This window comes from Ambystoma mexicanum, chromosome 10 (genome assembly GCF_040938575.1).
Source record: "Ambystoma mexicanum isolate Mex_15411 chromosome 10, UKY_AmexF1_1, whole genome shotgun sequence".
NCBI classification, from domain to species: Eukaryota; Metazoa; Chordata; class Amphibia; order Caudata; family Ambystomatidae; genus Ambystoma; species Ambystoma mexicanum.
The window spans coordinates 1437949763-1438021851 of NC_090932.1; the positions used below are offsets into that span (position 1 = coordinate 1437949763).

General features: G+C 46.5%; 1 protein-coding gene across 1 annotated transcript; it reads left to right on the top strand.

The window, feature by feature from the left end:
• Positions 1-13574: 13574 nt before the first annotated feature.
• On the top strand, positions 13575-42856 carry RPL6 (ribosomal protein L6). The gene is made up of 6 exons (XM_069619491.1): positions 13575-16836; positions 16927-17019; positions 17915-18058; positions 20861-20909; positions 34210-34394; positions 42647-42856. The coding sequence occupies exons 1-6, from the start codon at positions 16687-16689 to the stop codon at positions 42797-42799; spliced, it is 774 nt and encodes a 257-aa protein (XP_069475592.1). The 5' UTR covers positions 13575-16686; the 3' UTR covers positions 42800-42856.
• The last annotated feature ends 29233 nt before the right edge of the window (positions 42857-72089 follow it).

Here is a 72089-nt window from a genome sequence, read left to right on the forward strand (position 1 = left end):
TATCTATTCAACATTAAAACAGAACTTTCAAATGGGTTATGCACACAGAACAATACTGAAACATGATGTCTGGCTGCCTCTAACAATCCAGTTGTTACTTTAAATCATAGTGTGGTTGATAGGGCATATTCAAACTCAAAATCAACGGCCAGCAGCTAGGCCTCAATGGAACTGAACAAGAGCTGCTTCATCTGAATTTTGTGAACTTAAATCTGGGTTTACCAACAAAAGACTTTCCAAGAATTTGATAACAGCAATTTAGATTGGCAAATACACAGAATTCAGAATGGTTTGCCAACATTCCTCGTATTCAAGAAACCCTAAATACCGACAATGGCGTCCCAAAAGCCTGGATCTACAAGCGATTAGTGCAGGGCACTCAATGATGAGATGCTCCAATGTCTCTGGTTGCAGGCCGTTCTTACAGAAGCGACAGACATTTTCATTCTCCGCTATTATTTTGCGTCTATAGAGTATGGCTTTGGTGGGCCAGATGTTAAAACGTAAGCGCATAATTGCACCTCGAATGTTGGCCGCTGGTGATTTGACTAGATATAGAGGGAGTGTGCGCATCTTTTTTGGAGGAAACGGGAAAACATTGCCATCACAGTAGGTTCGACAGGTTTCACCTGTCTTGATCCAATCAAACTCATACAGCTGTGTTTTTGCCTTATCAGGGTTATTAATTAAAGTGTCCAAGGAAACATTTGCATTGCTTAAAGCAAAATATGCAGTAGTGGACCATGAGGCAAAAAAATTTTGTTTTGTATTAAACATGTGTTGTGACAGTTCGGATAGTAAAGTATGATTTTTAGAAGCTATGATGCATTTTCTGAACAGCGCACACAGGCGCCAAATGTATAAAGCCTCTAATGAGATTAAACCCAACTCATATCTAATCCATGAAATTGGGACGCAAGCTGGTAGATTGAGAATCTTTTTCCAATACTGGCTTTCCCATTTGTAAAAGGCAATTTTAGACTGACAGGTGAGGGTTTCAAGACCATACAATATTGATGGAACTGCTTTTTGATTCCAGTAGACGAGAGCTGGAAAAATGGAGAATTTGCCATATCTGGACATAATCAGCCTAGCTTGAGATGTGGCCGTTGTCACCTTTTTTTGAACCCCATCTAAATGTGCAACGAAGGTTCCACGCAGCTCAAATATCATACCCAAGTAGGTATATTTGGGGACAATCAGTAGGTTTGTCTGGCTAATGTTCCACACAAACGATTTGTTCTTTTTGGCTGGGTGATACAACATTATCTGGGACTTGTTGGTATTAATCCTTAAGTCATTCTGGGTGATGTAGGCATTGAAAGCTGTCAGCAATTTTTGTAAACCAATTTGGGTTTTCGAAAGTAGAACCATGTCATCAGCGTACATTAAACTTTGGACAAGGTGATTGTTAATCTTCGGAGAGTCGGAGCTGAGGTTTTGAAATGCATAGGCTAAGTCATGAATGAAATAGTTGAAAATAGATGACGCAAGCAGACAGCCTTGTTTCAACCCACGAGCCGTGGGGATGGAAGAGGACAAGGTGCCATCAAGGGTGAGTCGTACACTGATGCATGTGTTGGAATGAAGAGTTAAGATGATTTCAAACAATGTGTACGGACAGCAGTCACGTTTTAATTTGGTGAAAAGAAGAGTACGAGAAATAGAATCAAATGCTGAGTGGAGGTCGATGAAAGCCAGGAATAGTGACTGTTTCGACTCTTGACAACATGCCTTAATAGAATTTAGTGTGAGAAGGTTGATCTGAGTACCCATCCCTGCAATGAAACCAGTCTGAAACGGATCTCTGAGGGAGTTCTGGAGTGTCCACTTGTTAAATTCAGTTAATACAAGTTTAGTAAAAAATTATTTTTACTCGGCGAGTCTAAAAGTGCAATTGGGCGATAGTTCTGGGGTAGACACCTATCGCCTTTTTTAAAAATTGGAATAATAATAGAAGATTTCCAGGAGAGTGGTATAGTGCCTGAGTACAGTATTTCTTGAAAAATGCGATACAGTATGCGAGCCCAAGTGTCAGGGTTTGATTTTAGGATGGCATTGGAGATGCCATCTGGCCCAGCGGCTCGAGAAGAACTAGCATTTTTAATGATTGAAACAATGTCATTAATTGTGAATGCCAGATTCCAGGCGACCGGTCTAGCAGAGCCAAAGGTGGCGGGATCAAAATTGGCATCAGCATACAGATCTGTGAAATATTGAATCCATTGTGATTCATTTACTGCATTTAGTTGTGCATCAGCATCTCTATTGCATGCATGATTTTGTAACAAATGCCACATTTGGGCTGAGTTTTTGTTGGCAAGTGACTGTAACATTGTTTCGCTATCATGTTGGAACATCAGCGCTTTATGGCCCTTTAGCCAATTTTTGTATTGTGTTTTTAAATTTGTAAGCGCTTTCCAGCGAGTGGAAGAAGGATAGTTTTGTATTTCGCGCTTTAGACGCCTAAACTCAGTCTTTCGCTCTTTAATTAGTTGATCAAAGGTATGGGGATGTTTAATCTGGTGTTGCCTAGGAATGGACATGGTATGCATAAACGGCGCAAGTATCTTAGTATATTGAACCCCTGTACTAGACAAATTCTTTTGAATTAGTTTTTCAAATGTGCAGAGTCGCTGATCTGTCCATTTCAGTCTAGATCTGGCTGTATTAATGCCAAGTCCACAACTGTTAGAAGACAATTTTGAATTGAGGATTTGCAATGAAAAGGTCAGGGATAATACCTTGTGATCGCTGCCAGGATATGCAGTGATCGATAGGTCTTGACAGAGTTTAAACAATGGAAAGTCCACAAAAATATAATCAATTGTGCTTGCGCTGTTATTGCGAAACCAGGTCGATTGAGGAGGCAAGTCACCTTTAAAAGCCCCATTAGTCATAACAAAATTGCGTTCATTCATCAGCTGAAGCCAGCGTAAGCTATCTTTTGAATGCGGATTGTTAGCAATGCAATTCATATTGAGATCTCCCAGTATAATAGTGAAATTAGTGATGTTCGCCATGTTTATGATGTCCAACAGAGAAATGAGACCACAATAAAAATCATCATCAGAACATGCAGCAGGATTTCTGTACACATTTAGCAAAGCAAACGAGACGGAGTCCAGCTCAATTTTGACTAGTTGTAAGTGAACCCCAAAGGAGGCCCATGCAGTTACATGGAGTCCAACCTTTTGGAGAACAGCAACCAGCAAGCCTGAGGTGGGTCGGCCTTTGGTTCGGGTAGCAGGGAGGAGTGTAATTTCATATCCATCCCACACCGGGGGGACTAAGAACCAGGTCTCCTGAAAAGTGAAAATATGATAGACAACTGGCATGGCTTTAATAGAGTCATGTAAGTGATTATGCCCCCTAGTGTTCCAACACGCAAGATTCAGACAGTTGCCATACTGGCACAATGATGGTTAATTCTGAATGAAGGGTCGAGATTCTTGCGCTGAATTAGTGTCACATCTGGCAGGTTGTTGTTTTTTGTAGATGCATGGTTCAGGGTTAGGGACCCTGGGTTGGGGCATATTGACATGCGGATCATGTGCCAATAAAAAGCCCATGTCAAATAAAGTCATTCTAGCTCGCCAGATAGTGTTAGCCACAATGGTCGACGGGATCCATAATTTGATGACTGAGTTGGAAGTAGCAGAGATGAATTCAATTTGTGCTATATCCAAGGTCGTCACATCCCTTAGTTCCTCAGTGTCACTAAAGATGTTCAAAACACTCCTTCTATTCAAGTTATAGACAGGATAAGATCCCTCTCGACATTTTAAAATAAAAGTACATGGCGAGAGAGTGGAGGACACCTGGGGAAGAGGAGAGCGGGATCTGCTTGCTTCGAAGTGATGGGATTGGGGCAATCTAGGTTGATGCGTTTGCTGAGAATGTAAGTCTTTAAACCCAGGCGCTTGAGACTCAAGGTTATACTGCTCAAGGTTGGAGTGGTTGCACATATCAGAGGGTGTGCAAGTTAACTGAGAAGGTACTATAGTGACAGGAGTGAGTTGTGGTTTTGGCAAAGCAGAAAACCTATCCTCAAGATATTTGTCAACAGCTTGTTTCAGCTCCATCATTGAACTCTGAATTGGTGCTGATGGTAAGGCCGAAAGCCGTCCAGCCGTTGGGGCAAAAGAAACGCTTTTTTTGGGTGGTAAGTCTATTGTAACTCGATCTGTACCCTGCTCAACCGTCTCAAGTGACTCAACCAGTTCGTCCAAAGGGGGATGAGAGGGTATCGAAGCCGGGGTGTTAACCCGACACGGCAGCTGAAGTCTCCTTTATTTGGACGGATGAGGAAACGCCGGAGTGCAGTCGTGTGGGGGATGAGACTGCTGAGGGTTTTGTGGGGGAAGGAGGTAAGAGGGTTTGTTTTGTCCCTGTTGCCAAAGACCCACCAATAGCTTTGAAAAAGGCATTCAGGGTGTTTTTGTTGCCTCTACGGGGCATCTGTTTCTTGGTTTTTTTAACCCGGGCATGCAGGTTTTTTGGGATTTGTGGGGTCCCGGGTCTGTCACAAACGACTGCAGGGGCTGCTGCAGCAGTCGTCATTTCCAAAGAGGGACCCTCAGAGAAGGGCAAATGGACGGGAGGAACAGCGACAGCAGGTCGAGGTAGCACCTCAGAGGCAGGTATTAGGGCCATATTCTGTAAAGCAGGCTGAGTCGAGGGCAGAATAGTGGGAGTCATAGAACTAAGTGGGGGGTCAACGGCACAAATTATATTTTGAATATGAGGTAGGGGAGGCGGAGCGGTCACACTTTTCACTTGCAGAGCAGTGATCGCAGGCGGAGCTCCTAAGCTTGTGTACCTATCAATGTCGGTGAAGCTACCGCAAGTAATGATAGAAGCCTCACAACTCGCCAAAGGCTCTTCTAAAGGTACAGACGGAGGAGTACTTAAATGTTCATGACGGCGACTCCAGTGTAAGAGTTCCTCCAGTTGTGTTCCTTGAGTTTCGATTTTGGTATTCCAAATGTCAAACATTTTATGCATTCCCAAAATAGAGGTATTGATAGCCTGAAGGGCCAATTCAACACCAATGTTCGCGCCTGCTGCTGACATTTTGCAAGCAGGCACAACTGCGCGAGGCGTGGGGAAAGCAAAAGAGGCAATTGCTGACTCTATTGGAGTAGAATAGGAGCAATGAGAGGAATGGTTAGGTGATATCACATCACAGTGAGTTTTCGTAGTATGCAAAGATTCGCGCTGGCTAGCATATAATGAAATGCTAGTACTATCTAGAATAATGGGGGATGCTGGTGAGATGGGTGAAAAGGTTTGATTGGAGTGAGTACTGAATTTTCTCCTCACATTTCGTGCTTTCAGTGAGGCAAGGATCGTTTTGTCGGAGATGCAGCGGGTACGAGGTGGACTCGTTGGATCAACCGACAGACATGAGGGCACCCTACAGGAGACCAGTTGGTGACTGATGGAAGGAGGGTTAGACCCCTCAGGCCCTTGTGATAAAGAAGGGATAGCCTGGGAGGGAGGAGAGACAGGAGCTGCCGCCGCGCCCGTGTTGGAATTAGCAGAAGCGGAGATGGGCACGACTACAGTTCTGGGAGATAGAATAAACGCCGGGATTTTTGTCTGAAACATCCCGGGGGGTGGGCAGCCGGGCTTAAGATGTAAGGCAGAGTCAGGCATGCTTGATTTAAGTGAATAGGGCACAAAGGACATTAGCTGTGAAGCAACTCACGCACTAGCCTGAGGGCGTAGATATGGGGCCAAATGAAGGGAAACCACCGCTAAGACACCAGGTCACAGTCACGGAGACGCGGTGAAGAGGTAAAGCGGAACTTAGCCGTGAACTTGCTCGTGCGCGCGCGCTGTGCGCGTGGGAACTTCTTTAGTAGGCAATGGGGAGTTGAAAACACGCCTTTTCCTGGGCGGGGCTAGCAGGAGATGTCAATCACCGTGGCTGGTGTAACCAGTAATGCGGTCCGCTTGAGCGCGTGGTGAAGCACTGTGACCAAAGCAAACAAAGAAACAAACATGTATCAAGGAGCTGCTAAAAGACTAAAGTAAACAAACATGTATCAGGTAGTTGCTGAAGATGGAAAACTCCGTCTAGGGTTGAAGTCCAAGTGCAAACACCCAAGAGCAAATCACCTGACTAGGCGAAGTCCAAATCAGTCCAAATCGATCCAAATGCAGAAGCAGAGGCAGAAGCACAAAGTCCACACGAGCGGTAAAGCGGAACTTAGCCGTGAACTTGCTCGTGCGCGCGCGCTGTGCGCGTGGGAACTTCTTTAGTAGGAAATGGGGAGTTGAAAACACGCCTTTTCCTGGGCGGGGCTAGCAGGAGATGTCAATCACCGTGGCTGGTGTAACCAGTAATGCGGTCCGCTTGAGCGCGTGGTGAAGCACTGACTAGGCGAAGTCCAAATCAGTCCAAATCGATCCAAATGCAGAAGCAGAGGCAGAAGCACAAAGTCCACACGAGCGGTAAAGCGGAACTTAGCCATGAACTTGCTCGTGCGCCAATTCAAAAGGGAATTTGCCTGACTCTCTTCTGTTTGAAACTCTACTACTCCAAACTCTATCTCTCAGGGCATCTTCTACAGACATGTTGTTGTACAAAGCCAATTCTATAGTTTCTACAACAACTCTATCACATCTCTCAACCATCCCATTTGTCTGGGGATGATACAAAGATGAAAATGTCCATTCAATACCTAAATGCTTTGCAAAATCAATCATTTCTTTGCTTTTAAATTTTACTCCATTATCTCTTACTATTGATTTGGGAAAGCCTTCCCTTCTGAAAATGTGTAGTAGAAACCTTATTATCTCTGCAGTATCAATTCTATCCACCATTTTTACCTAGCCTAGAATTTGGTTTTATATCTCTTTGCATTCACTAGATGTCCCAAATATTCAACTTCACCAACTCTAAACTTGCATTTTTGTTTCTCAACAGTCAAACCCTTTTAATTCAGTCTATCTAGTACATCATTCAATCTACTATCATGTTCCTCAGCACCTTTCCCAAAAACAATGATATCATCTTGATATACCAATGTTCCCCTCAGTCCTTTCAATGTATGCGCTATAATTCTTTGAAAAACAGCCGCTGCTGACGCTAATCCAAAAGGCATCCGTTTATAGCAATATAAACCAAAAGGCGTGATGAAAGCCGTGATGTCTCTGCAATCCTCTGTCAGTGCAATTTGATGGTAGGCATTCGATAGATCTGGTAAAAGTATCTGCACCTCCAATGCAATTTAACATTTCAGAAATTATGGACAACAGGTACATGTCTACAATGATGTTCTTATTCACATCTCTTAAATCCACGCATATTCTCAATTTGCCGTTCTTCTTCACGGCCACTAATATGGGGCTTATCCATTGTGATGCTTCAATTTTCTTTATGATATCTTCACCTTCAAGTCTTTGCAATTCTTGCTCTACCTTGTCAATTAAAGCAATTGGTATAGGCCTGGCTTTCTTGTGGGCCACTGGCATTGCATCTCTTTTTAATTTTATTCTGTGCATAAAATTCTTGAGTAATCCCAATTTCGTTTGGAAGACATCTCTCTGGACTTTGTCTCCTATTTTAAATCTGTTTGTTGTTGCTCTTCACTAGTAGAATAGGCTACTCTTGGGGTCTAGCCTGATTCGCAGTGCTGCTTGATCTCTCCATCCAATTAAATTCACTCTTTTCTCTGCTACATACACTTTTATTTGGGCCTGGCAAAAATTGAACTGCACGATGCTGGTGAACCATCCCTTTAGCTGGATTGTAGATCCTTCATATCCTCCTGGATTTTGTATGTCTGGGGTTTTAAATGTATGCTTCAAACCTTCACTCATTAATTTTTCCCAAGTTCTTTTAGTAATTATTGTGTACAGTGAACAACTGTCCACCATGACCATTACTTTCCAACTATCCAGGATAATTTTGCAACGTCGGATCACTATAACTCTTTCCTCATCTGACTCTTCTTCTTTTACTATTGATATTCTTTTCTTGCGTCTACACACGACTGCAAAATGTCCTTTTACTCCACAATTTCCAAACTTCTGTCCAATTGATGGACAGTTTCGGGAGTTTGAGTAGTGTCCCAACCTAGCACAGTTGAAACATCTGTCCCCATCCTTGGATTGTGATGAGTACATCCTTGAGGCAGCTTTTGCCCATGGTTTGCTGAAACTCCCTCTCATTTCTTCATGTTCATGTCCTGAACTCCAACTCTTGGTTCTGTTGAATTTGTTAGTGCCTTCATCTATCTTCTCTTTAACGCATACTGCATTTACTAGACCTTGTTCTTCTGTTTCTATTGGCTGCTTACTGTTGTTTTGTGTGGCATTCTGGGATGCTTGTAACTTCTTAGCTTTCATTTCTTTTGAACACAAATGACTGTGTTCCACTCTTTTTGCTATTGCCAAATGTTAGTGAGAATTCTCTTCTAGAGCTAATTTCCCTTACCTATAGTGTCCCCCAGCAACTTTTCTGAATTTTAAGGGTTTATTTTTTTCTCCTGCTAAGAGTGAGACCCATTTTTCCCACTCTTAGACAGATTGCTAGTGTGTTTTTTAGGCTATCTTGTGTGCTTATGGTCTATGGGGTTTTTCTCACCCTCATAGGAATCATCTTTTTAACATGTGTGTTACACAGCACCCTCAGTGCAGTAACACAGGGGTGTCACAGTGACCCCCAAACATAGACTCCATACCCTGGGACTGACTACTGTCTCCCAGGGCACGTAAAGTCCCCATTGACTTTTCTAGTCAATAATTATGAACTAAACCAGTACAACCCATCTTACTATGGAAGTACTGGACAGGGTTAATAGTTTTTCCCTAGTGTTAATTTTCGAGGGGGTACGTACAGTTCCTCTCTCCAAAGTTTCTGGCTGGTGGCAGTGGTTACTACCGTAAATATTCGACCGTGAATATTTCCCTATGGGATTTGCCCATTGTTCGAGGCTACCACTTTTACTGACAGCTTCTAACATACCGACGGTTTATTTTAATATTAACTTTAATCCAGTGTTTTTTTTTGCCAGAACTTTAAAAATATTTCTTTCTCATGTCTTTCTCTGAAATCCTTACCCGGGTCGGGGATCCTTTGTTCGTCCTTTTGGCGGGCTTCTGCACAGAAGCCCTCCTCTTGGCATCACTGATTCTGGGGGAGACAGGATGTGTGGGAGGGGGAATAGGCACCCTGGACAGGGTTGCCTACGCAACCCAAGTCACACTCTGCCCTGATAGGCTGGGGGGTTCTCCCGCCAGGAGAGCACCCCACTGTGTGAGTGACAGCTAGGCCGTATGAATGGGGGTCTTGCTGCATAAAAGCAGGGTCCTGAGGACTGGAGGACAGGATGTTGCCACTGGAACTAAGAAACCGAAGAGGAGAAAAGCTGAAGACGTCTGCAACGACTGAACCACCGGTGAAGCCCTGCTGCAGATCCTCACCACTTTTCTCCAACGACTCGAGAAGATCTTCACCTGCAAGGGTCTTCTTCCCTTGGGCAGGTGGGGCCAACCAGTTCGCCAATTGCCTTCCAGGACCTGCCTTGGTCAAATCACCAGAGCCGTGCACTTGGAGACCGGATATCCAGGCACCCGTCCACCACAACCGCGATTTAAAGGAGCGTGCCTTTTACTCATTTTGGCAGCACCGTGGCTGGTTTCATCCCTGGGCAGAGCAGTAACTCGAACATTCCTCCATGATGAGAGCCTCTCTTCCTCTGCTGGATCTCCTGAACTACAGGAACTGCCAGGAACTACCGCCACCGCAGGAGCCTCTTCCACTTTTAAGGTACATTGTTCCACCAGGCCTCCCGTTTCGTCGGGTATCGCTAAAGGTGTTGTAAATCCTTTACATACCTACTGCGTTGGCCGCCGCTATCATCTAACATTGTCTTTTACCTTCTGCACCTGCCTTTTTGAATTGTTAAACAAAGACTTGACTGAAACTACTAGAACACTTTGATCCTGGGCACATTGCCGTGCTCCATTGACTCTGGCACAGGCCTATTGACTCTGGCTAAATCTCTTACAACTGCCTTCTCTAGATTGATTCTCACCTAGAAATGTGGTGGTGCACCTAACTCTTATAACCACCTTTTTCCTTCCCCTTTTTAAACTTGTGAAGTGACATTTTGCTCGGTTTTCACCTCAGTATTGCATATACTAAAGTACTGCCTTGCCTAACTTGTTCACAAACTACTTGGGAAGTGTTGCTGGTGTGTTAAAGAGCCTAAACCTGTACAACTTGTCCTTTCCCTCCCTTCTGAGAAATTGTTAGAGTGCCATTTTTGCTTGGTTTATACTGTCCGTTTTGCACAGTTTTTACTCTTGCTCAAACTTGTCTACAATTTATATAGGGAGTTGTGTATACTTTTCTTGACTGATTTAACTTGCTTTAATAAGAGTGATTCGTGTGGGAACATCAGAGTGTGTAAAATAAATATATATATATTCTTTTTGATACAAAGCTTTGGTCAGTGTTTCCTTATGCCATAGTACTGAGGCCCTAATATGTAAACCCTGAATACTGCTCATCACCCTCTTGAGATAAGTCTGACTGCTTAGCCAGAGCTACCAACTAAATCTTTGTGGTCCAGACTGATACCAAAGGGGATTTATTGCATATACCTGTAGTCTTAATCTTCTGTAGTGATCCCTAAGGAAACTGCACAGGATTCTGCCTAACGCCAAAGTCTCGTGTATCGATGGATTTCCAACCATCCATAATCCGTCTTGGATTAATGTATATCTGGCATGGATTATGATTTGATCTCTTATCAGTTCTTTGAGGGTAATACCATTCCCAAAACGATATTTTTCAGATAATGGGCCTCATTACACGGACGGCGGTAACCATGACGCTATTAGCACCATGGTTGCTGCTGGTATTTTACCGAGTCCGCCATGGTGAATGGCGGAATTACCGCCCTATTCCAAGGTGTGTGGGGGCGGTAATTCCCCATTCACCATGGCGCTTCCCCATTCCCATTTTTGCCCCATAGGGCTCCATGGGAATGGGGAAGGTGGTAATTATGGTACCGCAAATTGCGGTACCATAATTACCTCCTAGGTCCCTTTGCAGTTCCCGTCCTTAATGGCTGGTAAAACCAGCCGTTAAGGTAGGGTCCCACAAAGGGACCTCGTAGTAAGGCGGTAAGGGTTTACCGGCACTGGTACCCTTACCAGTACCGATAAACCCTTACCGCCATCCGTGTAATGAGGCACAATGTCTTTAAAGCTGATACATACTCCTCAATACTTTCATGCTCCTTTTGTGTTCTGGTATAGCAGTGATACCTGTTGATGGCTACATTGATTTCTGGAGTGTAGTACTTATCTAACTGTCTTAACGCCTTTTCGTGTTCGTCACTGTCTCCTGCTTCATCAACAGTCAATTCAGGAAGTTCTCTATACTTCCTTTGTCCTTCTAGACCTAAAAAAGCATGTAACAATATGAGTTTTTTTCTTTTGGGTCGTTAGTCCCTCCTGTTCCAGAGTTTTCGTGTAATTCACCCAGAATTCTCTCCATTCTGCCCATGTGGCTACTGGCTGGCCTGGGCCAGGCTGAACATTTTACGGTGATTGTATGCTTATTCCTTGCACTGTTTACTGTTTATTGTATTCTGCAGTTATTGTGATTTGGCTGTCTCAATCTTTCCTTGTATCTGGTTAACTTCTACTCCTTATCTGCTTCTGAGTTCGTATGATAACTCCTTATTGTGATCTCACTTTCCTTACTGAAACCACCTTGAATGAGTCTGTGAGAATTTTTATTTTCTACTGTGATGATGAAGGAGATTAATCTGTGTGCTAAGCAATTCGTCACCTGACTTCCTGACTGTAACGTGCAATATCACGTGATGGCGTGTATTGCTAGTGTCCTTTCCGCTAAACTTATTTTTCTTTAATTTGGCAGTCAATCTCGCGACAATGTCGATCATCGCATGGCCCCTTCTCCTCTCACCGTTTCATCCAAAATTGCTGCCCAACTCCAAAATACTCTGGGCCAAGTTTAATCAAACCGCAGCTGAATCCGCACAGAGGAACAGTGACGATTTCCCTCCGGAGCTCCTGCTCTTGTTTCCCCTGCGTAGGTTCTCGTCAGCGCCGGGTATCCTCGTCGCCAAATGTGGTAACAAAGACAAACTCCTCTGGAGGGACACAGGTATATTTATTGTTGAATAACCCGGTGCCCTGCCTGCATCAACTCCATACCCATACAGCCATCTTTTCAACCCTCGCAACGTTCTCTCTGCTTCCTGATTCCTCCCATTCAAACCCAAACATTCTATCACGCGGATGCAGGCAAGATGTAAGTATAAGTATAAACCAACAAACTAACATCAAACTAACATTGAATATACAACACCAGGCAAGTTAACGCCATCACGTCATCTCCAGCCTACTATACTAAATTGCTAAACACAGCCAAACTATTCCCCACTACTGCCTGTCCATTGCGCGAGCCATAATTGGGTCTAGACTGGATTATTGCAATGTCCTCTAATGAAACTCCAAACCATTCAAAATAATGCTCTCCGTGCAGCCTTGGGAAATCCCAAAATGGACCACACCTCTTCCGCTAGAAGACAGGCCCATTGGCTACCCATTAGAGAATGTGTCCTCTTCAAAACACTTGCCATCACACACAAATGCATCAACCACACAGCCCCACCCTACCTCACATAGAGAATAAGCAGAACCTGAGCTTCGAAGGCCCACTAGGACACCATACTCCAACCGACTCACAGTGCCTACAATCCAGAGCAGGCGGGGCAAGTTTCCCATTTATTGCTCCTAGGGAATGGAACGCCCTGCCGCTTACCTTCCGAGCAGAACCATCACCCCTGGCCTTCTGAAAAGCTCTCAAACCTTGGTTGTTTGTTTGTTTCCGTATGCTGCAATGTTTTCAATATGCAAGCCAGTTCTGTAAGATTTATGTAACTAAGTTGCTACCTTCTGTAACAGCGCCTCGATGCCCACAGGCTGCATGCAGTGCTTTATAAATGTAATAATAAAATAAATAGTTGGTCCCCACACCAGACCATGGGGGTGGCGGGGATTAGAGGGGTAGAACAGTGCATATAATACTCCTAATCGGTCGTGGTTTAGACAGTATTATCCACCTAAATTGCACATACTGCACCGTACAGTCAGGCTTTAAAATAAACTGTATTATGTTGCCAACGTTAACTACATATTATATATATATATATATATACATGCGTTTTATTTAAGAAAAAAACATATTGTCAACAACGAACTGGTGAATCTCATCTCCAAGTCTGATGTGGCGCTAATGCCCTTTTCGAAATGGCGGACTTTATGTAAAATAAGCGATAATTGTCCAGCTGTAGTAAACACAATCGGGAGCTTTAATTAACACATTCAGGAATCAACCACTATATTTGGACTCATAATCCGCAGAATTGTTAAGCACGGCCGCGGCTGCCACGGGATGAAAACGAGCCTACAAGATTTCTATTTAAAACTACATTTCCCGTAGCTCTCCACGCCGGAAGTGATGTTGAGGCGTACTCTTATACGTCGGTGACCCGGATGTTAATTCTTTTCCCCTCAGCAAAGGTAAGAATGGCCGTTCTTTGCCGTTTCTGCTATGGTTTCGTGATTCCAATCCATTGGAATCCGCCTCCTAAATCCCCAGTCGGTGCTTCAGTGACAATTGGAGACAAAGCTGCTAGGCTCACCCATTCCATGTCTTAGATGTTATGTGGCCTAACAATTAATCGTAGCTAGTTACGGAGGCGTGATCGTTCTGGAAGTCAGCCGCTGCAATTAACCCAGGAAAAGGACGTGTTTCTTAACCCCTCTAACGTTCCGTGCGTGACGGTAACCAGTAATGTGACAGTGTACCCATGGGCTTGATTCCCAAAGACTATACAACAGAAAACCGTAATTTGAATCGTCCAAATAACATGGTGTCATGAAGTGAAATAAAATACAAAAGTGTCTACTGCGTCGTATCTGCCATCCTGTTAGCAATTTCAGTGGTGGTAGTAGCGCTGCGACGCACCGTTTTGCGTCGGGGTAACTTCTAATGTTTATCCCCGTCTATGCCAATACGCGAAAACGTTGTCCCGTGCTGTTTCTCTAAATGATCGCAGTTCTTACAAAAAAGTGCACAAAGTTGATTTCGTTCCACCTGGACGCTATAGTTATTTTCTAACGGCTACGGTTATCTATATGTTGTCAGAATGTTGATGCTATGTAATGTGTTTTGTGTGATTTCCTAACTTTCATTCAAACTTGTGCATAAATAAAATTGCGTGCCCTTGTGTGCACGAGCTCCCGTATTCAAGTGCGTCTTATCTAGTGGGTTTCCGTTTGAGAAAAGACTTCATTTTATACCTAAAAATATTTTTGTTTTGGGATTAGTCTAATCACTATTTTTAGTAATTGGCCGTTGGTTTATTCAGTGAATTGCCAACCACAGACATGCGTGGTCTTATCCCAATCGGCCTGAGTCCGATTATGTCTTGCAATGCATACTGCAGTGTTTGTTTGAGGTTTTGTTTTTTTGTGCTAGGACATACGATCTAAATGAAGCGTTGTGGCCACGATCCTAATATGTAGTGTGGGTTGACTTTGGTAATGGGTCCTTTAAAGTGTTTTGGGGCTAGTGGGGGCATCCTGAGATGATGCATGCAAACTGAAAGCACCTGAGGGCACTTCCTCTGCCTCCACTCTAGCACTTCACCCATCATGGTTATATCCAGAGCACAGTTGGCTGCACTGGCTACATGCACTTAAAGGAACAGTACGCTCAAAAATATTGTCCAGAGAGTTTGGGCATGTGTTTAAGCATACGTTGATCGATCGTAAAAACATTTCCTATACACCTTACTGTAGTTTTCCTCACTTTTACACATATGAAATGAGGCAGCAGGGCGCGGCCATCTTGTGCTAATCGTATCCGTTGCTGCATCGCCCGCCTAATGACCTGTCTCCATGGAAATGGCAGGATGCCTCTTTCCTCAATAAGTATAAACAGACCGCTTGTCATCAGACATTGGAAATGCTTTTTCAATAGTTTCACTGTCTAGCCTGGTCAGAATGTCGCTCAAGCTAGCTTTGTAGTGCACCGCTTCCTGTTTTTATTCATATATATTTTTTTTTTTTTTTGTGTTCAAAAGTTCATTTTTCTTCCTCCTATATAAATAAATGTGGCAGTGCTAGGATTTTTGGTGTCATGGGAGAGAGCCATGTTGTGGTCGTCCTGTGACCATGGTTGCTTCTTCACTTCTGTATAGGATGGCGGCTGTGACATTTGTGGCGTGAGAGTAATGTGACTGGTGTTTTTGTCTGTATAGGGTGTCTATCTGAAGTTGTATGCCCCTTACAAACTGTCTGTTTTCAACGAGAAATACCAAAGGCAGTATTCTCTTGCTCTTACCGACGACTCTAAACTGGCTTGTGTTTATTGGCGAGAACAATTTTTGTGTACGCAAAAGGAATGATCTAATCTCTCCTTGCATATTCAACCAGTACCGAGAAGTGTTTGTCATACATTGTTTTGCTTTCCCAAATTTTTTGAGTGAATGCTAACTTCGCTTGTTAGCGATGTAAGATTTTTCAGAGTAGATGGCTTTATTTTAGACGTTAAAAATAAATCGAGCCAGAGATTTAGGAGGTTCGGGAGTCCAATCCGCCACGTGAACCTAATTCGTGTCCTGTTAGATTAGAAGGAGGTTTCCTGGATCCGAAGTGACTAGTTCTCTCCTGATCCAGAAGATTTACTGAACATGGAGTTAAAAACGATTGTGCTACTTTTAGTGTTACAGACTGTGCAATGAAATCCTTTAGTCTTTAATGTGAGATGCTGGTATGCGTATATCATTGCCACATACAAATGGGGTCTTGATATCCCATTAAATTGATTCTCAATTTAATAACTGCAGAAAATCCTACGGGCGATCGACCTGTTTAGAGTTAACTGCAACAGACGGCCAAACAAGAATTTGGATAACTCCAGTGTGCGCTTTTATTTTTTCGTCTCTTGCACTTAAAACGTACTACTTGTTTTTAAAGCTCTCTGCAAGCTTGTCCCCCTCTCCCGCACAATTAACGCAATCTTCCGATCATATCTTCACTAAAGCTCCACTTTCGTAACCAAGAGGAAGCATCTGCCCACGTTTCTCCACTCATTGAGTAGTCCTGAGGCCTTGGGACTGCTGTAATGACTTTCGTGTGTTCCACATCACCCACCAAGTTTAGCATTGCCATTCCCACCACCTCAGGATTGTGCCTTTACGGTTTTTTGTTTTGGGGGGCAAAACGCCATATACATACTTTAAATGCAAGAACAATAAACCATCTTTACCCTATTCGAGATAACTACGAGAGGCTGGCACACTTTGGCTTTTTGCGACCTGGTTCCCTGTTTGTCAATTATCAGTTTCAAATTTAGTAACAACCGATTGCTTGAAATATTATGCACAAAATCAATAATATTATAGTATTGCTTTAAAGAGCGCTATGGGTTGCTGCTTGCTGTTGTGTGCACTGAAGTTACACTTTGAATTTGTGATGGGCATGTTTTTAATGCAGAGTTAATTGCCGTTTGGAAAGACTTGTATGCAATGGAATTTTACTAGATGTGTGGTAGTTTGAGATCTTGTGCGCTATAACAAATGCATATTAAATAATGTCTTCTGTGTTTAATTTTGGCAGATGGCAGACGAGCAGAAAGCCAAAAAGACCAAAAAGCACCATGCCAGCCGTAACCCGGTGTTGGCTCGTGGTATCGGGAAATATTCCCGGACTGCGATGTATGCCAGAAAGGCTTTGTACAAGCGCAAATACACTGCACCAGAAACTAAGGTAAGATTGTGTGAATGTGAAACTACAACGTCTGTAGATTGTAGTTTTCTCAATTGGCTTATACAGGTTGCTTCCTGTCTCTATTCCTAGATTGAAAAGAAGGCACGAGCACCTGGTACTGTATCCAAGCCAGTTGGTGGAGACAAAAATGGAGGCACCCGTATGGTTAAGCTACGTAAAATGGTAAGTGCTTGCCCTTAAGTTGCATGCTTTACTATTACTTTTTGTAGTATTTTGTCTGGATGTGGCACTGTTGCCTTCGCACTACTCGGTCCCTAAACTAAATGAATTGGTGTAGTGCTTATCCTTTTCCATTGCAAATGGAATGTCGCTAGGAATTGGTGGGTTTGTCTTACTTGGATATTTAGATCTAGGGTGCTTGCAATCAATATTTTTCTCTCTTAGGAGGGTATAAGCATAACTTATTGGCCTGTGGGGGAGCATTAAGAAAATCCACATACAGTTCCCCACTAGCCCCTTTTACTTCCTAAAACGATGCAAGTATTCCCAACAAAAAATCTTAAAACGTGAGCGAATAATGCTCATTGCTCCACTGATATGTTTGGGGTTAGCGGTACACTGATAACAGCAAGGTGCTCTGAATTACTGCCGTATCTGAAAAGTAACTTAAGATGCACAAAGTTATTTGTATTGATGGGTACTAAGTATGGCTGTCTGGTTTACAATTAAGATTGTTGTACTTGCCCAGAAAATGCCTGTTCAGACAGAGAAACTTTTCTTACTCCCAACTTAAAGAAATGGGGAGTAAAATACTCCTTCCCATTTTTATTCTTGGAGGTTGCTGCACACACACTACCAACACAGCACCAATAATATTAAGCCTGTAATATAGCATTTAAGAATTGTTTGTCCTCTACTAATTCTACACGTGTAGAAGGGCATGTTATCTATTGAAGATCCCATCTGACCTATTGTGGGCTGTTTACACGAGATACTGATCTTTTACCTTGAGCTTTTTTTGTTATGCTGCTGGCAGACAAGGAGAGCATTTATGGTGGAATCAGAAATGGACATTAATTTAAGAAATGGTTGTAAAACTTTTTTTTCCCTCTTCCAGCCACGATACTATCCGACTGAGGATGTTCCCCGCAAGCTGCTGAGTCATGGTAAAAAGCCCTTTTCCCAGCACAGGCGCAAGCTGCGTTCTACCATTACTCCTGGGACAGTGTTGATCCTTTTGAACGGGCGTCATAGAGGAAGGGTAAATTTGATTTGTAACTTCATTGTGGCATGTGTTGAAACATTTGCTAAGTTTCCGGTGCTTTGTTCTGCAAGGTTTGCCCTTGTTTTCTACTGTCTGCCCAGTGAGCATTTTTATTGAACCACACACCTCCGGATTGTCACTTCGGGTTTTGGGAAGGGTGGCAAATGTATGAATAATGGGCATTTTCTGTGAGCATACTTGAAGTCTCAATTTTGGCTTGGTTCTATTGCATCTCCCGACCAAAGATCGAAAACTTGGTAGAATTATACGTCTGTGGTTGGGGGGGGGGGGGGGTGGTTAATTTAATCCAAAAAGGCTAGCAGTCCGACCATATGTCCCTTTTCTCTGTCAATCGATAGCACTCCTCTTGGTCAATATCTTCTGCCTCTGACACCATGGTCCATCCATTCTTCTAAACTGTGTTGTCTTGGCTCCAAGGACTACTACAATGGTGGACCCTTATCTCTTTGGCTGTTCTCCTTCCCCTGGAACACCTTTGCTACTCCTACTCTTGCATAAGTGTCCACAGGATCAGTCTTGGACCCACTCCTCGTTAATATGTACACATTTTCTCTGGGCAAACTAATGCTTAAGCTTTTAATACCACTTATTTTCTGATGACAACCGGGTCTTATTTGTCTTCCTCCCCCCCCCCCCCGACCTTTCACCAACTCTCTTCCTGCTGCGCAGGGTGGGGAGGCAGTTTTGTCTGTTGCTAAACTGATGTTCCCCTTTCTCCAAACCTCTAATGCAACTTACTTTTCCATCCCTAGTATCAATTTCTCCTCATTGTGCCATAAGACCAACCAGACAGCGACCGTAAGCTACATGATTTCCTCCGTAGCCAGAAAGATGGCCTAACTTCACCCACAACACTGCTAAAACTATCTCCACCCCGGTTCTCGTTAAACTGGCCTACTAATGGGGCTCTTTTTTCACCCACGATGTTACTACTTTTTTCATGACTGTAATATGCGCTGTGGCTCTTTCAATATGCTACTCGCTTTTTAAAAAATGATCTGCTCCTTGTTCCTCCCCTATACATGGTGTAGCACACCAATCTACACCACCCTGCAGGATCAATTTGTGTCGCAGGAGTTGCTCTGGTCTGTTTATTGCAAAAAGGTATTAGGCTGTAGTCCCATATGTACCCTGTATAATACCCCCAAGTGAGTTGAAATTTGGGTTTATTTTTTACTCCCACTTTCAAACCAGTAACGGCAAAGCCGATAGTTTGGCTTTGTTCATTTTTGTGTTGGTTATGTGAGGGATCGATCCAGTTTAAAAGGCGAGCAGGCTGTAGGGCTGCTTAACATGTGACTATTAGGTAAGCTGCTAGCCTCTGCTGGCTGATTGCAGCTCAAACTGCCTGCTTCAAAGGTCCATGATGTATGAACCAGCATGGCATGAATATGATGCTTAGTTCATGTAAGACCCTTGCAAATCCAGAGCCTGCCGAGTCGAGTATCGGCCATCTATTATTGGATTTGATATTTTCTGCCTAACTGCATGGTTATGCCAAGGCAAAGATTCCTCTTTTTAAATGCAATTGGCCGTTCAGTCCTTGGATTAGTAGTTTACAATTGTAGTTTTACATGTATACATGCAGCACTTCGAGAAAGTCAGGCTGGGCAATCCATTGAGCAGAGAGATGGTGTGGATTGAGGCTGCTGCCTAGCAGGTGGTACTGGATACTAGGCTGGTACGAAAGGGTGAAATACAGAGGGGTTTCGGTGGCACACATTGTTTTCCAGTGATGATGTTATTGAGGGCTCTTTTTATTCAATCGTGAACCTTCACTACTGTCAAGCACTTTACCCATTTATTCTAGATGGAAATTACGCCAAAACCACACGCGTTGCATACTTCTGTGTTTGTCTACTTCTGCCAAAACTTTGTTTTTATTTATTCCTGCAACATGCAATACAGGAAGTGTTTAACGCCGTTGAATTTGTATTGCTGATATCAATACAATCGGTGCATACTATTGAAGCCAATGACTTTGTAGTTTTGGCACTATGCAAATCATGGTTGTATTCTACAGAAAGTAACACTGGAAGTGACATTTTATGTTGGAAAATAAATGTAAAGGCACAAGCCGGTTTCAATAAATTACTGTTGCCGATAGTTTATCTTGCTAACCACCTGGCATAAAAACGGGCTCCATTTGAACAGCCCTTTGCCCGTATGAATTAAGAAGGGTAGTATTAACAGTGGTGGTTAAAAAAGAGAATTGCCCTACAGTTAGGCACAAAAGGGTTTTAAGTGTTAGCTTCTTCGCCATTTGTAGAATATGTATACGCATAGACATGTGTTTCAGAATGTGTTCTGATAATATTGGTGTGTATTTTTAGAGAAATATATTGTAATGTGTTTTGGTAAATATTAAAATATGTATATTTTTGATAATTACATGGTTACTCGTCCGTTTTTGGTTAAGGGGTGAACATGACTAAGTTTGCATGCATCTAGGATTACTCACTCTTAGCAGAAAGGGAAGGAAGCTGTATTGTGGGATTCTTCAGATTTTACATTTGAAAGCTACATGTTTGAATTTGTTTTACTTGTGGTCCAAATTATGCGTCTTAAATGCTGTGGGTATAGTTTACGCGCCTTAACTACCGTTTCACGAAGCTAAAGAGCAACGCGCATAAGTTATAAAGGACATTTTGGGTGTCTTTTTTTTTTTCAACAATGCGTAATATTTCAAAACAAAGCATCATTTGTGTTTCAAGTGCTGACTATTGAAATATCTAACTTGTCTGAATGGAATCTCATGTACTTTTATTTTATTCATAGCGTGTGGTGTTCCTGAAGCAACTTGGGTCTGGTTTGCTCCTTGTAACTGGTAAGAAGCCTATGTATCTGGTTGGCTATATATTTTTTTTTATCCTAGCTCTTGTATGCCTTTGTGCCTAACTAATTGCTTTGTAATATCTGTTGGCATGTTAGCAGACTCTGGTGCTTAATTCTATTTTTTTTTCTTTTTAGTTTTTTTTTTAAAATGTATATAGGGTAGTTAATCGTGTCAAGCAAGTTTGTGTTGCCGTTTGTGAGAATTGTCCCCCTGTTGGGGAGAGGCGCGCACAGACAACTTTATATGGTTGATCTATGAAGGAGGCAAATGTTATCTAGCTCCTAATGTAACATAATGGCTTTCATCAAGTTTCATACTTTGAAGGCTAGTCAAGTCTCTGTCCCTTCTCTCCAGCATGCACGTCAGTCTCTCCATATTGAAAAAGTCCCAGCTTTTAATTGACAATTCCTTTTTAGAAGTTTTCTCTGGCTTTTTCCAGTAAGTAGCTATGCAACACCTTGATGCTAGCAGCAAAGAGGGTATCCTATGTATGACTTGGTCGTCCTCATTCCAAAAAGTGCCAATGTGGGTGACGCTGTACATGTCATTGCATTCTTGATCCATGCTAGGATTTCTTTTCAGAAACTGGAGTTTTATGAACGAGTGCACCCCACTATTAACTGCAATTGGCTTGTTTCCCTTCTGGCACACCCGGTCCCAAAACTTGTCCCAGATTTTGATCCCCCATTTGTTTCCCAATTTACTTGCATCTCCAAGGGAACCCTTGGTTTGGTTAACAGGAGCTCCCGCATTAACAAATATCTGATTGCCCCTGCCCTTAACGATTGCCCAGAATGATTGTCCCACGCCCTTCTGGGGATTCAGTATTTATTGCCTATCCTTTAATTTGTTTCCTACATGAGCATTATGGACAGGCGTTTACCTCACTGGATTTACGTTTTGAAGGTAAAGCCTTTCACATTAAGGGTCACTACCCTTCGGTTGAGGTATCCTAGAAGTGTTGAGTGCCTGTTGTCTTCAGCCCCTCGTTTCTTTTCTTTAGTTCCCTTTTAGCTTAAATCTCTGGTCTGTCGGATCCACACCCTCTTAATTGCATTCCCTTAACCATCCCACAACATAAACCTAATGTAATATCAACTGTTAAATCAACAGTTGTATAGATCTCGATGCCTAGGTAACTCTGGGGCCCCATTGGAGATGTATCCCAAATTCCTACCCCCATTTCAGTAACCAAGCACTTCAGTTTTTCCTTTGACAAGTGCCTTTCTACACTGTCATTCAGACCCACTTCACTCCAGTATCATCTCAACGCTCATATCACCACAAGATGTTGCCAGTCATGTTCTCCCCCCGCCCCACCCCCTGTGAAAGCGTAAGGCGATTTTCATTCGAACTTTGTTTCTGGTTCCGCTCCTGAAGGGTTTAGAAAATGTGCTTATCATATGCAGGGCAGGTGATGCAAATAGGCCAACTAATAGCTCGCCTGTGGTGGACTCGGCAGGAAGTGCCATTGAATGAACGTACAGTCCTTTAATATCACATTGACTCAATGTATTACAATTCAATCTTTCTTTCACAAAGATATCATTAACTGAACACACATTACATTTTCTGCAGTTATGGCTAATTCAATCAACCTCATCATCGCTACCAGTTTCTGCACAATTACCTGACATGTTTCGTTCCCATGTATGTAACCAGTAATAACATTTCTTCAGGGGGGTCAGGTGTTCAGAACACAGTAATTCAGCTAACTCTCCCAGTTGCGTATCCCTGGTGTTGCTAATGTCTAAACCCTAATCCATGGCAGTCGGATTGATTTCATAGAATTTAACCTCTTTAACACATCTACCTTTACACTTTTAGTCAATTATGTAACAGTGACAAAATATCTGTAAATCACACATGTTCAGCAAGGTAAGTTTATACTAGTTTTGTAAACCACCTTCGCATCAGTAGAATTCCCATACGGGGCATCGCACTCCTTAATGGTGTGTGATTCAACACTGTAAACACCTTCTCATTGGATATGGGTACAGCCTTAAGTATTGTAGGCAGTAGTAACGCGTCTTTTTCTGGGTATTTACGTCACAGGATGTATTGGCAAGCTCAACATTTCTAACAAGGTGTTGAGGGACGGGAGAGGAAGAACTCTCAGAAGAGAGCCACGGAAAGGAAGGATGAGACTAGCTTCCTAGTCGTCCCATAACACTTGTGACGTTGCCCACCAGGCCTGGCTTTTTAGCCAACTTCAGGAACTCGGACATGTAGACCTATATTTATTTTTTGAAATCCCCTATTTTAGGATGGAAAAATGAAACCAACTCCCAGGCTGGAAACGGCTATTGGCTGAAGGCCATCACTGATTTCGTTGCATGCAACATGGGGGGGGGGGGGGCGGCACTCGGCAGCTACAGGAGGTGAATAAGGAAGTGCTGAAGGGAGAAAAATTGGGAGAGGAAGGGTTGGTGCGAGGATGAAGGGGAATGTAAAGACTAGTGGGAGGATGCCACAGAGAAAAGGGGCAGTGTAGTGGAAGAGTGCTTGTAGAAAGACTGGAGGGTAAGGGAAGAGCTGTTTGAGGTGGCTGGGGCAGAGAGGAAGTGCTGTGTTCTGTTGGATAAGGAGAGGAGTATAACTATGCCATATTGTCCTTCTCAAGTATTTAGACTGACCACTCTCTACCACTTTCAGGTAAATTATTTAGTTATGACAACTAGTGAGAGAACGTGGATCTTGCGAGGACTTATAGCAGTGATGCATTTCCCACAATGAAACTGACAATGTCCGTAGCTAATCAAATGAGCTCTGGATTTGAGAAGCTTTTTCAGGTTAAGAATGGGGTAAAACGATGGGTGGGGCAGCAATTTGGCATGCCCTCTCCAAATGAAACGTGAGGTTTATTCTCTACTAGCCCCTTTCCCAGGGGTGATCACATATAGCTCCTTCAAATTTCCCAACAAACACGAGAAATCCCCAAAACCTGAATTTTCGGATGTGTGCTGCATGTAGCATGTCCAGGGCAGGTTTGTTGCAATGATGCTCTCCTTGTTTTTTTATGTCTGAGGGAATCTTGTTTTGCTGCCCATGCTATATTTTTTTTTTTCAAAATGTGTGGGTTACTTTGTTCTGCTTCTGCCAATGCTACATTTTCACGTGTTCCCTTTATGGGGGCCTGTACTGCTGCACTTCTTTGTGTGCCTGCAACATCTGTGACGGTGGTCAAATGGAAGATGGCATGGTTGTTGCCTGTATTCCACCTATTGAGACTGATTTTGCTCTGCTGAGTGCTCCTTTGTGCGAGGGAAGCCTCTGCTGTACCTCGCATGCTTGTGAAGGAAGCTTGCATTGTGTCTGCCATGCTGTGTTTGTGTGCACGAGGGAAAACCTGCAATGCTACTCGCTGTATCTTTGGTGTACCATTTTCTGTGTAAAAAATGTGGACTGCAACTACATATGCTGAATTTTGAGGGAGTAAAATGTGCGTTGCTTTTGCTGTTTTAGTATGTTAAGCAATGGTAAAATGAAAATCTGATATAAGTCTGGTGGGTTTTGTGTGGCACTCAACTTAATGAGCAAGGTTCCCATGAAATGTGTGGTTGAGTCGCTAGCTACCAGTTCAGAGTAAAAAAAATATATATATATACATATATATAGCCAGATAAACATTTGGACCCATTAGTGACGTGAAAACCTATCCCATTATGGAATCGCACAACACTTTCATTGATGCAACTAGATATTTGAAAATGTGAGACCTCTGTATACAATGTCAGGGAATTGCCTAAAGCCTGATGTTTAATGCAACTGCAGCTAGAACATTATGTAAAGTTATACCAGAGTACTGAGCAGACCCTCCAGGATATTGCGGCATGAAATGGAAAATTTTGCGGCACAAAAAAGAAAAAATTGCGGCACACAACTGCATTTTTTGCGGCATTATTTATTGTCGAAAAATACATCATTTAACATCTTTTTTATCCAAAAACAGAGAACTTGAACAGTACAGAGTGTTGCACATTGAAACAGGAATGTTTGAGGTGATGTGGAGAACTTTGAACAAACCTTTGAGCTAACTTTTTCGAGCAATAGCATCAAACTGTGAGCCTGAAATGCCCGTCATTGTTTTTTCAAAGCAGTCTTCTGAGTTAATGCCTTCTGCCACTTGATTTATAAGCACTATAATGGCACTGATTGCATAGCTTTCTGAGCACCCCCGTCCATTCCTGAGCTACATCAGTTTCAGTACTTGGTCTCAATCCCATCTCCCCTAATCACACCAGTCCTGACTTGCAGCTCCTCTTTTTTTCTGTGGGTTCCTAAATATAGCTCTACCAGGCGACCTCAGTCCTGACTTTCAGCACTCTACGCAACTCCTGCTTTGGTACCTTCATAATGCTGCCCAGCTATAACCCCTGCATTTTCAGTACTGGGATGTAGACACATACAGGCACACAAGCACACAGCTTTGCTGATCTACCTAAATTCTAAAATGCGCCCCTTCTGCTATCCCCCTACTGAGATCCTCTCACACAGGTGCGTCCAGGCACACCTTAAGGTAACCCTTATGGTCCATTTCTGGAAGCCCATCACTGCTTCACTACCACTCTTTAGTCATGGCATGTGAACCCAATATGTACGGGCAGTCCTCCGGGGTTAGGTCCACACATTTCAAAACAATGACATTGAAGTGGAGCTAAACACCCTCAAAGCCTAAATTGGCAGATAAGTACCAAAATCGAAAATTTTAAAAGACTGGGGAGTGAAGCGTTGGGTATAGATAGTGGGTGAGTGCAGTGAAGAAAGAGGAAATCCAAAGATGGCATGGGGGTGGTGGGATCCCTATAAAAGTAAATGGAAGGTGTATCTTAATTAAAGATGACAACGTCGATACGATAATCTCAAAAAGACTGTCTCCCATCCAAATGAGCCATGAGAATCCTCCCTTCAGCATCATCTACAGGCCATCTGGCTTGCCACCAAGGCTGAAGGCACTTCCCTCGCCAGCATTCGTCCCCCAGATCTATACTCCCAGTCCGTTGCTGCGCACTGCTAGAATTGTTTTGCATAAATCAGGGCATTTATGTAATTCCTTTAGCTCTTAGTCTTCACTGTGGGTCACCTGCGTCTGAAAATCGCCTCCTTCCCAGTTCCTATTCCAGCTTTCTACCAGATTCACTGCCTGCTCCTCTGGAAGCACTCTCGAAACCGCATAACACTCTGAGGTGCTCCCACAGTCGGTCCATCGCTACTAGTGTTCTGTGAGTTGCTCCCAAAGCCTTAATCCTCCACAGCAACACTGTGTTATTTGGGGAAGGGGTCCCTCAAGATGCTTCTTAAGCTCAAGGGATCCAGTAAGCGCTCTTGCCAGTAATCCTGCCAGGTTTCCTGGCACCTTAAATCCTTTAAGTCATTTAGTGCGGTGGACAGGCCACATCACTGGTGTGGGTCACAGCACAGCTGTGGCAGCAATGCGCTTTACAGGAGCTTGCTGCCATGTGAAGAAGATATGGGATACTGCTGTTGCCGAAGCTTGGTCTCGGCAAGCTTGGTGTCAGTGCAGACCCTCCCTAGAATAACTCTGTTACACTTAATCAGGTCCAGTATCTCTGCCAAACACAGAACGTGGGTTCCTTCCCCAAGATAGTTTCTATGAGTGTCCTTCACTGAAGTCCTGCAAAAAACAAGCATTTGCAAATCCAACAGTATTGACTTGATTTTAACATAACTGTGTATAGGAATTGCCAGCTGCTGCTATGGTAATTAATTGCAAGGCCTTTGTCATTTGTGTCCCGTTCTGTCTGGCCACGCTCTTTAGGACAGCCAGGCTGAGTCACCACAGCTTAACATTTTGGGGTGTGGAGGGGGGAGAGGGCTACAGCTCCATCAGTTCCATGGAGGGGCTTGAATTCAAAGGTGTCAACCCTGGTTCACACCTTTGAATTGAAGCCCCTCGGTTTATTTGCTTTTTGCTCAGTGGAGTTGTTAACCTTTGAGCTGCTGCAATTGGCAACCCCTCTGTGGATGCTATAAATCATTAAATGAGCGTGAAAAAGATACATAAAGCTAATGTGTCTTTTTTGCGCTCATTTAATGATTTATAGCGGGAAAAGGCAAATTTTGCGGTTTTTTTGCAAATCGCAAAATCACCATAACCTGGGTGGTCTGACTGAGGTACGTGCTACACGACCACTGTTCAGCAAGAGTACCCAGGGCCCAACAAACCCTCCTCGAGACTTCCACAAAAACTATCGATTACATTGTTGCAGGACTACCATTGATCTTTGCCATCCACCCCTGAATTTGTATTCCCTGATTGGCTGTTCTCAGCGCTCCATGTACCTTCTCATGGTGATGAGACTGTCCCCATTGTTGCCACTGGTATAACCACCTTGCCTTGGTGTCCCTGCAGGTTGCAACGTTGTTGCAACATGTGTATCAGTTCTTGTCTGCTCCGCTGGGAACTGCTCTTCATTGCAGGTAAATGGCTATTCTGCTAGGCCGTATCATGTGGGTGAAGACAGCAAAATTGTGCTTTTAGGCTTGCTTTTACTGGGGATTTATTATGCTATATTGTAAGTGGCTCTTTGCCCCTGTAGCCAGGAATGTTCTGCTCGCCTCTGACCTTGGCTGCGAGCACCAGTTCTGAGCAGCGTGCTGTAAAATTTGGTCCCTTAATTTGAGGCCTGTGGCTTCATACCCATCTACTATAGTTATGCTATGATTTCTGTCTATTGTATTTTCCTTATGGGTTGGTGGTACTTGGCTCTTCTTATTTCTTTATACAATCCTGTTATTCCATATGGATAGTTGCAATAGGCTTTCTTATTAAGCATTCAAGCAAGCTTGCTCTCCATCTCTTGCATTTGGCTAATGAAAGAAAATGGAGGTTTTCAACAGTATGCATCTGTCTTATCTACAGAACTGTGTAAGCATGTTCTTCCTGTGTCCGTCTACTTTCGTGCAGGGATGCGATTGCTTCATGGCTAATGTTAACTATGTTGTGGTGTCTCTAATGACGTCAGCACAGCTGGGTATTAGTCAACCAGGTCCAGTGTGGAGGCACGTGTTTCCATGAAGACTTCGGGTGGATAAGGTTTACATGGTTATTTATTAGTGTCTGTTCGCAAATGTCGAAGTTCCTGGCCAAACAGTGACTGGCATCTTGCTTTTCTGCCTCTTTGGGCTGTCATGCTTATAGGCGTCAAGAGGGACATTCCAGGGACCCTCTCCAATTATGTTAGTTTGCTCTCTTGGCATAAAAGGTCCTTGAAATTAGCAAAAAATACATTGCTGATCATGGAAGGGTGTATTACTGGCGCTAAAAATTCAAAACTGCCACAGACACCTCTGCAGTAGAATGTAGGTGCCATAGCCCTTCAACGGAATTACCGACACATTTGTGAGGTTAAGCAACTGCTCAAGGTGAGGCATGACAAAGGAGACCAGAACAACGCACTGTTACTTGGCTAACAAAAACAAGTATTCAGCCATCAATAAAATAGTCTGCTGTAGCGGATACTCATTTGTGCAGTTTTAGTTGCTAGTTGATGATGATTAGCAGATTTACTCCAAACGATCACTATTTTCATGACGGCTCTCCTCCCCTAGACCACCTTGCTGTCTGGATTTTCATCTGCCACTCTAGCAGGCCTACACAACTCCAAAATATCTTTCATGCAGCAAGGGTGGGGTATAGCCCCCAAAACTCCGCTGGCGCTGTGCATATATATGGAGAGAGCATGCGTTGATGCAAGCAAGTTTTGCATCTGGCCTCATCCCGTCACTGCATCCGTCAAGGCTCCCTCTTTTGCAGATGCCTGCACTGGAAGCCCTCCTAGTTTCCATTGTAATTGCCTGTTCGATTTAGTTTTATTGCACGCTCATGGATCGCTGCCCTTGTTTACAGCGCTGGTTTCCAGTCTAAGTCTCAATGTGCCTGGTCCTCACAGTGCTGTATGGCTGCTGGGTTTCATTTACTGAGGAAAACTGCAGGGCAATGTGTTTGGAAAGAGTGGGCATTGTTAACATTCTCCTGAGCTTGGCAAGAGGCTGCACACCCGCCTCTCCTCCATGCTGGTTTCTATCATTTTCCACCTCTGCTTTTAAGCCCACTCCGCACGTTGCTGTCTTGCAATCCTTCTGTGGCAGTCTCTTAATTGTCCTGTATCACAGCTGGCCTAGTCGCCATTCGTTGACTAGGACGGAGTGAGCATCCACTTCCACACTTTGCACCGCCCAACAGGGCAGAGTAAGTCTCACTGGTGCCCTTGTAAGTTCACATGGACTTGGCACCTTCCTCTGCCAACTGCCACAGTTGGAACTTTGCAGATAAATATGGGAAATCTGTCAAATCCACTTTAGCTTATTGTGCCTTATTTTTGCAGTTGGGATCCTATAACCCTGAAAATATGAAGTATTTAAAGAAACATGTTTTCAAAAAACAAATATAAATCCTTACTAAAGAACAAGTTGGCTGCAGAAGCGGAGCTTTGCTGTGCATCTTAAACACAGATTTCGGCTACTTTCAACTTGCTGAGCTACCTCCTTTTTGTTTAACCATGGATTCCCTGATGGGAACAACGTGGCTACATCAGAGTGAAAAGTGCAGAAGTCATGGAAAACAATGTTAACCAGGAAAGCCAGTGATGGGAGTGGGTGGGTGCTGCCAAACATGAAGGTTAACACATCACCAGGAGCAAATTGGCGTGTACAGCAACATATGCAACCTCAGTGGCATTAACTACGAAACTAATAAATGCAGTCAAACCATACCTATCCACCGCCAACTGCCTCTCGATCAAGAGAGCCCCCATTGGAGCCAAATTAGACTATTGTAACGTCCTATTTGCTGGCATCCACCAAAAAATCTGAACCGACTCCTAGTAATACAAAATGATGCGCTCAGGGCTTCCCTCAGCAGCCCCAAAAGAGAGCACATCACCTGGGCCAGACAGCAAGCACATTGGTTGCCAACCAAAGAATACTATTCAAAACGTGCTTCCTACCGCACAAATCTCTCATGCAAAGCTCCCCCACTTCTATATATGACGGACAATATGCAGAGCAACCTCAGTTGGACTGGTTGGCGTGGTGAGATTTTATGGGTCCAACATTCAAACGGGCCAAAGCAGGATGTGCCTCCTTCACGACCCATGCGCGTACGTATTGGAACGCCCTCCCCACAACCCTTTGAAATGAGACCTCATTCCCATCATTCCGCAAATCACTTAACTCTGTCTCCACCGGCCCCTCCCCGACTCTATTCCCTTACAGGAGGAAATTTGAACTGCAAATTTCCTTTTAGGTGTTAGTTTTGTTAACTGTTATGTGCTTTGTTTCTTCACCCTTCTGGCCATGGTTTAATGTAACTAAGAACCAGAGACTGGTGCTCCTGTCTCTTTGTAAGCACGGCTGTAACAGTGCCGCGATGCCCCTGGGCCGCTTTGTGTGCTTTAAAAATTTCAAATAAATGCAGTGGGCCACAACAGTCTACGGCAATGGGAGCCAGTGCAATCTATCAGTGGTAGACCACAGTAAGGCCAGGAACATGTGCCAGTAGCCGGAGTAAGAGGAACGTTTAAGCTGCAAAGCTCAAGTCACTTATCAGTTATCTGTCGGCCATTGAGCACTGACTGGCTGGGAAGGAAGGTGCCAGTTCTTTTGTATCCCAGGCCTAGTCGGCGCGCTGCTGTGACGGCACTGCTCTCGTAAAGAAGCAGGAAACGGGGCTAACCACCAGCACTGCAGCCATACAATGAGTGGACTCTGAGCTAGGTGGGAAGACGTAGGTCATTGAGGTTGGAGAACCTGCATGAGCTGCGAGCGCAGTGGGATTCTAATGCTTGTATTGAAAATCCAACGAGGCATGGAATTGCAGTAGGTGTTGATTGGTGGGGACAGTATAAACCGACGAAGTTGTGAATGAGGTGAAAGTTGGTCGGGTTGGTGAGGAAGCTGGATCAGTTAGTTTTGACGTGATGATGCAAGTGACATGTTATGGAAGTGGTTGGAAAGTTAATTGCAGAGCTTGTGAGTTGGGATGTCTGGGCTGGGCAACTGGAGAGTTAAATTCCCTTAGGATTTTGTGGCATTCCCTGCATGGATTTTAGGAGTTGAAAATTCAATTTCCATTTTTTTTTTGTCTTTTCTTTTTTTTCTTTTGTACAAATATGCATTGTCTTGCAAGCGTTGTTTGGGTACTGTTGGTCCTCCAGGCGCAATTTGAGTGATTTTGGGAGTACCTCTTTTGGTGTGTGGTTGATCGTCTGGAGGGGTGACTGGTTGGTGTGAGGGGGTGGGGGGAGTCATGGCTTTTCAGAGAGCCATCTGTCAAAGGGGTTCACTGGGGGGGGTTGTCCGTCCTTGCAAGAGATCTGGTAGTGTAAGGACTGGGCAATTGGCCAGGTCAGGGTTGATGACTATTTTATTCCGGAGGGAGAGTGGCTGGGTGGATGTTTGCAGGAACAGCTGAAAGGGGAGGTTGGAAGTGAAAAGGATATAGCCTTGTGGTCTGTCCAGATGAGAGGTTGAGACGGGAGCGTGGAGGCTTGACCTGTTGTGCATATTAGTGCATCTAGGGTGTGTCCCGCAATATGGGTCGGGGGGGGGGGGTGTGAGGGAAATCAGTTGTTGGGCCGAGAGCTTCCGGATTGTCTGCATGAGTGGGTCATGGGGTTGGCGGGAACATCAAACCAGATGTTGCAGTCTCCTAAGAGTGCACAGGATGCTGGATCAGCGTGGTTGAGGGGGTTGCAGAGAGTCTGCAAAATAGCGGTTGCAATCAGGTGGCCTGTATAGCAGAATAAAGCTGTGGGAGACGATGTGGCTGAGTAGAAACTCGTCAAGAATAGATTTGCATTTAGTGTTGCAAGGTAGATGCTCTGTGGATACTACTGAAAGGTGTATTTTGTTATTTTGTGGAGGATGACTAGATGGGAGAGAATTCTGCTGTCTGGTCTGCACCAGGAGTGAAAGGACATTGATCTCTCTTCCTCAGATTATGGGCCAGTGTACTATGCTTTTTTTTTTTTTTTTCTTTTTTCTTCTTCGCCACGGGATTGTCGGCAGTGGTCTCACACCAGTCAGATGATTGGAGTACATAAAAACCTTGACCGTTTTGAAGTCTCTTTTCATCTGGATTTTGGCTGCTGACTTTCTTGTTCTGGCAGGGTCTACCATGGGTCTAGTCATCCAGAAAGCAGAATGGCAGAACGGATGGGCTCCTAGGAGACCACAAGGCACCAGCAAACTGGCAGATTTGCAGAGAATACATGCTGTGGGATCTTGCAGCCTGCTTAACCTTTGATGGTTTGATCTCCCTGGGCCCATCATTTATTCTTGACCTCAGTTAAATTCCTAGAAGACTAGTCGAGAGGTACTTTAAAGTAGGGGTGTCACGGTATTAGTTTTATGACGGTACGATAACCTTCTTGCCAAATGACGGTATATCATGGTTATCGCGGTATAGCAGGTGGAGTTAACTAATCTTGACAAATTTTTTCTAAAAGGTCATAAATTGGCAGATTTATCATCACAAAACCAGGCACCCAGGGCCAGAATTGGGCTTTTCAACATTCTTTCCACTGAAGTGCCTTGCTTCCACCAAACACACACACGTGTGGAGAGGAGGAGGGGGGAGCCCTGCTGCAACTGGCAAAGCAAACTGAATAGCTTTTCTTAAGTGGCCATTTGGGCTTTATGCTCCCCCACTGGCTACTGGTGAAGATGAACATGTTGCCATCTTGATAACCTGCATGCCACCGATCAATGGAGGCTGATGGTAGTATACGCTTGTGCGCATACACACACACACAGACGCACTCTCTTTACGTTACAGCCTTTAGTTTACTTGCGGGCCCAAAGGTGTTCAGTAATCACTGACATGTTACCCTTTGGTATGGCAGCAGGGAATACCCACAGAGATGAGTGAATTTCGCAGTGTGACTTATATGTAAATTCAATGATAGAACCAGGGAAATCCCCCATTGCCATATGTTTAGAGAACATTATCCATTATAAATATATAAACCCCAAAGCCGCCAACCCAAAGTAAACCCTTTTCCTTCTTGGCACTGTATCTATTCTTCCTGTTGCTAACATATTGATTTTGTGTCAGGCACGTGTGGTTTATGGAATGGCATTAAAAACTGCTCCAACTGAAACTACTTGGCAGACGGCACATCCAACAGTGCAAGACCAAGACTGCGCAGCACTTGCTTACTGCAGCCTTTCCAAATCAGATTGAAAAGCACACTTTACGGTATAAACAATGTGACGGTTATTATTGTTCAATTAAGTGGTTCACGGTATCTTTAACGGTATACCGTTATACTGTTACATCCCTACCTGAAAGATTGGGAAAGGCCCCTCAAACATTTGCTCAGAAGGGGTCCCACTCAGACTCTCAAACAGAGCCCACAGAGATTCTGGAAGAATGGCCAGCCTTGCAGGCGGAGGCAGCTCTCCCTGTCCCTTGCCCAGTGGTCAGGATATCGCCGTAAGGCTCTTTACCTCCTAAATAGGCTGCTACACCCCACCCCACGTCCTGTTTAGGGATCTTAGGCTAAGAAAAGGAACTATGGCTAGGATTTTGAACACTGATCTACAGAGTTTTGCTTTGTCGCCAAGCAGTCATCCGGAATCTAGCGAATCCTTGAATACAATTTTTGCCTGGATTAATCAAAAAATAGGACCCAACTATGTTAGTAATTCTACACAAGACTCAAGTCCTTAGTTCTATTGACAATTGGTGCTTTATTGATAACACCGACTGCATGTGGGCTTAGCAATTTTCCTACCTTCTTGACTAGGATTATAAAATTACATGACTCGTCCCCACCTACTAATTTGAGTATTGTTGTGAACTAATTTCTTTTCCCCCTGTAAGTTCCTGATAACTGTGGCTTTTATGATCTTTTTTCTTTTTGATCTTGTTTTAATTTTGTTTTGTTGCACTGTATATGGTTGTTGTGTTAATGTGATTCATGTACTTTGTGTGTCGGTGCCCTTAAGCCTCTAGGTCAGTGCAGCATGGTACACATTTTCATTCGTCCAAATACATGCGCCAGAAACCGCAACGTGTCACTTTTGCTTGGCCATTACGCATCGCTTGGCAACTTGCTATACAATAGTCGACTAATTCAAGCACTTTGCTACAGTCAACTTCTGGGTGTTAACCACATTCTGACTGGTGCTGTGGAAGGACTTTCAATGCACCCTATGGCTACTTCATTCGCGACATAGCAATTTAGATTTTCAGAAATGCATATAGATGCAAATTATGTGTACACTTGGTAGAATTTTATTAACATTTTTATTTTATCACCAGGTCCTTTGGTTATAAATCGTATCCCACTGCGTAGGGCTCACCAGAAGTTTGTCATTGCCACATCTACTAAGCTCGACATCTCTACTGTAAAAATTCCTAAACATCTGACTGACTCTTACTTCAAAAAGAAGAAGCTGCGCAAGCCTAAACACCAGGAGGGTGAAATTTTTGACACGGAAAAAGAGGTAGAAATTGAATACATTCTGATGATAAAATGCAATTTCTATTTAGTCTAGTATTGCTGGATGAAACTCGTTGGGGGAGGGTGGATGGATGTCTTTCCTTGCTTGCTTTTGAAACGTTTTCTCCAGGGGTTTGTCTTACCTTTGTGCAATGCCATTGAATTACCCCGTTTATTCAGCACTTATGTTCACCAGTGGTTTGTTCCTAGCTTATGATAAATGCACTATGATTTTATTTCTGGGGGCCTGTGTTCTCATTTGCTTTCGGTTTGTCTACTATCTAGGATGTGGAGAGGGATTATTCATTTGCACTAAGTGGGCATAATCTATGATCTTGTCTCGAGTGTGAGCCTGGATGTAACAATCTGGAAGTTGCTCCATGGGGTGCAGTGTGTTGGGGAGATTTATCATTTTATGCTTCATCCCCTCTCCTAGCGAGAACCCCAGCACTTTTTGCTGGACATCGAACTTTTTCCTTCCATCCTGAATGAGTAGAACCTATATATGGGTTGTCTTTTGGAACTCTGTTCTGACTTTTACCTCCTTTGAGTCTACTTTCCTCCCATCTCTTTTACGGCATCTGTATTTTAGTTTTGCAGCACAAAGCCTCTTATGAGCAGTGTTGCTGGGAACCCCTTGGGTTCTTTTTTGAGATTCTTTCTTTATCCTTTCGGCTGTTCGTGAGAGACATACTTTGTATCTCTCCTAAAACTTTATGTTCTGAGAGATTGGCCAACACCACCTTATGTGGAGTGCCAAATGGATACTTAGTATCCACCTCTCTGCTCCTGTGACTTTAGCCCCTTAAGACAATCCTCTATGAAACACTTGTGTATAGGCGCGTTATAAATGCCATAGCATATCTCTAGTTATGGCTTTTGCATGTGTTCTAAGGGCAAGGTGTGTTCAATGGGACTCTCACTGAGCATTGGAGATGCCCAATGTGTAGTAAATACTACTGCGAATGTAAACATTTTAATTATTGGTCTTTTAAACATTCTATGTTCAACCTGTTGAGGTTGTATCAAATGATCTTCTTGTGTTTTCAAAGTTTTTCTTTTTTTCGTCGTGGCTGGTCTTTGCTAGGCTTTCTATCGTTCTGGGAGGGGGGGGGGGTCTGTGTTTTGCCTTTGGCGTGAACCCTTGGGTGTCCCCGCCTTTGCTCCAGTGTGTCTGTGCAGGTAGGAAGTGGGGAGCAGTTAATCACTCCCCTGTTCTTTGTCTGCCTGAATGCAACCAGCTCCCACTTGGGGTCTAGCTGTCCTGAACAGCCACCCGCCCCTTTCTGTAAATTGCAGAGGAGTGTGCTGAAACTCAAAAAAAGATGAGGCTCCTGGGGTGAAAGGCAAGTTGGCCACTGGGAACTGAATTCACCAAAGAAGACGGATGCCTGCAGAGCCTTTGCAACACTGAGAAGCAACCACGCTGTCCTGACCCAGTTTTCTGTGTGACAGAGCAACTCTGAAGAGGACAACTCCTTCCCTTTGACTGGTGGGAACAAACAGTCCCCAGATTATCTCCAATTGAGCCATCTCCTGGGGTTCTGTGCCTCTCTGGAGCTGCGGACCACCAATACCAGGAGACCACCGACCCAAATGCATTGTCTTTGGCAGGCTGAATCTGTCCAAGTCTTTGCTGAGCTCCAGGTGGACCTCCAGAGACCCACTCTGCCTCGTCCCACTTCTAACCAGAGTGCTGGACTCCAGGAAGCAAGATCTGGCTAATAGTGTCCTTTATTGGTGCTGCAGAAAAGGAGCCAAAACTGCAAACTAACCTGAGGAGCTGAAGAAATCTGTCAGAGGTCCCCCCTCGAGACTGTTGCTGAGGGATCCCATCAATTGTCCTGCCTTTCGTAACCAGACCAAGGAATCCGGAGGTTGAGTCCAGTGCTGCCACATAGAGGAGAATCCAGCCACGAACATGCCTTCAAACCTAAGATACTGTGGGGAACCAAGGTATTGCTTAACTTAATCTGAAACGTCGCTCGCGCGTTGGAGTGCACGTAAGGCGTCAAGGGTGCTAACCTCTGACCCAAGCTGCTGCTTGTGCCCCGTTAGCGAGTGGGTCTGCCACGTTGTTAATCTTCCTGCATCTTGGACTAGAAAGTATCCACAGGAACTTTTGATGATCTGCTGTGTCACAAGCCTCTCCCAACTGCCTTTTAGCTAGGGTTGCGAATTGGACTTAAGACTTGCTATGCTGAGAAACTGCGCCACTAACCTGAAAGTTCTTCTAGTATTTGACTAACCAACTGTTTTCCTTCCTAAAAGACTTTCTTGCTAACTAAATATAATTGCTGTATTTCTTCTGGCTTACATGAGTGCGCGGTAGAACTGTCCGTGTGAAACGCTGTAACCCATGTAACGGCAACCAACTACAAATAAAGCAGTGGCCTTTATCTGCAAGTAATCTTGTGTTTTGGTTCAATGTACTAGGTGTTAAAGATCTACGTTTTGTGAATATAAATCTATATTCTCCAGCGTGGGGTCTGGCGTGGATTCACATGCTCATGAATTTTCCCTGTTGTCAGGCCGAGAATTCACTTACAAACTATGTCTCCTCTAAACCAATCGCTGTACTCTGGGTCGTACTGCCACCAGCCAATGACTGCCGTCTCACCAAGCCCCTCCACTGGCAGCTGTCAGATTTTTACTGCATGTTCAAGTGTTGGTAGGCCTCGAGTTTTGCTCCGTGAGCTATTCTGCAGTTTTTTTGTGCTTTTTCAAGAGTCTTATTTTTGTTCAACAGACCCTGTGCTCTTCTCTGATCTGTTTGTCGGTGAATTTCAGCACCCCACAAGGGCGAGAATCGTCCAAGTTTCTAGAAGGCCATTGGGTTTGCTACGCAAACTGCTGTAGAGGCCTGAGAAGCCTAGGGTGGGAGAAAAGGCAGCCTGCCTAAGAAGGCCCAGGCGGCGCAAGAACTCTTGTCTATGATCGAGATGGTGGCGGCCACTATCACGAAGGCCAAGGGGGCTGACCCGGGGATGGTAGCCCTGACTGCGCCCAGGGTATCTCTACCTTGAGGCGGGAGGCCTTGTCTGGGGGGGGAGTAGACACTGGAAAAGATGTCTCTGAACCCAGCTCTGACCCTTCAGGATGCAAAGGGGGAGGGGTGGGCGCGCAATGAGGCCACAGGCTGTACCCTAAGACATGGATGTTTCTTTTTTGGACCAGGAGTCCACTCGGCCTACAGCACCAACTCCGCCAAGAGATGGTGCCCCCAAGCCCCCCCCCCCCCCACCCCCGGAAAAGGATGCCGCATGCACTGGTACAGCCTGCGGCAAAAAGACTTCATCAGATAACTCCACATCTGCGCCTGCTAAGTGGCCACTGTGATGACATTGTCACAGCAGGCGGATCGCCGCAGCCGAGGGCATCCCCACTGAGGTTGAGTCATTTCATGCCTTGGTCATATGAGCTCTTCCAGCTGACAACCGAGGAGACCAAGAAGGAAGGTTTCATCTACCCGAGGCGCAAGACCAAAAGGGACATTTGAGAGGAAGGCCTGCCACTGTTCAACATTTCAGCCAAGCGGGACAGGCTAGAGAAAAAGTACTGGATGCTGAGTCTGCACCCAAGTGCCTACAGTCGCAACTGTCCCTGGACTCTGGTGTTGGCAGCTATGAGGTTGAGATTGCCTAACCAGTCATCCTCAGTCCAGACAGTGAGGGGAAGAAGTTGGACGCCATGGGGAGAAATGTCATCTACTCTGCAGCATCAACATCGATACAGCCAACGCACTGGCGTTCCTGGCCAGGTATGACAGATGGGAACGGTGTCTGCCTCCATCGTCTAGGCTGGCTGAAGGCCACAAATTTCTGCCAGGAGGTCCAGGTGAGGGTGCTGGACATGCTCCAACGGGGATAACATAACCGCTTTGGGAAGGCTGTTGTCTTGCAGGCCATCAAGACGGACACTGAGATGGCCCTTTCCCTGGGCCCTCTCCAGCAGCAGTGCTCTTCCTTTCGTGCTTCCGGTGGAAAGTTTGGCAGATCTATGAAAGGTTTTGGTCGAAGCTCCTTGTACTGTCAACCCTCCTGGTCTGCGGCCTACAGAGGCCGTCCAAGGCTTTTGGTGGAGGTGGTCGGTGCAGTTGCCCCCAATGTGCAATGCAGGTGCCGGGGCAGGATTTAACCGGCCAGGATGTTGTGCCCCCACCCATGCACTCTGGTGGGAGGCTGGTTTATGGTATTAGCCAGCGAGTGGGAAAATCTCCACCGACTATGGGTGCTGGACGCTCTCGGCAATGGACAGGGGTTCAGCAAAAGTGTTCGGACAACCCGTCCAATTCAAGGCCCTCTCTTTCGGCCTGAAATCGGCACCTGGGGTGTTCACGAAGTGCCTGGTACCAGCAGCCTATCTACGTCTGCGATGGATGCAGGTGTACCTGTACCTCGGCGATTGGCTCATCTGCGCCCGGTCAAGAGAGGTTGCTGTTACCCACAGAAGACTGTCCAGCTACTGACGGAGCTGTGGTTCTCCCTCAATTTTCAAAGTCCTGCTAGACGCCGACCTGGGAGTCAGGCGCAACACGGTCGCCTGCCTAGCGTTGCCCTCGGAGGAGAGGATCGCAACCGTGCTGGGGAAGGTGCAAAGGCTGTTGTCTCTGAAGACCGCCACGGTGCGGACCATCAAGTTGCTACTTGGCATGATGATGATGATGATAAATAATAATTGGGCATTTATATAGCGCTACAAACCCTCGGGTATCTGAGCGCAGCTTATTATTACCCACGTTGTGTGGTGCTCATTTATCGGCCTCGGAAGGATGAAAGGCTGAGTTTGGCCCCGCCGGGATTAGGACCTGCGTTAACAGGCTCTGCACGAATGTCAAAGCGAGTGCTCTACTCGCTGTGCCACTTGACTGGCTGTCGTGCATCTCCCTGATTCGACTCTGCAGGCTGCGGATGCATCTTCTTCCACAGTTCCTGGACGCCAGCTGGATATAAGTGTCGGGAAGCTTCACAGACAAGATTCCTCTCAAGGAGGAGGTCCGTTGAGCTATATGATGGAGTGTACATTCCAACATTGCCTGGGGCACAGGGTTTTAAAAACCCCCTTGCAAGGAAACTGTCACCACGGACGCTACCCCGGAGTGCTGGGGAGCCCACACTGGATGTCTGCATGCCACAGAGGGCTGTGGCTGCCGTAGAAGGATCTCCACATCAATATCCTGGAGCAGCGGGTGGTGTTCTTGGCCCTTACGTCTTCCTTTCAATCCCTGAAGGGCAAGGTGGTGAGGATCTTCAGAGAACACCATCACCATGTTTTACATCAGGAAGCAGGAGGCGCAGAACTTGTGGCACTGGGCCATCGGACAAGAGATGTTACTCATCCCCTTTGAAACAATTGCTGGCTCCCTCAGCAGGGAGTTGCGCTCCTGCCACGAGTGGGAACTGCGGCAGGACCAGGTGGACAGCGCCTTCGAATGGGTCAGGTCCCACATCTGTTTGTTGACAGATAACTCCAAATGCCAGAAATGTGCCAGTTTCCACCAGCCGAGGCACATACGGGGAGGGGGCACATGTTTTCCTTACTGTGGGATGGCCTGTTCCTGTACATGTTTCCTCTGCTGTCATCCATCAACTCCCAACAGTGCTGTTGCAGGATGATCGTTGCCCCAACGTGCCTGAGGCAAATGTATACCTGGACCTTCTCAGCCTGTCGGCATCTCTTCGATCAGCTGCTGGCACAGATCTGCTCACCAGAGGCGGCACAATCCTGCATCGCAATTCAGGATCACTGAACATGAGTGCTTAGCTACTGCAGCCCTAGAGCTTGGAAGATAGAGTAGCCTGCAGACTGTAGGGAGGTCCTTGCCAAGGCCAGAGTGTTGTCGGTTGTTCAGTGTTACGGCCACAAGTGGAAGCGTTTTGCTACATGGTGCCGCTTGCAGTAGATCAACACTTCAGTGGTTGTCCTTGGCTAAGACTGGGCTGGCGCAAGCCTCTGTCAAGGTGCTTCTATGTCCCCCGGCCCCCCCTCCCCCACACACCAAGTCTCCAGGACTATCTCTGGTCCACTGTCTCAAGGAGTTCTCAAAGGACTGTTTTGATCTTTCGTGCTGGTGGAGGCTCCGGCTCCTGGCGTGGGAACTTCAATGTGGTGCTGACGAGGCTTTCTACACTTACCCTTGCCACCTGCTGGCCGTACTTTTACTGTTATTTATTGTATGACCCATGTACTGCACTGTCGCCGCCTCCTTCCCACACTTTCCTCCTTCCCCTTCCTATGTGCGATCTGAATGACCCCTGACCCAGTAGGATCATCTGTTCCCCCCCCCCCCCCCCCTTCCTCATCGTGCCTTGAAACACTTGCGTATAGGCGTGTTATGAATGCCATATCATGGGAGCCACATTCTAGCCTATGCATCAGGCCCCTCAAGTTCCTCTCGTGGAAGACTGCTTTCCTGGTGACCATCACCTCTGTCGGGAGGGTGGGTGAGATTCAGGCCCTGTCCTGCAAACATCCATATTTCGATTTTCATGAATTGAGGATGTTGCTTCGAGTGCACCCTTCCTTCTAAGCTGTGTATGGTGTCAGATGTTCCTAGGGATATTTAGGGCAGCCCTAATGGCTTTGTTGTGTCTCTCGTGGACTTAATAAAAGTTAAATGAAGCAACAGTTAATGCTTGCATGTCTGTCAGTCCTCCAGATAACATTTGGAAGTGGGAGTATTTTACTCCCTATTTTTTTATGTTGGGAGTAAAATGATTTTTTTAGGGGGGGAAATGTATGACCAATTCCAAATGCGTGTATTTTAAAAGCTAGTAAACCTGTTTTACTGGTAAACCTAAACCAATGTTTTTGAAATAGTTTCTTTGCACCTTGTGCATGCCCATTAGAAGACGCATGTTCACTACTTCCGATTTGTCAATAATGGTACTTTTTTCCTATGGCGGTATGCGTGCTATTGGTACAAACCTATTCATGGAGCTATGTGGATGAACGCTTTCTACGTGTCCGTTTAACGTTTTTTTTTTTTTTTGGGGGGGGGGGGGGGGTTGTTGCATTTGCCACATTTATTTTTGGCCAGTACTTGCTTATTTTTAGGGAGTATAAGTGGCCGCCAATATAACCCTTTATCTGCAGGGCTGATCTTTGTTCTACTTATGCAGGCGCAAGAGAATAGGTAGCACATTTAGCAGAGGACACACCTGTTTGTTACATGACCACCTAGTTGGGAGTGGGAATACAAATGGTGCAACATCTACCACCACATTTTGTCTGTGTGCCAGAAAGTGGACTGCAAAATGTGGAAGCATGGCACCAAGGAGGGGTTTGTAGGAATGAGTTGGAGATCAAGACAATCATATTTGGCTCTGGGAGTCTTGTTGCAAGCTTGGGCTTTTTGTGTTGCGCTTTAGCAGAGTCTTTTAGCACCTATTTGTGTTCTGAATTACTTGTCCAGATTTGATTTGAACTAACTGTATACATTGACCAGTGTGTACCATGTGTTCTCTTGTCATACATCAGGGGTAGGAAGGCTTTTAAAACAAAATTAACTTTCCAATCCTTAAGCGAGACATGGTTTTGGACACACTAGTTTCTTTGGTGCTTAGGAGGGTTGTTAGTTTGCTGAGGGTTAAAGGCTACCTATTGGTAAACGGCGTTTGGATGCAACATTTTCTCCTATAAAGACATAACTTTCTTTTTCCACGTTTTAATGTGGTAGTGAGTCTTTTTCAATTTGACCTCCTCTGGCTCCCATTACGGTATGTGGTGTTTACTGACTGACTGTGGCTAAATGGCTCTTTGGATGTTTCAGCAGCCAGTCCATATAGTGTCACGTTGTCTTCCGCTAAATGATGGCTATCAACCCACTGCAATTGGGATCGAGCCAGGGTGTTTACTTGAGGCTGAATTTTGGGACCCTGTGTTAATGGCTCAAACTACCTGTAACCTTTCTAGATCACCTTCTGAAACTGGTTGTCCGGGAGCTCTCTGGAAGCATCCAGATTCCCATTTAAAGGTAGAGAAAGATGTGATTGAACATGTGAAATGTCAACTAAGCCAGAAAACTGTTCAGTTCCTAGAACCCACAAAGCCTTACCCTTTAAACCACTGTCACTCTTCAAATTCCCACAGTGTGTTGCAACAAGTGCTGGTTCTCCTGTTAAATGGCTTTACTTGGAGTTGCACCAATGGTTTAGGGTTTAAATAAGTTACATGGACTGGCATTGTGAAAGTGCTTAAAGTGTGTTTTTGAGTGGGAGATTGGTTAACCTTTTCTTTTAATCTTTCCTCCTGCAGAAATACGAGGTAACTTCACAGCGCAAGCAGGACCAGAAGGCGGTGGACTCCCAACTTTTACCTCTCATCAAGAAAGAGCCACAGTTCCGCGGTTACTTGCGGGCTCAGTTTTCTCTCTCCAATGGAGTTTTTCCTCATAAACTGGTCTTCTAATTGGTTACAAAGTAGCTCATTAAAAGAAATGGTCCTCAAACTGGGACTGCATTGTGATCCATTGTATTTCTGGTATGCAAGCTTTGTTGGCAATAGAAGCATTAGTCTTTGAAATGGAGTCGGATGCTGTTTGACTTTTCATACCCTATGAATGTGTTGTGGGCTATTCCTGGAGGCTGTGGGAGTTAAAAAAAATATTATTCTTTGCTGTCTTTCTTGGTCACAACTGCAGGGTTCAAATAACCTTCACCACTTTATGCAGCATACCACACGTGTACTGCAGTATATTTGCCCCATAATGCCAAATTATGCAATCGAAGCTAATGTATCATGCAGGTGTGGGTCTGTGTAATGCAATGGGCCCACTGAATATCCAAATGCTGCCCAATGAAATGCCAACCTCGGTTGTTTTACTAGTCTTCAGAATTTAAATTTTGGATTGTGGGTGGGGCAACTAGCCTCACTTCAAGTACTACTGAATCAGTTTTAACAATTATTTGTGGAAGAATTCTAAAAAAAAAAAAAAAGCTCTTAGTTGAATGCCCTTTCAAGTCGGTTCTGCAGTAAAACACAAAATGGAGAGGGGGGGGGGGGCTTAGCCAAAGACTCCAGCGGGTGCATCCTCGGTAAGCTCACCGCCTGGGGGCCCATACTCCCCCTTAAAATATTTCAAATGGCCTGAATAAAGAGAGCATAAGGCGTCTGAAGGCCTTGGGAGCCAGTGGAGTGAGGTTGCGATACCACAGGGCCTCCCCCGGGGGGGGGGCTTAGCCAAAGACTCCAGCGGGTGCATCCTCGGTAAACTCACCGCCTGGGGGCCCATACTCCCCCTTTAAATATTTCAAATGGCCTGAATAAAGAGAGCATAAGGCGTCTGAAGGCCTTGGGAGCCAGTGGAGTGAGGTTGCGATACCACAGGGCCTCCCCCGAAGAGCTATGCAAGGAAACTCTTCTATGAAGAAGACCCAGGCCAAGATGGCGGCCAGAAAGTGAGGAAGAGCTGGGGCCAGTGCCTGAGGAACGGTGCAGGGAGACTACTGAGCTGACCAGGTGCCAAGGAAACTGCAGTGAGAACACGCCTCTGTGAAGCGTTCGATGCTCCAAAGCTTGTAACATAGAGCCCCGCATGGAGTGACTCCTCCCCATGAACGCGGGTGGCCCCGGTAAAGAGACGCTGGGAGTGGCAGGGAAGCCACGCAACCCCACACGGTGGAGGCCTGGGAGGGAGGGCAGATCTGAACGGACCCATGGTCCCAACTGACATGCCAAATCAGAATCACTGGGTGGGAGCCCGCAGTGCTGCTGGTTGGCCCTAGGTTCTGGCCCCCAAACCCCCCTGCCCCCGCAGAAGTGGCAAAGGCCTGCCACTAAAGGCAGGAATAGATCGCGTCTGATGCAGCTCACCCATCAGGGTGAGGATTTATGGACTCAAAATAGATGCACTGAGTTGCAACGCGACAAAGATGGACCTCGGGTCAAAAACATAGCTTCCATCGAAATCCTTGAACAAATGCACATGAGATAATATTAACATATGAAGGACTTGCCAACCTATGCATGCAGGGGTGGCAGAGCTGTGCTTACCAACTTAAGTGTACAGATGCTGGTGAACATGTGAGGAGGTCAGAGGCGACTGAACGGACCACAGCGCGCCACCAGGGGAAAATAGTGCTGCCTAGCAGCAAACTGCAGTCGAAGCAGACTGCATGGCCCAGAGCGGCCGCAATGTTAAAAACATCTGCGGGGCGCATGGGGTCTCTTGGGTGGCTGGAAGACAGGTGGTGACACCTCTGGGGGGGGAGGGGACAATTGGGGTGACACATCCGGCAGGAGAATGTGGGTGCTCTAAAGGTTGGGCATGAAGAACCCAACAAGTGGATGCCAGGTCTAGGGGTGGGGGGGGGGCACAAGTGCTCAGACAAAGCTGCGGAGGAAGAAACGCGCTGTAGGGGGAGTGCCCCCAGCTAAATTGGTAACGGACCCGCATTTCCTGGCGGTCGCTACACACCCAGGGCAAGGCAACTGTCGGGGGCCACTAGTCATAACAGAGGTACTGCCAAGTCTGAACGCTTCAGACGTATTCTAGCCCCTCAGCATGAGTAAGGATGGCGAAAGAAGCGATGAAACAGAAGGGTTTCGTGTCCGGAGATATTGGGGCCCTGAGGCAAACTGCGGAAACTCACAAATGCAACTAACCGGCGACCGTATAGAAGCATTCCCACCTATACGAAAATCGTACCTGCTGGAAATGTTGCAGGAGCTAAGTCTAAGTAGGAAAGTGCCTCTGATCTGGGTAAGTCTATAGTGGACCTCAATAAAGGTGTCCTGGCGGTGGAGAAGCGGGTCGATAAGTGGAATCCACAGTAGTGGAACAGGAACAAGACTGACTTGCCAGGAAGATAATGGAGCTAGAACAACTGGCCCAGAACAGACGATGCCGAAAATAGATCTAGGTGTGCAACATGCGAATCTGAGGGATCCGGAAGCCGTGGCAGACTCTTGACTTGCAACAATATGTGGTGGATTTGTTCAAGCACATCGGGGCATGATGGGTGAGAGGGACATTGTTCTGGACTGGGCACATAGTGTACTCTACACATCAACTCAACAGGAATCGGACGCCCTGACCCGCATACATGTATTTCAGCTGAAGTAAGATCTCATGCAAGCCGCACGAAAAAGAGCCCATAAGCTTTCGCTCAATATCAATCCAGCTTTACCAGGATCTGGCCCAAACCAAACTTATGAAGCGGAAGCGCTGGAGGGTGGTTACAGACTGGCTGAGATCAAGGCAAGTGCCCCATCGATGGGCATTTCCGGCGAGGCTCCGGTTCGAGCGGAAGGAGCAACTCATCTCAAAGAAGAGGATATGGAAGATCTCAGGAGGATGGAGGTGTAGGAACTAATGATTGGGGTGGGGGGGGGGGAATGACCCTTGTCTGGAAGTGCAAAAGAGGACAATAGACCTGAGGAGCAATGGAAGCCGGCACAGCCCCGTCCGTGTGGTCGTAACGAAGAGGTTAAAACTGCATATCCCACAGGAGTAGCAGAAACAAAACATGAGGGTTCTGGTGACTGCAACCTAATGATGTAATTGCTGGGTTTGCTGAGGTCAGTTGGTGGGGGGGGGGGGGGTGACCTGCGGGGAGGAGAAGGACCAAGCGCCACGGGGAGCCGCCTTTGATGGCGGCGGTTGCAAGGACGGGGCATTGAAAGGCAATGCTCTGATCTAGTACAAGGCATGGTGGGGCTCGGAATTGGACCCTAAATTCCTGGGTTAAATTAAAACCAGTGACTTACCTTGGTATCATCAGGGTGATTGTTTTTTGTTGTCGCAGTGTCCGGGGAAGCTATGAGTTGTGGAGTTGGTGGGGGGGGCAAAAGGGTTTTCTGGTTGATCACAGGTGCACCATGGGTGGACTAAGCAAAGTGATTGTAAAAAGCATACTATTCAGCCCTACCCTGACATTTGTAACGTTAAACGTTCAGTGGTTGAATTCCCGTGTAAAGAGGAAATCTATTATAAGAAGGCTTTCTGAGCTTCAGGCTACTGTACTTTGGCTGCAGGGAAACGCACCTGCTACCCGAAGACGAGCAAAGGTCATGACACAGAGCCTTCCCCATGCACATTTTTTTTCCTCCAGCGGGACTAAAAAGTGAGTCAAAAGTAATGAGGCTGATTGCCTGAATATCTGTTTACAGTTGCTTTTATTTGTCAGCGTGGCACGTGTTTCCACCCTGACCAGGTCTTTTTTTAAAACTGGGCACTAGATATTGTTAGCATGTTATAGTAACAAACATTAATTACATTGGCATTCAAACATGCATCCATAATGCACATAAAATTACACGTGTGTAATTATCAATTAATACAAATTGTGCAACATAAATCACGTTATTATAAAAAGCGAAAAGAACCCAAATGTATACATACCACATTGAGTTATATCATGAACTGCTTATAATTGGAAGGAAGAGCATTGGCGAAGGAATAGACAAAGGAAGGGATTACATGGGATGACATAGAAAAACACGTGAGAATGTTAAGTAACATGTTTGGCTGTCCCTTAGTTAAGGGGGCATTGAAAAAACACCTTGGACTTGGCTCTCAACTCGTGTGCAAACTGTTGCACGGTCAGTGCAAGTTGCTTAGTGCCGTGTACAGGGTAAAATAATCCAAAAACCTGAAAGAACCGCAAAGGTATGAGGCCTAAAATGTACTCGCCATAATTGTAATTGTTGCCCCATCAGAGAAACCTATTGTGCTGCAGAAGTGCAAAGTGCATTACAAAGAAAGCGCTATCTCGTGTCTAACCGGATCTGCCGTTCATTTAATGCAGAACTGGTTTTAAAAAAGCCATTCAAATGATATGTTGCTGCATAACTTGGCAATTGCTGAGTAAATTGCCTGGTGGGTTTTATTCCTCGTGCGATTAATGCATTCTGGTAACTGTGGATGGCTTGCCCGCCTCCATTAATCACGCACAAGGAGAACGTGTTTAATCGCAAGGAACTGGCGTGATGGGGCAATGGCAGTACCCAAAGGCCCAGGAGCGAAAATACGAGACTGCAGCGCCGAAACTAGATGAAGCTAAAGAAAACATATCCAGCATATTTCGAGTGCAACCCTACCTGGAATTCTATGTGTGTCCCCCTGTCAGTATGGGATCACAATGCCAAGTGGCTTGCCCTGGCCCATTTGGATCACGCCACCTACTAGCTAATCTTAATATCGTCGGGCGTACGCATGACGCCATACGCGTGATGTCATTATTCCATGACGTCTGTTGTGAGGAGCCGAGGGCCATGTTGCTAATAAATCCCTGTTGCCACAACACTTTTGACCTAAAAAAAAAGAAAACATTTGAGAACATACTATGAATAGATACAGTGATACTATTGTCCATAGATTTAATTGACATTATGCTATAATTCTGAATGACGTGTGCTGTGTGTTAAAAGATATACGCGGTTTAAGTCTGTTAGGTAAGCAACTGTGCTGGCTATAGTTATGCAGGCACTTAAATTGATAATCAAACTGAAATAAACCAATAACCAATTAGAAAGTCTAATCTTGAGTCTGCTCGAAAAAAAGAAAGGCGAAAATCACTTATCAGGCTGTGTAGCTTGATCCTTGAAAGTGCTTCTTTGGTTATTGCTCTTTTGGGGACCAAGCAGTATTCTGTTAAAGTTGTGAACTAATAAAGAGAAACAATGTAGACCATATACATAACATCACAAAAAAGCGGCCATTGTATGGTCTATGTTCAGACCAATAAGTGTTGTGTGCATTTGGCAAATAAGTCTTGCCTCCCCTCCGTTGGAGTATCTTTTCCTTATCCCCACCTCTTTTACTCTGGGGAGATTTTTTGAGACCAATGAATCTCGAGTCTTTCTTATTGGCTAGTTGGTGCAGGCTTTGCCAGTGTGTTGCAAGGGTAAACTTTGGGTCTTGGCTGCCGATTGTGGACAAATGTTCCCGAATGCGGGTCCTTAATTCCCATATGGTGCTACCTACATAGATACGGTTGCATATGCAAGCAATGGCATATATATGTTTTGAGCGGCATTGAGCAATTGATTGAACCAGTGATCTTGATGATCGATAACACTTTGTGTGCTAGTGTGTGCGTAGCTGCTGGATTATGAACGTGTGAATGTATTTTAGGACTCCCTCTGAGGTCTATGAAATGTATATCTCAGTCCCCAATGCTGAACGTGAACTGTATACGGGTGTTAACAGCGTTCGCGTATCCCAGAGGATGACAGCATGGTACCTCCACCCATAACACCATGCATCAGAATCGAAATACCATGAATAACTGGACGAGACACAACAGTACAAGGAAACCAAATCAAATAATTTCCAAAAAGAGTAAACCTACTAATACAATGAGGTACCTGACACTCTGCATGTCCAAATAATCAACGGACCTCCCTGCACCCACACGTCCAAAATGGTTCAAAACGGGCTTTCCTGCACACTTGTGTCCAATATTGATCCCCTGGCGGAGCTCCCTGCATCCTCAATAGCGTATGTGGACCTCACTGCGCCCACTTGTCCAAATGATAACCAATGTGGATATCCCTGCACCCTAATGTGTGGATGAATCTTAATATTCCTTGGGGCAGCCAACTAACATGAAGCCATGACATGTAGACCACATCACATGTAATACTGGCCTCGGGCACCTTATGTTAAGCCCCCTCCACCCCTGCAAGAAACTGCAACCGGAGGGTAATACAAATAAGCCACCACGTGTAAACAACAGTTAGAAATAAATGCAGGCCTCCAAACGAGAGGAATGACTGCTGTTCCTCCCCAACTCTTGCATTTCCCCCAGAAGCTCCAATAATTGGGCCTTACACCCCACGCAATACCACCGGATATGAGCTACTCTCTGGTTGGAAAGCTTCTTTCTTCTGCAAGATTTTTAAAAAACCATTTCCCCTGACTGTGAGACTCTGTATGGCTTTTTCTTAACTTATACTTTCTTGCCACAGTATCCATTACTGTGGGCTGATCCACCCTGAAACTTCACTACCAATCTCTGCTCACACATGTATCTCTAAATGTTCATCACTGTTGTATGAACTATGATGCTTCTCTCCATGACGCAGCTGAATAGTGTGTAATGAGCATCAAACTCTGCACCAGACAGCGATGGTTGCTGGCTACCACAATTCCCCCTCGGTTGGCTCTATAGTGTTAATTTAGGGTGGCGGTGAAACATTTAATACACATTTTAGAACCCCTTATTGTACACTATCTGATTTGGACAAGAAGTGTCTGGAGCTGCGTAGTTCTGGGCCGGTGCAAGGAATTTTGCCACCATAGGCAAACTTGTCAGATTGACGCCTCCCCCTTCCGGGGCCTACCCATTCTCAACCAACCGTTCAAAGTCCCGAATGATAGGTGCATGTTGCCATGTCACAAAAAAGCTGACTGCCAACAGGAAGGCTCGGCTGAAAGGCCCTGCTGGCGTGTCTGTCTACAGGCCTCCTCTGGACTTCATTTTCTCTCTCCCTTTCTCCTTTCTCCTCTCTCCAGCTGTGGTGCCCCCCCCCCCCCCCCCCCCTCCTGTGGGCACTCTGCTGCTGAACGTTGTGGTCACATGTGAGTACAAGATTGGTATGTGAGCAGTCTGCGTTACGGGCCTGACGTTTTGAGCCCCGCTGAGAAGTGGTTCTCAACAATTTATGGGGAACCACAAATTAAAGCATTGTTTTAAAAACATCACTAAAGTAGTTTTTTTTGCTCCTTGGGTTACCCTTGGTGTCTAACAGTGATGACTCGCTCTTAGTTCACTGGCTTCCCACCAAGCACCCAAACCTCTAACGAAAATGACAAAACACTGATTACCCAGTACACCCAAAGGATCTCAAAGGGGCATGTCTCTCACAGGCACCCCACAAACACCCAACACCTGAATACTAATATCCACAACACTCGGGCTAAAGCAATTGACAAAAAATATCAGTTCTGATAGCTATATTAGGAGGGAGAAAGAACAGCATGTTATACTTTTCGATGTTTAACATTTGAAAGTGCTTCATTCATTCCCCATGCGTCTGTGCCGCGCAGGGAGATTAGCATGTGGTTGATAATTATTTGTGTTGAAATGGAGGCAGCACTGAGTTAACAATATTCTTACAGGTGGCCGGCCTTACCGTGGTGTGGTCCAGTCCAGGTCATTGATTGCATGCACCCTTACCCACTGCACTTGGTGAGAATCAGCCAACTTATGAGGAAGAAGGGCGAGCGGGAGACGCCTGAACATTATCATTAGCGAAAAGTCCGATATTTCAAAAGAAGCCCCATCAGACGTCTCGTTCGAAATGCAACTTGCTGTTAACTTTTTCCCCTGTCATTTCGCTAACAGATTTTAGAAAGACAACGAAAAATTGCAGAGGGTCTCCTGATGACATTTTGATTACAGAGCCAGCTGGCAAGGGATTTTTGAGTGATGTATTTTTTGGGGGCTGTCGAATAATTAAGAGCTCATGTGGCCCTCGTACATCCTGTCATGCCTTAAGGCGGGGGCATCGCATTTCTGGGAGAGAATTTGACAGGGGTTGTGTAATTGGTCACTGGTACTTAAGCAAATGCAACAACAACACATCACTTGTAGATGCTGCGCGTTGCAGCGTGCTAAAATCCACACATGGCGAGAGGATAATTTGAGATACCTAGACACCAACCATAGGGTGAATGCACGTGGGAGCACCAGCAGTGCCTACCTTCAGCACCTAACTAACTACATTTAGGTGCCGCGCCTCCCCCCCCCCCCCCCCCCCATCATCTAACTGCCCGGCCTGCCACCCACCCTCATAGTGGCTCTGTGGCCCTGTGAGATTTGATCTATTCTGGTCTGAGAGGCGCCTCCCCGCACTGCTCCTCCTCTGCGGCCCCTCCTCTCTGCTCTTGGAACCGAGGCCACTGTGAGCCCCACTGCCACGACAGCGCCTACCACCCTGCGGCCCCTCTATGCCCAAGGAACCGAGGCCACTGTGAGCCCCTCTGCCATGACAGCACCTACCATCTTGGAGCGCCTGCCTTCACTACCTAACCACCTTCAGGAGCTGCGCCAGAGTGGTCCTTGATCGCTGCACCTAGTCTATACGGGGTGAGGCCTCCTCTGCGGCCCCTCATCTGTGCCCTGGGACCCGAGGCAAATGCGAGCCCCTCAGCTGTGACTGTGCCTACCATCCTGGAGTGCTGCTGCGCCTACCTTCACCACCTAATCCAAGTGTCCCTCTACCACGTCCGCGCCTACCATCGCACCTGCCGTGCACTACCACCACTGTGAATACCTTCGGAACTGACCTCGACCTGCTACCCCTGCCCCTGCTCTACCCATCACTGTCCACTGAGTGACCCAGCTTGCCTGCGTTCTGCTGCAATGGACTGTAACTCTTGCTCTACCCAGAACCGTCGCCGTCCACCGAGTGACCCGGCATACCTGCGCTCTGCGGCAACGGTCTGTATCCGCACTGTGGGCGTGTCATCTCGCCCTCCATATCATAGACCACCTGCGACTGCCACCCTGTCTGGCTCTCTGCTTGCAGCTGATCTCCAAAGGACCCCTCCTCCCTCACCATATCGCCCTCAGACTCCCTGCTGCTCCAACCTTCACCCCACTGTCTAGACCCCCACTCAACTGCCTTGACTCCCCATCCTTCTTCTCTAAAACCTCACTCTCCCCAGCCCTCCCTCCCCCCTCCACTTTACCTACAATAGCCCCTGGCACCTACTCCAATTGTGGGTGCTCTGCTGTGTGACCTCCAGCACCCACTCTCATCCCCCTCCTGTCATGCACTCTGCCTGCTTTTCCCTCTGTCGCCCTCCCTCCCCCTCTCCTCCTCTTCCTTCACCTTCTGCTCATCCTCATGTCCTCCCCACTTTCTCACCTCCCCCCCTGCCCTTCCCTTCTCCCTCGCACAATCCCTTCCCGCTCTAATCTTATCCACCTCCCCATTGCAAATCCCTCCAGTCTCATCAACATCGCCCTCTGGAACACCTGATCCATCTGCAATAAAGCCACTGCAACCCTTGATCTGTTCTTACGACTCAACCTTCACTTCCTTTGCATCATCGAGACTTGGATCCCTCCCTTCAATTCCACTGTTTCTGCATCACTCTCCACCCCCTCTTCCTCCTTCTATGTCCCACGCCCCTCAGGTCGCAGAGGCGGCGTTGGACTCATTTTTCACCCTAAATGTCTTTCCTCATCCCCTTCCTTACCTCTCCCTACCTTCTCTTCCTTTGAATTTCTCTTCAAATCCTTCACCTTGCCTCACGCGATATCCTTCTTAATCGTTTACAGACCCCCTGGCCCCCTCTCTTCCTTCTATGAAGACCTGTACCATCTTCACTCCCTCATTTCTCCCTCCCCTACTCCTCCCTCTGTCCTTGGCGATTTTAACCTTCCCCCTCTCTACCTCATCTCATTCTTCCTATCTTCTCTCCTTACTTGACTCCTACCTCTTCTCTCCCCTGCCATCCCCACCCACACGCTCCACTCTCAATCTCATCTTTCTCTCATCTTACTGTTCCCCCCCATATCGTCTCTTCCCAACTAGCTCTCTGACCATGCCTTACTCCTCCCCCTTCCTCATTGTCCCCCCCCTTCCTCATGATCTCCGCAACGTCAACCCTTCTCTCTTCCTTAACTCCTGTTCATCCTCCCTTGCCCCTCTCCCTGACTTCTCATCCCTCTCGGCCGATTACACCCTCTCCTCGCTGTCCTCCTCTATATCTTCTCTTGACCAACTCTATGCTCATACTTCCTTCACACCATCTCACAAACCTTCCCAAACCTTGCTCTCCTCTCACCTTCTATCCATGCGTCGCCTCCTCCGTCGCCTCGAACGGCGCTTGCTCAAATCCCCTTCTTTGACCAACCAATCCTCTCACTTCTCTTATCACTCTCTCTACGACTCCTACCTCTCATCTGCCAAGCGCTCCTACTTTTCTAACCTCCTTCACTCACAAGCATCTCACCCCCGCCGTATCTTCCAGACCCTCTCTCGCCTTCTTTCCCCTCGTACATCTCATCCTTCCACGAACTCTCCCCTCTCTCCCTCTGACTTTGCCAACTTCTTCTCATCCAAAATTCTCTTTGCCAGAACACCCTCTCCTCTCCCTCCTTCTCCCACTTCCCCCTTTCCACCCCTGCTAACATGTCCACCTTCTCTCCTATCACCCCAGACTGCATCTCTCGTCTCCTGTCCAAAACTCACCCTAACCACCTTCTTTAACATCTGCCTCTCCTCTGCTACCTTCCCTTCAGCCTTCAAACACGCTACCATAATCCCTATCCTGAAGAAACCCTCTGCTAGCCCTCTTCTTGCCTCCAACTTCAGACCAATCTCCCTTCTCCCCTTCCTCTCTAAGCTCCTCGAGCGCATAGCCTACTCTCTCAGCTTTCGCCTCCTCACACTCCCTCCTCCCCACCTCTGTCTGTCACGACCTTATCTCCATTGTATAGTAACGGAACCAAAAGACCCTATTTGGCCCCTCTCGGATCCCTTGGAGTCTGTCCTGGCGCCGTTGGCGTCAGACTCACATGCCAGGATGGGGTTTCAATGGACAAACATGGCTGCCCCCAAGAGGACCAATGGGGAACTGCAACTCTAGCATCCAGGGCGGGGCCCACCCCGAAGGCACCTGGGATACCTGCTGGGTATTTAAAACACGCCCGACTTGAGGCACGTGCTTTGCGTTCTTCTGCTGTAACAGCGTGACGTTCACCGGGTCCTGGCCTGCACGGGCGAGAGAAGACAAGAACCACAGTCATCCTTACCTGCCCAGCTGCAGCCCCCATCCAACCGAAGTCTCCTAGTCTTCGTCATCTTCCTCCACAGCATTCCTGGAAAGGAGGGTGTGGAAGTGTATCGTGTAGCCTACTTACCCAGCCCATCTGAAGGCCTTCGCCATCTACACATTGTCTGTCGGCTTTGGGTTCCGGTTGGTCCATCTCCCCGGATTCATCCAAGACCTGTAAGAAACAATAGCACATGTTAGCCAACTGCAAGGACGCTCTCAGTGCCGCATTGAGCATTCATCCTTACCTTTTTGAACACTGCCTCCAGTATCCGCTCACTGCCTGCAGCATCTGCAAGATGAGAGGAGAAGGTCATTTGGAGCATCAACCAATACAGATGTGTGGGAGCGAGGGGCCAACAGGCCCCTCTCTGCCGTCACTTCTCAGTACAGAACCCGGACCAAGTGCCTCCAGTAGTGGGTGCGCCCCTCGCCCTTATGCAATCATAACTTTGGGTTACATTTGCGTAGATGGGACCACTGAGCAGGACACAGGGCATCCATTTTTGTACCCCCTTTCGACTCCATCTTGGTGACCAGGCCTCACTGCGATAGTACAAAATGCCTCTCTCCCTTTCCCCGCCGCAGCAGCTCGGAGCACATGGCCCCCACCCTTGTTCCCACTCTGACTGGAAAACTCTGCAGCTCCATTCTCACGCTGAAGCCGGAGATGCTTGCAACAAATAATAAATGTAACACATCTCTTTTCCTCTGAGATCGCTGTCCTGCATGTGAACCAACATGAGCTAAGCACATAGCTTGTCCATCTCCACAAAAGTGTCCTTGCCCTCTTACCCTTGCCAGTTGAAACTTATTGCCATTCTAACCCTGTGTCCCTGCAAGATATTCCTTTCATGTGCCAGACCGCTGACCATGCTATGAAACCCACCCAACAGACCCCCAACTAACATTAGACCCCTGCTGCAGTTTATCGTGCCTAATACTAACAAATGCCACATACCTGAGATTCTTGTGAGACTAACCCCAGAGTTCAATGAGAGTATTATGGTGGTCAAGACCCTTAAACCTGTGACCTGTATAACCCAAATGTTATTGATGATATAGACACCTGTGTGATTTGTATAGTGACATGATAAACTACTGAGGGTCTTTTGATCAACCATTATTTAGTGCATGCATTATTTAGAATGTATTCATTAGCTTAGTGACCATCGTGTTTCACAGCAACCTGACCTTCACCCATCCGGAGCACAGATGTCTGACGTCAATCCTCCCGCCAACCAAGCAACCAACCCGGAGGAAGAGATGTCACCCACACCTGAGACAATGTGCAACTGACCAATCCGGAATCGACGTAGTATCCTATGTTAATTGCGTCACACACTACTGTATAAAAATGAAATGTAACGATAATTTGTCAGAGCACTCTCAGAGATCTAGATGAACCTTTCATTGAACTCTCGCAGCCTGCTCTTTTGTGCCTTATTGCCTGTCCAGGGAGTGTCTGTTTTATTCATTTTACACGTGTAAGTCAGGGAGGGCACAAACACAGACATTATTCTTAATTTTAAAGACTTACCTGGAAAGTGGAGTTGCAGCCAGTCTGGACTCCGGGCCCACGCCAGTGAAGAAACTCGGCGGAACTGTGCCACTGACAACGCGCCCCTGTCTAGCGCGGCAGGACTGAGAGCGTATCTTTACAGAATCCAAGGTGAGAGAAGTCCCAAGGGGAACCGTAAGGGGAACACCGGGAGGTGGATCGCGAGAGAAGGAATAGCAGCTAAACTTCACCTCCTATATTCTAGAACTGATCCTCGGCGGAACAAACCCAGAGAAGGTGTGGGGTCTCAGAAGGCATTCCGGGCCAGTCGAGTGGCGTCCCTGTGGATACAAGGTGAGCGTTACAGAACGCGAAGCCATAAATAATCCACCTGGGCGCCTAGTATGGAAACTTAGGAAGCAGACCAGTTGGCCCAGTTGTTGGGGCAGTTGCGCGCAGAGGTCCACTCAGCGCGGCAGGAAACTAACGCCTTGCGGAGAGGACTAATAGTGGCCAAGGAAAGGACTGATGACCTTGGCAGGCAGCTCCTTCAATCACAAGCAGGACAAGCCCCGTTGCCTGGAATCGGTCCGTCAACACCAACCCCAGCAAGCAATCCGGTCCAGATCAATCTACCAGGCACAGTACCACTAGCTCCTCCGGAACGATTCTCGGGAGACCCCCGACGATATGCGAATTTCATGAACCAGTGTTGCCTCCATTTTTTGTGCAGGCCTGGGGCATTTCCCACTGACCAATCACGTGTGGCCTTCGTGTTATCCTACCTGAGTGGGAGTGCAGCAGATTGGTCGGTGCCGTTTATCAGCCGGAATGATCCCCCTGTTACAGGACTTTGACGGGTTTCAGCAGGAGCTGGAAAAACTCTTTCGCTCGACGTCACCATGGACAGGCTTTAGATAATGAACTCCTGTCCCTTCGTCAAGGGAGCTAGGACCTGCTGGCATACATCTCTGCTTTCAATAGACTGGTGGTCGAGGCAAATTGGCCAGATGACAAACGGACTACCTTGTTCCACTGGGGTCTGCGAGGGGAGCTAAAAGACGTTTTGGCCCAAGTGGTGGACCCACCCTGGGATTGCGCCGAGTTCATCAGTTTGGTGGTGCAGTTGGAATGGCGTCTGCAAGATGGGAAGAATGACCGTAGTAAGTCGGACTCATGTCCTTTATTCCTGCGACCCAAAGATCAAGCTCCGCAGGGATACGATGGAACCAGTGAACCCATGCAGATGGGAGGAGTCAGGCCTCCTCTAACCAAAGCCGAACGAGAAAAGAGGAGGGAGTTGCAGTTGTGCCTGTATTGTGAAAGAGCCAGACACTTCCTAAAGGAATGTCCTGTCAAGCCACCAAGAAGAACCGTCGGAGTTACAGATAAGGAGACCTCTGGTGAGGAGTCGGAAACCGACCAAGCCAGGCAATTGTAGGGGTCCAATTGTCGAGCGAGGAAATTCAACTACAGACCTCCCATTTTTCTCTACCTGTGATCTTAATCACCCACCGGCAGCCATCTAACATGCACTCTCTGGAGGCCTATATCGGCAGCGGAGCGGTGGGGAATTACATAGATCAGGACCTTGCAGCAAAGATGGGGCTAGCTCTTTGCCCTAAGCCAACCACTGAGACTGCAGACACCGTTGATGGTACCGAGATTGCCTCGGGTCCTGTGTCTGAATGCACCACTGAACTCACCCTTCTGTGTGAAGATGGTCACTGCGAAATCATCGCCTTCGATCTGATCAAGGCGCCGCAGTTCCTGCTTGGGGATGCCATGGCTAGTCGCACATAATCCACGAATCAACTGGCGAACTCGCAAATTGGATTTCGCCCACAGCTGCACACACACTTGCTACCCAAAAGGACGGAAGGGGAAACACGCAAGCTCTCCTGTTCGTGAGGGAATGGTAAATGTCCTTGGAGGGGTCGCTACTCTGCCGATGCATTACCAAGAGTTCCAAGATGTTTTCCAAAAGGAGCAAGCAAACGCGCTACCACCCCACAGGCCCTACGATTGTCAAATCGATCTGCTACCTGGAGCCCAGATTCCATGTGGGTGCATTTACGCACTGAGCCTGAAAACCAACACCTGAAGACTTACCTGAAACAATACCTTGCTAACGGTTTCATCCGCCCGTCCAAGTCATCGGCCGTGGCGCCGTTATTCTTCGTACCGAAAAAGGAAGGTGATTTGAGAACGTGCATAGACTATCGTGCATTGAACCAAGTGTCCATCAAAAACCGTTACCCTCTGCCGTTGATCCCGGAGTTATTGGACCAGGTCAAGGAAGCCCAGATTTACACCAAGTTGGATCTGAGAGGTGCCTACCATCTAGTGCGCATTAAAGAAGGGGATGAGTGGAAAATGGCATTCCGTACCAAGTACGGCCTATACGAATATCAAGTGATGCCGTTCGGCCTATGCAATGCCCCAGCTGCATTCCAATACTTCATGAACGATGTCCTTGGAGAACTCATTGATGTCTGCGCTCTAGTGTACATTGATGACATCCTGGTGTATTCAACATCCGAGCAAGAACACATTAGGCATGTACGGGCCTGTCCTGACCAAGCTCTGAGAACATCACCTCTACGCCAAGCTGGAAAAGTGTTCATTCCATGTTACGGAAGTAGAATTCCTGGGCTTCGTCCTCTCACCTAAGGGAATACGAATGGACGCTCACAAGGTCAACGCTGTCCTCAATTGGCCAGCGGCGAATTCAATCAAGGGGGTCCAGAGTATGTTGGGTTTTGTGAACTTCTACCACTGGTTTATTCTCGGATTTTCCCAAATAGTGCACCCGATTACTTCATTGTTAAGGAAATGCAATAAGACATTTCGTTGGACAGAGGAAGCTGAGAAGGCTTTCCAGGAACTCAAGACGAGGTTTACCACCGCTCCCATCTTGCGACACCCACGCCACAACCTCCCTTATGTTGTAGAAACAGATGCGTCTAGTTTAGCAATGGGTGCAGTCCTGCCTCAAAGGGATTCACAGAACATATAGAAGAGAGATTGCACACCCTATGTTCTTAAGCAAAAAAGCAATTTTATTACATTTATGGACTTTAGAGCTATAACGGCTCACACAACTTATCAATCTTAAAGGGTGCCGGGGGAAAAAAAAAGATGACTCTGGTATCAAGAAGTCACATGTATCATAGAAGAAAACAAAGTTCCTATTGTCAATAGAAACTCCCGTCCCCTGCACACCATTTGGTATTGGAAATAAAAATTCCAAACAATGTTTTAACAAATTGAGTAGTTCTATCAAAATATGTCTCGGGATGATCAATTTCTATTTTGACAATTATTTCAAAACATTCAAGGATATATTCAATCAAGAATATTTTTAATCTTGTAAATGAAACTGAAAATCAAAAATGGGAGTTCAATTCACTCAATAATTTCAATTTATACTAATTATGAGCTCTACGCGTTTCGAGAGTGAACCTCTCTTCTTCAGGAGCAATCAACAATCTTTTAAATAAAGCATTTTCAACAAAAATTCTCTAAACACAAATTTCTGCAATTCATCAATTCAAATGAATACTTTTTTCAAACTTTGTACAAACACAATAGCTTTTTTCAACTACATTTTCTTGTGTGTCTTCAAAAGATCATTTGATTGTGGGATTATGGAAACATCATCTTGTTGCACAGTTCTCTGAGCAAAAGATCATTCGATTGTGGGATTATGGAAACATCATCTTGTTGCACAGTTCTCTGAGATTCTGTAGACAATATTGATATAAAATATTAGCGATTTGTAGGTAAATGGAGGTTCTGATATTAGTCAAGTAGAATGTGTCCAGTGCACTGAGAAACAGAGGTAAGACTCGTTCACACCACATAGTATCTCGGTTTTACGTGCTAAATTAACAATCAAATTTTGACATTCATTATCATTTATTTAGAAAATCGTATACCTAAGGACAACTAACTCCTGAGTTCGGACCGCATGACGTTGCATTTAAAGAAAGAACTAACGCTGGCACAAGTAGAAGGTTGGCTGTGCCAAATATAGCACACTCCGGATTACGTGAGTGCATTGAATAGTTGAAGTAGACATAGTATAAACACACATTGTTTGATAATTAGAAAATAATCGAGATATACACACCTAAAATGCAGATATACTTACCTTTATAGGGCACGATTGTTTGAACGGCCAGGCGTCTGGACACCTGAGACCCTTTGCCATATGCTGCAACACCACAGAGGTATTTAAACATTCTACTTGACTAATATCAGAACCTCCATTGACCTACAAATCACTAATATCTTATATCAATATTGTCCACAGAATCTTAGAGAACTGTGAAACAAGATGACGTTTCCGTGATCCCACAATCGAGTGATCTTTTGAAGACACACAAGAAAATTTAGTTGAAAAAAGCTATTGTGTTTGTACAAAGTTTGAAAAAAGTATTCATTTGAATTGATGAATTGCAGAAATTTGTGTTAAGAGAATTTTTGTTGAAAATGCTTTATTTAAAAGATTGTTGATTGCTCCTGAAGAAGAGAGGGTCACTGTCGAAACGCGTAGAGCTCATAATTAGTATAAATTTTTATTATTGAGTGAATTGAACTCCCATTTTTGATTTTCAGTTTCATTTACAAGATTAAAAATATTCTTGATTGAATATATCCTTGAATGTTTTGAAATAATTGTCAAAATAGAAATTGTTCATCCTGAGACATATTTTGATAGAACGACTCAATTTGTTAAAACATTGTTTGGAATTTTTATTTCCAATACCAAATGGTGTGCAGGGGACGGGAGTTTCTATTGACAATAACAACTTTGTTTTCTTCAAAGGGATTCACAAACAGGCCAACTACATCCGGTAGCCTTTTGCTCACGGAAATGCACGCCAGCGGAGCTCAATTACGCCATCACGGACAAAGAGCTACTGGCCATTAAAGCCGCCTTCAAGGCCTGGCGACACTACCTGTTGGGAGCCAGACACACCGTCACCGTGATAACGGACCACCAAAACCTCCAATATCTAAAGGATGCAAAGGTTCAATCATCGCGGCAGCTGCGCTGGGCTCTTTTTTTTGCGGAGTATGACTTTGTAATCCCGTACCGACCAGGGGTTGAAAATGGCAAGGCGGACGCCCTCTCCCGCATGGGCACCGATGAGATGACGCACATACCCCTCCGGATCCCGTGGCCATCATTCCGGGAAATAGAATCCTAGGTATCACAACCACCATAACCCAGGACGAGCTCCCATATGAAGTCCGGCAAGTGTTAATCCAGGAGCAACCGCAAGAATGGGGTTCCAGAGGGGAGCACTACTGTGTCAAGAACCACTTGCCGTATTACAGGAATCGGCTGTTAGTGCCGGTAATGGAACTGCAAGACCAGGTCATCTCCGAGTACCATGACTATCTCATTGAAGGCCACCCGGGAGTCGCCAAGACCTTGGCTAAGGTGAAAAGAAGCTACTGGTGGCCAACATGCCGTAAGGCTGCAATTGGGTTAATTTCTTCTTGTGGTATCTGTGCCCAAAACAAGACCTCCAAGCAAAAACCAGCAGGGCTCCTACAGCCTTTGGATATTCCGCCGGTCCCTTGGCAGACAGTATCATTAGACTTTATTACCGATCTCCCTCCATGTCAAGGTTACAACACCATCCTAGTAATCGTAGACCTGTTTTCGAAAATGGCATACTTCTTCCCATTCAAGGGTCTGCCTAATGCATCCGGCTTCGCCAGAACATTCCTTGAACATGTATTACGCCTGCATGGATTCCCTTCAGTCTTAATATCAGACCGGGGAACCCAATTTGTATCCAGCTTCTGGAAGAAATGTTGCTCATTGGCCCAAATAGACATCCGACTGTCCACTGGTCATTACCCTCAAACTGATGGTCAAACAGAGAGAACGAATCAGACTCTCGAGCAGTACCTGCGCTGCATGCGCCACCAGGTGGAGGGGGATTGGAAGGAACTTCTATGGATCGCCGAGTACGCCTATAATAACTCTCTGCACAGCAGTACTGGGCAAACACCGTTCTTTATGATGTATGGAAGACATCCACGCACTTCTGAACTAGACGTCTCCACAACCCTGGAAATGCTGGCCGTCAAGACCCTTCACGCGACCATCTCACAGGCCTTCACAAAAGCTCAAGAACACTTGCAACAAGCTAGGCGCGCCAGAAAAGGTATGTGGACCAACTTCGCACTAAGGCCCCTGACTACCAAGTAGGAGATATGGTGTGGCTAGCCTACAAGCATATACCTTTTAAAGGGATGCAAACGTTTAGCCCACAGTTCTTAGGACCCTACCCTGTGCTAAGCCATAATTAATGCAGCAGCTGTAAAGCTGACACTGCCAGCCCACATGCGAATACACCCAGTATTCCATGTATCTCTCCTGGAACCAGTCAAGCGGGGTACCCGAATAACCAATCCACCTGCGCCTGTCATCGTTCAGGGAGAACCAGTATACGAAGTAAAGGATATCCTGGACTCCAAGTATGTGAGGACAAAACTCTATCTAGTGGACTGGAAAGGGTACGGACCACAGGACAGGACATGGGAGCCCAGCAAGTACATCCATGCTCCACGCCTACTTCAGCGTTTCCATTGAGAGTACCCCTCTAAACCGGGGCCGGACCGGAGAACCACCTTGAGAGGGGCCTTAGGGGGGAGTGATGTCATGACCTTATCTCCATCGTATAGTAACGGGACCCGAAAGACCCTATTTGGCCCCTCTCGATCCCTTGGAGTCTGTCCTGGTGCCGTTGGCGTTGGATTCACATGCCAGGATGGGGTTTCAATGGACAAACATGGCTGCCCCCACGAGCACCAATGGGGAACTGCAACAAGCAGTCTAGCATCCAGGGTGGGGCCTGCCCCGAAGGCACCTGGGATACCTGCTGGGTATTTAAACCACGCACGACTCGAGGCACGCGCATCGCGTTATTCTGCTCTAGCAGCGTGACGTTCACCGGGTCCTGCTCAGCATCCTGGCCTGCACGGGCGAGAGAAGACAAGAACCACAGTCATCCTTATCTGCCCAGCTGCAGCCTCCATCCAACCGAAGTCTCCTAGTCTTCGTCATCTTCCTCCAACAACATTCCTGGAAAGGAGGGCGTGGAAGTGATATTGTGTAGCCTACTTACCCAGCCCATCTGAAGGGCTTCGCCTTCTAAACATCGTCCATCGGCTTTGGGTTCCGGTTGGTCCATCTCCCCGGATTCATCCAAGACCTGTAAGAAACAATAGCACAGGTTAGCCAATTGCAAGGACGCTCTCAGAGCCGCGTTGCGCATTCATTCTTACCTTTTTGAACACTGCCTCCAGTATCCGCTCACTGCCTGCAGCATCTGCAAGATAAGAGGAGAAGAATATTTGGAGCATCAACCAATACAGACATTATTCTTAATTTTAAAGACTTACCTGAAAAGTGGAGGTGCAGCCGGTCTGGACTCCGGGCCCACGCTAGTGAAGAAACTCCACGTAATGGTGCCACTGACAACGCGCCCCTGTCTAGCGCGGTAGGATGGAGAGTGCCTCTTTACAGAATCCAAGGTGAGAGAAGTCCCAAAGGGAACTGTAAGGGGAACACTTGGAGGTGGGTCGCGAGTGAAGGAATAGCAGCTAAACTTCACCTCCTGTCTTCTAGAACTGATCCTCGGCGGCACAAACCCAGAGAAGGTGCAGGGTCTCAGAAGGCATCCCGGGCCAGTCGAGGGGCATCCCTGTGGATACAAGGTGAGTGTTACAGTCTGGTTTCCGCCCTAAAGAATCCACTGAGACGGCTCTCACTTATGTGCTCAATTCTCTCCTCACCGCTCGCTACGCTAAGCAATCCTCAATTCTCATCCTCATTGACCTCTCGGCAGCCTTTGACACTGTAGATCACCCCTTACTTCTAAGCACTCTGTCCTCCTTCGGCTTCAAAGGCTCTGTCCTCTCCTGGCTCTCCTCTTACCTCTCCAATCGATCCTTTACTGTCTCCTGGGGCGGCCGCACCTCCTCCAACCTCCCCCTGAACCTTGGCGTTCCCCAGGGCTCCGTACTTAGACCTTTCCTTTTCTCTCTCTATACCTCCCTTCTCACACTGTCCTCTCTTCTTTCGGGAATCTCACACCACTTCTACGCTGATGACACCCAACTCTTTCTCTCCTTCTCTTCCTTCACCTCTGACCTCCACCACACACTCTCTTCCTGCCTTACGGCCATAAAAAATTAGATGTCATCCCATTTTCTTTCTCTCAATACTGACAAGACCGAAGTGCTTTTCTTCCCTCCTAGCACTCTCTCATCTTCCCCTCCTCCCTTCATCCACTTTCCACCTTCCAATCCCCCCATCTCGACCCATGCTCGCAACCTTGGCCTCCATATTGACTCCTCTCTCTCCTTCTCCAACCACATCTCTCTAACCTCTCGTGCCTGTCGACACCACCTCTTCAACATCCGCAAGATCCGCCCCTCCCTCACCTTCCACGCTTCTAAACTCCTAATCTCCTCCCTTATTTTCTCCCGTCTCTTCTACTGCTCCTCTCTTCGGGCTCCCTGTCTCTCACCTGACTCCCCAAAATCTATCTACCACTCCTCTATCTGCACTCTGTCTTCTCGTCCCTCGAGAGACTGTTTCTTCCTCACTCTCCAGACTCGGCTGGCTCCCCTTCCTCTCACAATTGAAATTTCAATTCCTCTGCCTTGTCTATAAATCTCTCCAGGACCTCGCCCCCCTACCTTTCCTCCCCCCTCTCATTCTACTCTCCCTCCCGCTCTCAGCTGATCTCTACCTTCTCACTGTACCCCCACCCCCTTGTGCCTTCTCACGCTTCTGCTCCTTCCAACTCTTGGCCCCCCTCCACTGGAACTCCCTACCTCTCTCCATTCGCTCCACCCCCACCTACCCATCTTTCTGCTCGTCCCTGAAAGCCCTTCTTCTCCACCCAACCTGGCTCTCCTTCCCCACTTCTCTCCCCCCTCATACCCCTGTCCACCCTTCCCTTCCCCTCCACCCCTTCCCCCTCCTCCCGATGACCTCAAATTGGACACCGGAACCACCATAGTGCGTAGGTCACCCGTGCCCCCCCTTCTCCTCCCTCCCCTCTCGGAGTAAATTGTTCTGAATACTGTACCACTGGTTTGTTTCATGTTTGTAAACTATGCTTCATTCACTACTGTACCTGTTGTTATTCTGTAAAGCGCTTTGGTGTAAACGTTACCACAGAGACAGGTAGCCAGGCAGAACAGATTTTAGTTTAAAACAAAACAAAATAACGGAGCATGCACAGTGTCGGCTCCTTGGAGTACTAGTCGGCAATCATGCGCTTACACACTAACTCAGCCAGAATCCCCAAGCTTTCATTGTTCTCAAACAACCTTGCTTGGAACCAGCCATAGCCTGCCACATCCACCACCTCATTGCTTGCAATTGTTTTTATGTTGCTATCTAAGTGATCAGAGCACCATTTTATTACCCCTACTGTCCATGTGAAGAAGAAATATGCTTTGTCTGCCAAATGGCTGCTTAATAAATATCTACAGGGTTGGCCACCAGGGGGCGCACAGATGAGTACCATCTCCATGTGAGCGCCTCACCCATGGGTCTGCGAAGTGATTTGAGCCCCCGCTTCGTGACCCCCCCCCCAGAATGTAAACCGACAAAAAGCTGTGAGAAGACTACCCCCCCTCCACAGGGAAAATCCCAGACAAAATCGGAAAGGGACGAAACCACTGTGTGAAGTTTGGGACTAAATGACAGTGCACAAGTGAAAGCGAAACCCCGGTGAGTCTACGTTGCGGCCCTCACACAGATCTCAAAAGGTAGCGAATGTCTAGACTAGGGGCTCTGAAGACATCCCGTCCGGTCCCCTCTACAACCACCACCCCATCATAGTAACAGAGCGGTGCAAACCCTTCTCCCACTGCAGGAAGAGGCGAACGTCCCTACAGTGAGATCCATGGCGTGCGACTCGGAAGAACCCAGTGTCCTGCGCCCTCGGAGACTAGCTCGAGCCTCCCAGTAAGTCGTATAGAGGGCCAATCCTCGGCATCCTGCAAGCAGCAGACTCGCGCAAAAGCTAGGCCACTCGTAGGCAGAGGACCCAGCGGGTGAGAAGCCCGGCTCCACGGATAGACCAGACGACCCTTTTACAGCGCTCCCCGTCAGCGGTCTACTTGCTGCAGTTGCCGGTGGGCTGTCGTCGGGTCCACTCCCGCAGCAGCCAGCAAAGGTGTGTGGACCAGGAGAGAGGCTGGAGCACCACAGACACATCAATACTTGCTACACCGGGCTGGACGAGCACCCGGGACCCCCGCAAGCATATGCCGGCACACCCAGCCACGAGAGTGAACGGGAGCCATAGCAGGCCTAAAGCAGCACAGAACACATGAAGCTGCCCCCACACTCCAACGAACTGCGAATATGTATGGATTCAACACCCAACCGACCAGCAAGCAATAAGTGAGTGCACCTTGACACACACGCAGCGGGGGAGGGCTGGAAAAAGAGTGAGGGAGGCACATATCCCATGGTCCATGCACACGCACGCAGAGAGCCACCGAAAAGCTAATAAAAGCACCAGAGTGCAGTAAGCCCACATATTGGCCGACTCCGGGGTGGTCCAAATGCAGTTGATGCAGATTGTAGCCCCTACCAGTCATGGACACACAAGACCACACTATTGCCGGGGTTGAGGGTCAGCTCCAAGTCCCTGCATGAAGGAAACGCAGGGCAACCACCTAAGAAACAGAGGGGGTAACAAAATAAACCCCAACCGCCTGCAGCCCAGATAGCGTGCAAGGTTACTCAGAGACCCACGTACCACTCATTAGCCCCTGCCCACAAAGTGCCTCTAACTACCAATCTACAACTGGAATCACTCTGAAGCCATCTGCACATACTACTGCACAGAGGGTTGGTCCCCCAAAATAGGGGCGTGTGCCTCCTCAGCTGCAGCAAGCACCTCATGAAGGCTAAGGTGTAAATGGCCAGATATGCCTACATTCCATTGCCGCCAGCCCTAGGGAACGCAAACAAAGTGATAATGGATGCATCGGAGACAGGTGCGGCAGCCACTAAGGGTGACATCGCAGCCCTACTGAAAGAAATAAAAAAATATGGGACCCAACCTGGGAGGCAAAATAGATAATACAGAGAATGGATAACATTGAGGAAAGACTTGAAGGTGTTGAGAATAATCGTGTCTCCATAGATACCCTCGAAACACAAATGGATCTAAGAATAAGAGAAATGGAGAAAAGGGAGGAGGAATTCCGATTAAAAGTGGACGATTTAGAGAATCGTGAGAGAAGCAACAAATTACGCTTTTTTGGCATTGCGGAACATGAGGGGGAAACAGAGGGAGACCTCAAAAAAACAATTCATGACATTATTAAAATCCTGACAGCGGATGAAGATGTTGATGAGCCTAAAACGGAGAGGATACACAGGGCAGGAGGGCCACCTGGTGGCCCAAGATCTGTCCTTTCCATATTTCACAGGTACCAGGACAGAGCCAGGATCCTAGAGAAAGCCAGGTCCGGAGGTCCACTTATTCTTGGGGGCGCCCAGATTCCCATCTTCCAGGACCTATCTTCGCTCACCCTGGCCCTGAGACGCATATGTAGCCCACTGACCAAATGGTTCAAAGAACAAGGAACCCGATACAGATGGGGATATCCCTTCTCCCTCTCATTCGAACATAGAAGCAGGAGAATACAGCCGAAATCAGAAGGGGAGATTCGGGTCTGTATCGCGGAACTCCTAGAAACGAGTCCAAAGGAAGGAGACTGAGAAGAGCCCAAGCAGGGCAGAAAGCGATGGGAACTCCAGGGACCACAGAGAAAAAGAATGAAAGGATCAAGGAAATATAGGCAAGGCAACAACACTCCAGACAGTGATAAATTAAAATAACGCCTAGACGGTCGGAACCCAAAACAGGGGAGGCTGGGAGACACGACCCGACGGACCACCGATGACCAGGCGGCCCAAAATGTCTAAATCTGCCGACATGAGACCAAACTCCCTGGAAAGATTCCCTACTGGAGGGGTGGCGAAACAACCAGCTGACGACGGGCCATGTAATTACATGTGCCACCATATATCCTTTTACAAAAGTTATTGTTGTGTTCTGAGTATCGGGAGGGCGTGGGAAGGGGGCTCAAATTGTTAGTGATTGTGTTTTCATACGGACCGTGCGGCAACGGTTCTCACTGGTGGCCTGATGTTGGATTGACAGTTTCCACCCAATCCAAATCGGACGCCACCAATTAAGAAGGAAGACTTGAACAGGAGGGTGAATAGGGAGAGGAGGGGCAGAGGGAAGGGGGGGGATTGGAGTGAAAGACAGCAAAGGGGGGGTGGGATGGTAAAAATGTTTAATCTCAAGAAAGACAGGCACATTGTCACATCCTCATGTCATTGGGAGTCAGAGATAACAAATGGGTCTCAGTGAACAGCCAAAGAGAACACACTAATGGCTAATATCACCGGCATTGCAACCGACAGGCCCACCTCAATTAGAATCGGAATACTAAATGTCAAGGGACTCAACTCCCCCACCAAGAGGTCACTAGTCGCCAGAGAATTCAAAAGGGCCGATCTTGATATACTTTTCTTACAAGAAACAAGATACATAAGAGGAGAAGAACGAAGGGTTCTGTTCGCCAGATCTGGAACTGAATACTGGGGCTCTGTCCCACTCAGAAAAGCTAGTGTTGGCATTTTAATCAGCAAAGGACTCAAATTTGAAGTACTGAAAACCTGGGCAGATGTAAGCGGTAGAGCAATCATGCTGGTGGGCAGGATACAGGGCACCACCATCACATTCGCCTCCACATACGCTCTGAATGCAGGAAAGGCTAGATTCTAGCAACAAATAGTCACCAAACTCATGCTCGAAGGGGAAGGTGAAGTGATCCTGGGAGGCGACTTCAACATGTGGGCAGACCCAGCACTTGATAGACAAGCTGGTAACCCGTGTGCAAACAACCCACCTGAGGCTGGCCGCCCAGAAGTGATTGAGATGATGGGCACCTACAATTTCCAAGATGCATGGTGCCATATGAACCCCCAGCAAACAGGGTTCACATTCTACTCTGCACCACACGCCACATATACCAGGATTGACTATTTATACCTCACCCCGGGCCTAATTGATGCAATGTCTACATCAAAGATAATCCCTATAACTTGGTCGGACCACGATATGGTCATGGATGGCGCTCCCCCCGCAGGAGCTCAAAATGGTGCTGTAATGAAACGCTCTGGAAGGACCCGGTATTCCACAAACAACTGGCAAAAGACATTGGCGAATACTTCGAACCAAATAACACAGGAGAAGTCTAAAAAAACACAGTATGGGAGGCAGGGAAAGCCACGTGGAGAGGTATACTAATGAAAGAAGGGGCCGCAAAGAAAAGGGGGCGAACTCTGATAGAAAACAAGCTCAGGAATGAAATATCACAATTAGACCTTTGCGCACAATCCACCGGCGCCGAGAGAGAAAAGAGAATAGCGGAAACGAGCAGGAAGAGAGAGGAACTGCATCATTTGGAGATAGGGCAAGTCGTTCGCAAACTCCAAATTTTGAAACTGAAACATTACGAGAAGGGAGACAAAGCAGATGCGCTGCTAGCAGCCAGCCTACGAGGACAGCGAGCAGAAAGATGGGTGTCATCCATAGAAAATGGACATGACCCCCATACGGAACACCCCGTCAACATCCCAGAGGCCTTCGCCGACTTTTATGAGAAATTATACACATACGACACCATACCAGACGAGGAGGTCATTAATTAATTATATGAACAAGATAACTATGCCAAGACTAACCCAGGAAATAGCGGAGGCACTTGAATCCCCCATCACAGACAAAGAAATAGAAGACGCTATCAAAAGGCTCCCGACCGGAAAAGCCCCCGGGAATGATGGCTACACGGCAGGGTTCTACAAAACCTTCATGGACCACCTTCTCCCATTTAGGGTCGAGCTCTTTAATCACATCCTCCAGACCGGTTCTGCACCCGAATCCTTCCCTGAAGCATTAATCACAGTCCTTCCTAAAGCAAGCAGTGTGCATCTTACCGCCCTATTTCCCCCCTTAACATTGATGCCAAAATATACACGCGGGTCCTCGCTGCAAGACTGGAAACACACATGCCCTCCATAATCCACGCTAATCAGGTTAGGTTTATTCTTGGTAGACAGGAAGCTGACTCCACTTGCAAGACCCCCCACCTGATACATGAGGCCAGGAAAATACCAAACACACCTGCGCTACTCTCAATCGATGTGGAGAAAGCATTTGATGGAGTCGACAGGCACTTTTTGGAAGCAACATTAAAGAAAATAGGCCTCGGCCCGACAATCCGGCGAGGAATTAAAGCTGTATACACTTCACCTCAAGCATCCGTAACAGTGAACTCACAGTACTCTCTCTGGTTCTCACTGAGCAGAGACACGAGGCAAAGATGCCCTCTCTCGGCAATATTGTTCGCACTATCTCTGGAACCCCTAGCTCAAACGCTCAGAGCAGACGAAGGCGTGGAGGGCTTGCGTGTACAGGGAAGGGAATACAAATTGGCCCTATATGCGGACGACATTCTAATCCATGTGCAGAACCCCATGACATCAATACCTCGCGCTATACAACTCATCGACGAATACGGCTCACTATCAGGCTTCAAAATCAACAGAACCAAATACAGCCTCTTCCCGCTACACGAACCCACCATGCACCAACTATCTGAATTCGTCCAACTGGGCCTTACCATCGGAGGCCCGACACTCCGGTATCTGGACGTCAACCTGACGAGAAACATTGCCGATATATACGAAGCCAACTTTCCACAATTTCTCACTGCATTCCACACCAACCTTGCGAGATGACAACCCCTCTCGATCTCATGGATGGGACGTCTCAACGCCATCAAGATGGTTAGTCTCCCACGCTTCCTATACCCATTCCCAGTTCTTCCCGTAAAGATCCCAGAGGACTTCTTCAAACAAGTGAAAAGAGCAATAATCTGATTCCTATGGCCTGGGAAAAAACCTAGAATATCATATGGATCCCTCATTCTCCCCAAAGAACACGGTGGGGTCGGCCTCCCCGACATAGAGCGATACTACCAGGCGGTCCAGCTAAGAGTTCTTGTTCATCATCTAAGAGACAGAAAAGACTTACAATGGGTCCAACTGGACAATGATAACCTGACCCCGGCGACACTCTCGGAATGGCTATGGATCCCCAGACCAAAGCTCACGCGAAAACTGCGCGAACATCCCATTCTGGGGACGATATGGCACATATGGAAAGAGGGAAAAGGAGTGACGGGCATAGCAACATGGCCGTCCCCCCCTGAGTCACCTATGGGGCCTGGGAATCAGAGAGGAAATCCCCGAACACCCCAGGTACCAAACCTGGTTTGATGCAGGGCTTGAAAGAGTTGGCCAACTATGGAGAGAAAGCAAATTCATAGCAATCTCAGAACTAGAGGAAGCCCTCCAACTGCACCCAATACCGATTTTTCTCTACCTACGCCTAAAGGGCGTCCCATCTAAAAGAGAATGGTGTGCCAAAATACGTAGGGTACTTGCCACATTTGAGAAAATCCTCGACACAACCACCACAAATAAAGGTCTGATATCATGCATGTACAGCGCCCTGATCAACAAAGGTCAGAACTCGACCTCAAGCCTCAAAGACAAATGGGAAAAGGACTTTAACAGAGAATTCGATCAACACGCATGGGACACTATCTGTAAAACCCCCCCAAATATCAATTGCTGCACAATACAAGCTTCACACAGTAAAATTACTTCATAGATGGCAATATGACCCCCACAGACTATCCAAAATGTATCAGACTAATAGCCCAAAATGCTGGAGGGAATGCGGAACGGATGCCAACTACTGGCACATGTGGTGGGATTGCCCCAAAGTACGCATATATTGGAACAAGGTGCTGGGATGGATTAAACAAATAGATGGCATCGAAAGAAAAGCAACACCCCTCCTGACTTTATTTGGCCTAGAAGAAGACGAAGATGAACTAGTCAGGATAAAGGGACTAGCAGCCCTGCTGCTACTAGCAGCGAGAGCCGGTCTAGTCATTACATGGAAATCCCCACATCTTCTAGCAAAAAAGGAATGGATTAGTATCGCAACGAATATATACCCGATGGAGAAAATCACAGTGACTGGCACTACACGTCCCAAACCCAGGACGAAATTGAACCAATGACTCTGAGCCTTTTCAATCTATACACCAGAGTGAAGGCTGGACACCACTCATCAACCTGCAGGTGAAAGGGCCTGTCGCAAGCCATGAATACATGTGAACAAACTATGTCAAATGTCCCAATCTCTAGGGAATATACCAGGGACGTCATTTGGGGGTCGCCAGAAGCATCCTTCTGAGGTTGATAAATGAGTACCAACACAGGTTGGGTGATATTGGGTGTATAT

Bases quoted from the DNA above. Each gene is read 5' to 3' on its own strand.
- RPL6 (XM_069619491.1), top strand. From the start codon at position 16,687: ATGGCAGACGAGCAGAAAGCCAAAAAGACCAAAAAGCACCATGCCAGC. The intron at 16,837-16,926 runs GTAAGATTGTGT...CTCTATTCCTAG, and splicing joins ACACTGCACCAGAAACTAAG to ATTGAAAAGAAGGCACGAGC. The intron at 18,059-20,860 runs GTAAATTTGATT...TTTTATTCATAG, and splicing joins ACGGGCGTCATAGAGGAAGG to CGTGTGGTGTTCCTGAAGCA.